The sequence below is a fragment of the Odontesthes bonariensis genome, chromosome 15 (assembly GCF_027942865.1).
Source record: "Odontesthes bonariensis isolate fOdoBon6 chromosome 15, fOdoBon6.hap1, whole genome shotgun sequence".
NCBI lineage: Eukaryota > Metazoa > Chordata > Actinopteri > Atheriniformes > Atherinopsidae > Odontesthes > Odontesthes bonariensis.
Genome location: NC_134520.1, coordinates 8,772,692 through 8,844,780, shown reverse-complemented (window position 1 = coordinate 8,844,780; position 72,089 = coordinate 8,772,692). Strand labels below are relative to the sequence as shown.

At 41.6% G+C, this 72,089-nt stretch overlaps 1 protein-coding gene across 1 annotated transcript; it reads left to right on the top strand.

The window, feature by feature from the left end:
- The first annotated feature begins 37,926 nt into the window (after positions 1 to 37,926).
- hs2st1b (heparan sulfate 2-O-sulfotransferase 1b) lies at positions 37,927 to 59,064 on the top strand. The gene is made up of 7 exons (XM_075484924.1): positions 37,927 to 38,529; positions 42,311 to 42,552; positions 49,255 to 49,340; positions 49,736 to 49,874; positions 55,287 to 55,384; positions 55,665 to 55,822; positions 56,912 to 59,064. Exons 1-7 carry the CDS (start codon positions 38,406 to 38,408, stop codon positions 57,136 to 57,138), a joined length of 1,074 nt encoding a protein of 357 aa, XP_075341039.1. The 5' UTR covers positions 37,927 to 38,405; the 3' UTR covers positions 57,139 to 59,064.
- Positions 59,065 to 72,089: the final 13,025 nt, after the last annotated feature.

The window sequence follows — 72,089 nt, the reverse complement described above, 5'->3', positions numbered from 1 at the left end:
GCAACAAAAAAGCCTGTACTATTGTCAAAGGTTGAAAACTTACTGTAGATAGCATCCAGTTTACTTTTGTCCAGAGGTAGACGAGCATCTCCTCTGCCTCGTTTCCCCCCTCGAAGATTGCTCACCAGCAGTATCTCCACTGGGAAGACTGCTGTGAGAAGATGCCTCACAAATACTGTAGCCCAATTTGCATTAGCTGCATAGGCCCACGCCAGTTTCTCTGCCATGACTCTGGATCGCCACCTATTTAAACAAGGAGAGTGTTTAGGGTTCAAATATAATTTGCTCACCCCTAGAGACTTAAGACAGAAAAAACAAAAGTTATATCTGCCATACATCTGAGAGGCAGTAGATCCAATTTATGCACCGTATTTATTTACTCTTTAGAAATTAATTACCTTGGATGATGGAATGACAGACTCTGATGTGGAGCTGGACAGTGAAGATCTAGGGAGGGACAGCAGTGAATCTGCAGATGATGAACCATCTTTGGTTAGCTAAGCAATATATGACCAATACACCATCTAACAATTTTTTTTCTTTTTTGGGGGGGGTTATTCTATTTTACAGGGTATCTCTAGGTTTAGGCAAGTGTAATTTCATATGCACAACTCTGCCTTCTAAACTGAGAATTCCCACATTTCTCACTCGGTTTAATTTGTACCTTTTAGCATTCAGCTAACTATCGCGAAACAGAAAAAAACTGTACATACAACTTCTACATAAACAGAAAAGCTAACTCCTTACAATACGTAAATTTACTTACCACTAACGGGAGGTTCATTTGTCTGCAGTGTATCCATCGAGCGATGATATGCAGAGAGAGCATCAACCGCCAACTATCAACCGTCAAAATAACTCACTCCCGCGTGATCGTGCAAAGGTCTCGCGTTGATAGCTACCAGTTATACCTTGGCATCAATGATGGGCATGACCCGCCCTATGGTGTCTTTGATTGACGTATCCTGATACTCCTCGCAAATCAACGCTCTCAGGGATAAAAACAAACTTTTAACTTCCTGGGTAAAATGGGTTCGAGTGGGCATTTGCTTTCCACAGTGTGGTAAACCGAGCGTCCAAATGGCTTCTGTTACTTTAGACACGCCGAAAAGAAAAGTCGTGGGACCTAACACAACAGAAAGAGACTGGCTGCGGAGAAACGTTCCTACACGGACTTTGACGAGATGGAAAAAAATGTATATGCACGCTCTCTGCAGCTCATAAGTGACGTTAATGTTACTTTTACAGTTAGTGCAGTTCCAACAAGCAAGTATTTTGAGCAGAAAAGGAAATATTTGTCCAAATTACTACTTTAACAAATGTAATTCTTATTCTAATGTAATCTGCTGATCTTTTGCAAAATTAAAAATATTCCTACAACAAGAATGGAATGAATATGATTGTATATAATTGCTCCTAAAATGTACATACAATATTTTGCAAAAATGCTTGTCACACACAGAGAATGGAGGACACAGATGCAGGAGATGTAATTCCAATGCTTTTATTCGGAGGGCAGCAGATCAACACGTTCCTCGTTAGAGAAGCTAAATAGGCTATGAAATATTAATCTGATAATATACTTTCCCAAAATGGAGAAGCATATCTATAAAAATGATCAAACTCAAAATCACTCCACTAACGGAGGAAAAAACAAAAGACCATGAAACTTTAACTTTAACTAAATATCACTCCTACTGAGGAAAAAACAAAGAGCCTGTCCTAAAAATCGGAGGAAATACACTATGAAAGATTTACAAACAAAAACCACTCCACCTAGGAGGGAAAACAAAAAAGGCTATAAACAAAACTAACACTGTAACTCTTACAGGTTCTACTTTATCAAAACTTACTCTGGGAAACAAAAAACACTCTTACGAGGATAAATACCACTTGGTAACTCGGAAACAGGCTTGGTTAACGGGCTTGGCAATAACGCGAGAATGATGCACTTCACGGAGACAGATACAACACACTGGCACAAGACAGGGGGAGACACAGACTCTTAAGCACACAGGGGTAATGGGAAACAGGTGGAATCATTCATACCACAATCAGACTGGAGCACAAGAGGAAGGGCAAGTGACCTGGAACGAGAGGGAAGTTAATCTTTCAAAATAAAACAGGAAATGACGAAACAATACATGAAACGAGACAAAAACCCAACTTAACCTCACCACGGTGTGACAATGTATGTGTGTGTGTGTGTGTGTGTGTACAGCTACTATAATGAGAACTAAAAGTGGCCAAAAACATGGAACCTTCTCTCTGATTGTTCAATGAAGGCTGTTGCTATTTCTTTTTTTCCGATTGTCTTTAGCTTGTCCCTATGGACGTGGCAGATGGCGATACTGTTTAGACTCAACTGAGACATCGATGACCGTGTCTTCAGGCGACGCAGGGCACTGATGCTCCTCTCCGCCTGACAGGAGAACACCGGCATCACGAGCAGCAGTCTCACCAGCGTCTCCACTTACGGGAAGAGCCCTCTGACCTCTGGTGACAGCCCTCTGAGAATTTTTGCAGCTTCTTCACAGGTCGTATATTTGTTGTTCGCCTTAAACATGGCTAGCTGTATCTGCAGTGCCTGTTGTTCCAGTTCTGGATATTGTTTCACCAGCATGTCCTCCAGCTTAACCTGCTTGTCTACGCTTGCCTGGTCGAACCGAACCTGTAGCTGGGTGGCTACGGTGTCAACAGCACGGAAAAACTGCACCCAGAAATACTCCTCTGCTGTCTCAGGAGTGTGATGTTTGGCCGGACCTCCAAGTCTTCTAGCTGGCATCCGCACTCGAGGTGGCTCTATGGGCTGGAGGTCCATGTTTGTGGTGAGGGTCACTGCTTCTTCGAAGATGGTCCTGAATGCAGCATCAGTCCTCAACGCCAGACAGCCCTGCCTTGTGCAGTCAACAGCCTTCATCATCCCAGAGATGGTAGTCCCTCTTCCCTGCAGAGATGTGTTCAGGCCTTCCAACCTCAGGAGCAGTTCCCATCCAAGCAGAAGCCCCAGGATGGTGGTCCCCCTCTGGAGCCTGTCAAAGAGGCCATTCGCGCGTGAGGTGGTGTTATTTCCCACTTGAGATGCCATCTCCTCTAGTGCAGCAAGGATCGGGGTATACTGGCTGAGGACTGCCTTGATTGCTGGTGTTCGCACAGTCCATCTGGTGGCACACAGAGGCTTGATGGCACTAACTGAGCCGGATGCTGATTTTGCGACATCCTTGAAAGTGGCCTTTGCTTTCCCAGACTGTGCAAACAAGCACCCCAATTCGTGGATCCACTGCAGCGCATCCCTGATAACTGGTGTTGCTGAGCATGTTCACTGTGTGACCAGATTAACACAATGAGGGCCACAGTGGATAAAGCTGGCCAAGGGTTGCTCCCTCCGAATCAGGGCCTGTGTCCCAGACAAGTGCCCCGACATGTTGGCAGCTCCATCGTAGGTCTGGCCATGAAGTCCGGAAAACGGCAGATTGAGTCGAAGCAGCACATCGGAGGCAATCTTGAAGAGTTGCTCACCTGTGGTGGAAGAAGCCTCATACAAGCCAATGAACTCCTCCAGTGGCTCCAGGTCTTCATCCACATACCGGTCGCATATTGAGATTTGTTCTGTGCCGGTAATGTCCTGGGTGCCATCCATTATCAAGGAGAACTGCAGAACTGGTTGTTGATGGATTGCTGCAGTGATGCCTCGTAGGATGCAGTTGTTCATTATTTTGAGCAGCTCATTTTGACATTCGGGACTGGTGTAGCTGTGTTGTCTTTGAACCTCACCGACCCCACAATCTCAAGCAGTGCCGACCTTGATGCTGCTTGCGCAGTTTCTGAGACACTGCAAAGCTGCGTTCTCACTGACTTGTGCTTATGTTTCTGTGTGTTGACTGCCATTATGTGAGCCCTACTGCCTTCATGCCTGCTGAAGGACTCCCTAGCCCTTTTCCAATTCCTATACCCCTGTATAATGAACGTGTGTTCTGTGTTTTTTGCCATGTTTGAGGTACCATGTTTAAAAGATGTGACACAGTAGAAACACAAAACACTTTTCACATCATGCCTGTAATGAAGCCAAGGGTAGTCTTTGAACCAACTATCCTGGAAGCGGAGAGTGCGGTTGGCCAGAGTTTGCGGCTCAAATAGCTGTGCAGCTGGTTGGTATGGAGAAACGAACAGATCCTCAGGCTTATCCTGCTGTCCCACTTCAATTAATGGCTCCCCCTGTAAAGTAGATGATTTGGATTTATTACTGTAAATAGTCATATTTTATGACCTCAAAATGTTCTTTGGTCGGTCTGGTAAGTGCTTATTTTGTTTAACCAGTTAACTTGGGCTTAAAAGTAGCACGTTCTTAACCCTTGTAAGGTGTTCGGGTCTTTTTGACCCGTTTTCAGTTTTTTGCTTGAGAAAAATGGTATCGGTTATTATTCTTTCACACAAACTCACTGGCCTTGGCTCATTTTCTGTGAGGAATCTTGAATCATGAATTTTGCTACTACCCCCCCCCCCCCCTGCACATTTCTATTACACAGGAGGTGTTCCTGGGTCTTTTTGACCCATATCATTTTGGGGGGGCTTATACATCAATATTTTCTAAACTCTTTGATATACTGATCACATGTTGAGTGGACAAGGCAGAGGGTGAATTATGTGGAAAAATTAGTGCAGATATTGTTCGGTCCTCAAGTTGTGCATCAATGTTGCAACCTTGCACAAGAGCACTAGTGGCTCAATCCGAGAGCTTTCTTCACTGTCTCCTTATCTTTCTCTCTCTGTGTATCTCTCACCCTCAAAAACATATCTACACAGAAATTCACAAGCAGGATGAAGGGAACATGTGTGAATATGAGCTGATTTTTTCCGCCTTTTTTAATGGTTTTTCTATAGGCCTGGGTCAAAAAGAAAAACACCCATGTAACAAAAACACGAACACCTTGCAAGGGTTAATTGTATGTTTTAATTTTTGATGCTTTCTCTTTTTCAGGATCCTCACCTGCTGTACCTGCTCTGTGCTTGTTTCAACACCCTCAGCTTCCCCAGCCAGTGATTGTACTTGCTGAAAAAGTATTCCAAAGTTAGCTACCTTAAATGTTCTTAAATGTATGTTTTATTTTTGATGCTTTCTCTTTTTCAGGATCCTCACCTGCTGTACCTGCTCTGTGCTTGTTCCAGCATACTCGGTGTCCGCAGCCAATGATTGTACTTGCTGAAAAAGTATGCCAAAGTTAGCTACCTTAAATGTATGTTTTAATTGTATGTTTTATTTTTTGATGCTTTCTCTTTTTCAGGATCCTCACCTGCTGCACCTGCTCTGTGCTTGTTTAAACACCCTCAGCTTCCCCAGCCAGTGATTGTACTTTCTGTAAAATTATGCCAAAGTTAGTTTAGTAAACTGCCCGGCCAAAAACAGTCACACTCCCAATATGTTGTTGAAACACCTTTTGTCTCATGACACGCTTTTTCTGGTTTAAGGTTTGGGGTCTGTGGTGGGCAATCCACAGCAAATGTGTGCCATAATCCAAGCTAAATGCATCCCAACAACATTAGACGTTTTTGGTGGGAACTTTTTTTGGCCAGGCAGAAGTTATATTTTATTTTGTTCTTGTATGTGACTCTTGTGTTGTGATCTATGTGTGAACATATGCCAAGACTCTAGAGGGAGCTGCTTGGGCCTGAACCCCTGTATTCTACATAATGATGCACCTGGGGTTGATGGGCAGTGGGATACTATGCCAGTAAAGTGAAGTGACGCTAAACCCGGTCTCTCGTCCGTGTCCTCTGAGACTGCACTTACACGCTTGGCAGACATGCACACTTTGCCGTAATGCCCACATTTCCCACAGTTATAGCAATCTGCATTCCTTGCAGGGCAACTGAATTGTGCATGAAATGGCGTCTTACCGCATCTCTGGCATGACTGTCCTGCCCCCTGTGTGTCGTGCTTGTCCTTGGTCTGCTTCGCTGGCTGTCTTTTGTTTTTCCAGGCTGGCTTTTCCCCTTTTGCGCTGTGCACTGCATCCACTGTCGCTTTGTTTGCATAAGTATCTCCTCGGATGTCCGTTTGTTGCCGTTTAATGTCCTCCGCTTGCCTGACCATGTTGATGGCTTTTTGTAAGTCCAGCTTTCTCTCCATCTGCATTTTCTGTGAGAGTGCACAGTCTCTGATGCCCACCACAATCCGATCACGTAGCAGCTCCTCGCGAAGTGTCCCATATCCGCAGTCTTCGGCGAGTGCATACAAGGCTGTGATGAACGAGTCTGCCGATTCTGTTGGCCCCTGCGCTCGCATGTTGAATTTGGCTCGCTGGTATATTACGTTCTTTTTGGGCACAAAAAAGTCTGTAAAGCCGTCCTTGACTGAGCTGTATACAAGTTGTTTTTCGTCCGTGATCCGCAGCCCCCTCAACACATCATCTGCCTCGTCAGCCATGCAGTATATAAGCGTATTCACCTGGTTAGCTTCCGACGACTTGTCCAAGTCACTAGCCACTCGGAAGCGTTCAAAACGTCTTATCCACTTTTCCCAGTCTTGTGGCTTCGAAAAGTCGAAGGATTCCGGTGGATTTATTGAGAACGTTGCTGCGGCGTTAGTACGTGCTTAAGCCTGTGGCATGGCTTGCTGCTCCAGCGCTGCCACTGGTTGCTCCTCTTGCGACATGCTCTTCTCATATAAACACACTCACTTTCGTGCTCTTCACCGATGCGCCACTCCCGACACTGCCTGCGATGCTCGAACCAGCCATCCCAGACCTACGAGCAGTGCAGAGCAAGGAGAGAGAGAGAAGATGGATGGACGCGAGCAACTACGACCACAGACACAGGGTGAGAAATCTCCCTCACCTGTCTCCAGGAGATCGTGGGTGGATTACAGACTTCAAAACACCAGGTATTGTCACATCTGTACACGACACACCCAGATCTTACCTGGTCAGTGGACCACAGGGCACCATCCGAAGGAATCACCACCACCTTGTGCCCATGGCGTCCGACAACAGCGACAAGACACAGGACCAAGCTGCCAAAGCAGACCCACCTGACACTGCCCGAGACACTGTTGCGGTGTCCACTGAGGGGTCACAAGGGTCTCCTCCAGTTGTCCGAACCAGGTCAGGCAGACCTTTTATCAAGCAGAAAGACTGAACTTGTGAGGCCTGAGTGTTGGGGAAAAAAAATGCAATGGGGAAAAAAAATAAAATAAAATGGTGTATGATATGTTATACTGTGCGATCTGGTGATGTGATGTAATAGGGGGAAAGTTTAAAAGAACCTGAAATTTGTTGTATGTTGATTTCAGTGGCCTGCAGTTTAAGTTAAAGATGGCCTAAAATATGGTATGCAACCCGACGTCCCGTCACTCAGACATGACGCCACTGCGACATCCCGCCATTCCGACACTTTGATACCACCATTCCGACACTTGTTGGGAGCTGTCAGGGTCGGACTGGGAAAAAAGAGCAGGGAGGAAGTTCTGTGTGAGTTTATCCCTTAAGATCGGGGCTCACCTTCCTTTGTGGAGATGTCGACGGGCAATATTTTTAACAACAGCAGGTTGCGTGACTTCCGATAGTTGTCATAGCCTTGAATGCGCGATGAAGATTGTAACTCTGCGCACCCCAATTGAAAACGGAAACCAACATTTAAATTTGGTATTCCTTTTGCAGCCACGTGCATTTATCTAACCTGCTGTCCCCTCCACAAGCACAAGGCATGCATGAATTAATTGAAGTCATCTCCAATTCTGTGTGGGCTGCGATCTTGTTAATGATTGAAATACGTCATGAAGCTTTTCGTTAAATTACATTTGATTTGTATAGGCCTAATGTCGAAAAACTTGCACAAGATTTGATCTTTTTTTGCATCTTAACTCCCACGGTAACATAGGCTACACATTGCATTTGCTGGTTTTCTGGTGCTGTGCTGTCTTTGCGATGCGCATCTCCGCTTCACTTTGACAGCATTCTCAGTGGTTTAAGGTAAAATAAATTGAGGCAATTGTCACAAAAACAAATAGCATCCGTTTTACACTGCCAAAGGAAATATTGGCTACACAACGAGCCCCTCGTCAGCCCTCATCATCAGTAAATTTCTGAGTGGGTGCGATCAGTCTTGCTTGACTTGCGTGTTGGAATGTCTCTCTCTCGGGCATTTGTAGCTGGTGCAACCCTATTATTGCATGGCGAGCTGTCCTGCTTATTTGACCTGTAGTGCTCTAGTGTAGCTAACGGCTAACTATCATGGACGCATTAAGGTCAGCGCTGGCGGATCAGAGGTGGAGTAGGATCAGAGGATAAGTGCTGCAGATTAATACAGAGCAGTATAAGGTGAGTAAGTGATTTGTATTACGATACTTACAACACATTTTTGCTTAATGAAAAACGACCTGATATCTGTTCCAGCTTTTCTCTTTGACATGATGAAGTAGTCACCTTCAGTTGAGTCATTCACTGTCACCCCAAAAGTGTGTTTGTGTGGGAAGGGGGGGGGGGAAATAACCGACAACTGTCAGTACAACTGTCTTGTACTAAAATGCTGATTTTGAAATACGAATAGGGCCTACTCTTAAGTTTGTCCCAACCCAGGATGTTTCTGACGGCCTAAACAAGACCGCGCAGATGGCTTTTAACTTTTAATATGGGGACAATATCGTGTCAATACGCATCATAATGCAATGCCTATTATTTATCATGAAACCTCAATTTGGAAGTAATGGGCCTAGCTTGTACCCAGCACTTTTCAAACCTTACTCAGGTTTATGGTAATTGTCCCCAGCACTTCTGAAATCAAACTGACACCCATGGTGATAACGGATTGGTTTTCTGTCCATAATTTTGAGTGCTTGATTGTAAAGTGAACCAATGCGCTTTGTGGCTGAGGGAGCTGCCTGGGCCCATGCTGTCATGCAGTAGGAGATATGAGAAAATATCATCCCATGCATGTACAGCAGGGCCGCCTGGTTTAGAATGAAGAGCCTAATAAGTCTAAAGCAATTTATATTTCTTTGAATTGTTTTGGATATTTTCTTTATGTGTGCATCAAATTTTAGTTGTGGTCCAAGAACCAATCCTAAATATTTCATTTCATTTACCTGTTGTATTTTGCAATTTTGGAAAAATAATTTGCAATTTTGATCTAATTTTTGTTTTTTGATTGAAAAGCACATATAAACTGTTTTTGTAAGATTAGGGACTAATTGATTTTTGAAGAGCCACTGACTAACCTCAGCCATGCATGCAGATAAAACATCTGCAGCTTGCTCTGGTGTCTTTGCAGCTGCATACAAAACTGCATCGTCCTTGTGAAGTTGGCAGCGGACACCTGGGCAAATCAAAGGCAGATCACTTATAAAGAGACTGAAAATCAGTGGCCCTAGTATGGAGCCCTAAGGTATGCCCATTGAGATGTTTCTCTGAGAGGATTTGTCCTGGGCCACTCTCACACACTGCTCCATATCCTGCAGGTAGGAGGTTAACCACTGCATGGCCTCAGGGGAGAGCTTAAGTGTAGACATTTTGGCTAAAAGGAAGCTATGGCTGACTGTTTCAAATGCCTTTTTATGATCAAGAAACACAGCTCCAACCACTTCACCCTTATCTAATGATTTTTTTATGGTTTCTATGAAGCAGCAGTTGGCGATCTCAGTTGAATACCCTGCTCTAAAGCCAAACTGCTGTAGGTGGAGGAGTTGATTCTCCTCCAGGTGGTCAGTTAGTTGAGCTGCCACCACTTTTTCAATAATTTTTGACAGTACAGGTAAAATTCCTATCGGTCTATAATTGTGCATTGAGTCCTGCTCTCCTGATTTAAAAATTGGGACAATCACAGCTTTTTTCCACCCTGAAGGAAATTTACATTTTCTGATAGACAAATTGACAAGATGTGTCAAAGGTTTAATGAACAAGTTACCATAACGTTTGAGAAAGCAGGAGTTTATATTATAAATATCATTTGCTTTGGAGTTAGACAGTTTTTGGATGGTCCTTGCTACCTCAGTCTCATTCACTGCTTGTAGACAAAAGTATTCAGAAGAAGACTGCAATGATTCGCTTCCAAATGTGACTCTCTCAAAATCTTTTGTGAGCTCTTGTATTGATTGTACAAAGTGCTTATTAAATTCATGAGCCATGATGGCGTTTTCATTAATAATTTTGCCATTCACTGTTAATTCCTTAATTCCTTTGGGCTTGGTATTTTTATTAGTCAGATTATTTAAATGTTTCCAAAGGGAATTATTGTTGCTGATAGAATTGCCTATAAGGTTTGTATAATATGAAGCTTGTGCTTTTCTGAGCTCTTTCACTACTTTATTTCTCAAGCTTTTAAAAATAAAATTGTCTGTGCTGAGTTTGGATTGTAGTGATTTCTTCAGGGCTAGATCTCTCTTTTTCATGAGATTCCTTATATCATTATTTAGCCACGGGAGACTATTTTCCTTTTCTTTGCACTTTTTTAGAATGGTAAATTTGTTAATTAATTGAGTGCTCGCAGCAGTGATTGAATTGCAACATTCATCAACATCTTCCATATGGAGCTAAATTTGTCTCAATAATATTTGTATATACGCAGAAGGGGATCAACAAATATGTCTTGATTTGCATGTGTGTTTTGATATCTACAAATAAAAAAATCATATTTGTAATCTAATTTGATTTTTACAAATATAGATGTGCATTTGTAAATAAAATGCCATTTGTAAAACCAAAAAAATCATTTGTGAAATGTGATTCTGCATTTGTGAATCACCAGCACACACATTTTTCGCTTTCCACAGTTACGTGTTTTTGAGACGTTCTTCGCATGAAAGTCGCACAAATCCACACGTAAATATTTCTTGACTTGCATTCGTGTTTTTATATCCACAAATAAAAAAAAAAACATATTTGTAACTTGTAAATTGGTTTTCACAATTGTAGATGTGTATTTGTAAATGAAATGGCATTTGTAAAACTGAAAATTGCCTTTGTGATATCTAATTTTGCATTTGTGCATTAACAGCACACGTAGGTTTCGTTTTCGCATTTGTGAATCAGCACGATCAGCGCACGTATTTTTGAGACAATCTTTGCGGCAGAGGGAGCCACCCAGATTCACAAATAGCCTACCTCTACTTTCTAATCCAGTAGATGGCAGTGTTGTTCTATAAAGCTCATAACGGCTATGCTTCACTTGACTTTCATCGAATTTTTCAATTCATTCAAATTCAACCATGGCCGAACAACGTGGGCATGATGAGCAGCTACCGCCAACTTCAGTAAGTACAATTCCCTCGCTCCAAATTATGATAGTTATGATAGTAAAATGTAAATGTAAATAGTTCAGAGACTCTATTTTTCATATGTTTTATTTTTTCTGACAGTATTCAGAGTGAGAGCAATATGGTAACACGCAATAGATTAAGTATAGCTAGATCTAGTAGAACTAGCAAAGTAGTACTGGATAGGCTAGAATTCACATAACCCACAAAGAGCTTTAATGACATTACACATATTCATTCTTTGTTGTGGATAGCATTGAAATTAAACCTAATGAGCCAGTGGAATTCAGTGAGTAGTGGAGTGGCATTTGCTATTCTTTTGACCATAGACAACCTTCAGAAATGGCAGCTTCAAAAAAATACCAAGAGAAGAGAGAAACCACTGTATACTGTACAGAAAAACGTTGTTCTGACTGGAAATTCAAGTGGATACCACATTGAGGATTTTCTCGGTGAGGGCGGTTTTGGAAAAGTGGCCAAGTGCACAAAGCTGGATACAGGAGAGATTGTGGCAGTGAAAATTGTATGAAAAGACAGAAGAGAGGCCAGAATGCTGAAAAAACTCAGACAGCTTGACCCTGACAAGAACAACTTGGTGAGGTTCAGGAAGCACTTCAAATTTAAAGGTCACTTCTGTCTGGTTTTTGAAAAGCTGGATTTAAGTATTTTTGACCTAATCAAAAGCAAGAATTTCATGCCACTCCTTGTTTCTGATATCAGAGTGATTGCTCAGCAGATGCTGGTGGCTTTGGATGCACTGAAAAGCATCAGCATGGCTCATGGTGACATAAAGCCAGACAATATAATGCTCGTGAACCATCAGTCTCTGTCCTACAAGGTAAAGCTGATTGATTTTGGATTGGCTACAAAGACGTCCAAGCTGTGGTGGGGAGGCACCCTTCAGGCTATTGAGAATGAGGAGTTGTCGTCATAGTACAGAGCCCCGCCCCTATCCGCCATGTTGGCAGAATGCTAGCGAGAAAACGCCATTCTCTCCGTTCGTTTACATTGTACGCGTGTGTTTTTAAATCAGTAAGTTTAAACAGTGCGGAATTGCAAGAATATGCCTGGAAATCACTGCTGTGTGAAGAACTGTTCCAGTACCTCACATAATACGTTTGGGAAACAGGAACAACAAAATACATTTTTTAACTTTCGATTGCACCCCTCCGTCGATGAGTGTGTGTTCTCTGCATTTTCACTCGGGTACGTTCTCTAAAAATCTCTTTATATTGTTGTCTCTTAAAGCTACGAAGTTACTTTATGTTGTTGCAAACCCTGAAGTGCACCTGACGTTGCTGTCTAGCTAGCTAACTAGCGAACTGTTGCCTCTTCGAAAATTAATGTTAACTACCCCCTAATGTGGCTAATGTGTTAATGTGTACCCCTTCAGCCCTTTTGTCATACCATGAGCAGCGTATACCCTCTCAGGCTTTATCTGTTATTTTGCATGTGTTCTGTGATGGGTTTGCCATTGATTGCATAGATTTTTTTCATAAACTATTTATTCTGTTGTAGGTAAGCCATCATATGAGATGTTGGAGAACCACGCTGACTGGACAAATTCAGATTTTTACATTCAACTGTACCTGTGCGGCTCAAATGTGAAGGTGAAAACCTAATGCCTTTAGATAAGATTGTCACTGTTTGCTGTGCCTTAACGAACATGTGCAAAAGTGTTGTTTGAGTTCATTCTTCATTACTTTTTAATTTGTTTGAAATAAATGCTTGAAACAACTTGATATGGCTTAACAATGTTTATTAACAGAACAGGAAAAAAGAATAAGGGCGCAAGGTGCAGAATGCAATATACCTCTAGGAAAAGTTAACAGTGCAAAAGAACGTGTGCATTCAGTATAAAAAGTATAAAAATTTCTAGCATGTAAACATTGACAACAAGCAATAATAAAATAATACTGTTACTAGTGCAAAAGAACAAAGAAACACTTTTCAGCACAAGAAGAGGAAAACCATGGCGTGTCAGCGGAGGGTCTGTCCACAAGCCCCACACAACTGAAGTGATACCACTGGACTGGGTAAGTGGAGGCTCACAGAGTCTCCGTAAATGCAGGACCTGTAAAATAAATAAAGTTAAATAAACTAAACAGTAAAAAGCATTTATTTCAAGTTACAGTCTACACTTTAGACACATTGATAATGGCTGTAATCTAAGCAGGACATGTACACCTTGCATTCAAAATGTTAATGGTTTAAATCTAACCAGGAATGTACGCCTTGCAATCACACATAAGTACCCTAGCCAACCCAGAACTGGTTTGTTCACTTTGCAGCCCCCAACACAATAACCTGCTACAGTATGTGTCGTTGGGCTAAAATCAAACGACAACTAAATACCTAAACATAAGCCTTAGCATACATCAAAACATTGGAAACGTTTGTGTACAAAGCTAGGAGTAGGCCTATTATATATAATATCCACTAATTCAGAGCAATATGTAGGGCTAACAGACAAATCCGTATCATAGCAACCGAAACGTGTCATAGCAAAAAAAAGGTTGCCGCTGAAAAAGAAGCAGGTGTCGTGCCAAAAAGTGATTGTCTGCCAGAATCTGATTTGCCGCCGCGGGCAGTCAGTTTTCACCTGCCAAAAACTGATTGAAGACCAAATACAGTTAATGAAAGGTGATTTCTGCCTAAATAAAAAACACTAGTGTTTATATCATGAAGCGTTTGAATTAGATCAAGTCCTATTTAGGCAGAAATCACCTTTCATTAACTGTATTTGGCCTTCAATCAGTTTTTGGCAGGTGAAAACTGATTGATAACTGCAAAATGCATCCAAACATGGGAAGCAAATACTATGAAGGGCCCAGATCAGATAAAAAACAATGCAGTTACGAGGATCGTTGCAAAAGTGATCATATCTTTATTGAAAATCCACCAATAGCCTAAATCATATTCATTACAGTCTAATTTCCAAAGACAGGGCTCTACAAACTCAGATATACTGAGCACAGATACATGTTTATCACGTAATTGTCTTTACGTGATAAACGTCAAACTTTCAAAGCTATAATTAGGTCTACATTATAATGCAGTTGTGTGCTTTCAGCTTTTCGCCGGCTAATAAAAGCTCAGGTGGACACACGGCCTATAACATGGTTCTAGAAACTAGTAAAGCACTCGGAGAGCGGAAGGTCGTGATTCGCCATGTGGTCAATAGAACGCCACCATTATGACCGATCTCAGGCGCAGGAACACGAATCGAAGATACATATTTTTATATTTAACCATATCGAACTGTGAAGTCTACATGCACAGTATTCAGTTACATTTCTATTCAATGTCCGACCCACCAACATGTTACTGAGTAGAACCCAATAAAGTTTATTTCACCTTTATCTAGGAAGCATGAACTAGGCTACATAGGTCAACTTCACTAACATAACTAATACTACAGTTTAACTGAATGCTAATCGTTCATGAGTATGGCCTGCACAACCATATTTTTTTCCACATATCTGTGATTTACCAAACTAGCAGTAGAAGATGTACCATGACTCAGGGTGGTTAGGTTGGTAGCTAGCTAGACTAGCAAATTGCTAGCGGATTAACGCTAACAATTAGCAAGCACGATAACCTTAGCTGTGTGCACACATGCTTTAGGTTTAATTTCAATGCTATCCACAACAAAGAATGAATATGTGTAATGTCATTAAAGCTCTTTGTGGGTTATGTGAATTCTAGCCTATCCAGTACTACTTTGCTAGTTCTACTAGAGCTAGCTATACTTAATCTATTGCGTGTTACCATATTGCTCTCACTCTGAATACTGTCAGAAAAAATAAAACATGAAAAATAGAGAGTCTCTGAACTATTTACATTTTACTATCATAATTTGGGGCGAGGGAATTGTACTTACTGAAGTTGGCGGTAGCTGCTCATCATGCCCACGTTGTTCGGCCATGGTTGAATTTGAATGAATTGAAAAATTCGATGAAAGTCAAGTGAAGCATAGCCGTTATGAGCTTTATAGAACAACACTGCCATCTACTGGATTAGAAAGTAGAGGTAGGCTATTTGTGAATCTGGGTGGCTCCCTCTGCCGCAAAGATTGTCTCAAAAATACGTGCGCTGATCGTGCTGATTCACAAATGCGAAAACGAAACCTACGTGTGCTGTTAATGCACAAATGCAAAATTAGATATCACAAAGGCAATTTTCAGTTTTACAAATGCCATTTAATTTACAAATACACATCTACAATTGTGAAAACCAATTTACAAGTTACAAATGTTTTTATTTGTGGATATCAAAACACGAATGCAAGTCAAGAAATATTTACGTGTGGATTTGTGCGACTTTCATGCGAAGAACGTCTCAAAAACACGTAACTGTGGAAAGCGAAAAATGTGTGTGCTGGTGATTCACAAATGCACATCTATATTTGTAAAAATCAATATACGAGTTACAAATATGATTTTTTTATTTGTAGATATCAAAACACACATGCAAATCAAGACATATTTGTGGATCCCCTTCTGCGTATATACAAATATTATTGAGACAAATTTAGCTCCATACTTCCAAGGCTAAAATATGTTCCCAATTGAGATGTTTTAGTTCCCTCTCAAACTGTGGGATTTTGGATTTCATGCCATTGTTCTTTAATTTACCAAAGTCTCTTTTTAGTCAGCTTCCTAGCAGTCAAAGTCAAATTGTGGTCAGATAGTCCCGTTATTAAATTATATGTTTTTATAATGCGCTCAGGTTTGTTTGTAAATGCCATGTCAATTAAGGCTTTTGACTGTCGGGTGATCCTGGTGGGCCCTTTAATCATTTGATGGTAATTCAATTTAGTCATGATTGTTTTAAGTCTTTGTTTGCAAACTTTTTCAGTCCAATTAATGTTAAAATCCCCGTACCATATTGTTTCTTTGTAAGTCTCAAGCTGCTTAATTGGATGAGTTAATTCATCATAAAAAGACACATTATGAGAAGGTGCGTTATAGAGAACAACAACATTAAAATTCATGGATTGTGACAAAATTATAGTAGTAGTTTAACTGATGATTGTCCAACTTATATAAGTTTGATATTACACTTTCCTACTAAGGGTATTGTATGCAACATTACTGTCATATATTGTTCTTATAAATACCCAAGTCATACAAGTTTAATTTTGTTCTGATTTACTAAGGATCTTATATCTGGTTTCACTGTTGTATGCTTTACATACAAGTTTCAGGCAAAGGACATACAAATTGTATAAGATTTATCTATATCTTGTCCATATGGCTCTGAGATCCTGAAGAAAGACTTTTCTCTGCTGTTGGAGAGACTGTGTCTCTATGGAGCACACCGTGTCTCCATTTCAGGCCCCATTCCTACTGTGGGTAATGGAATTGAACTTTTCAGCAGACTTCTTGGCCTAAACACATGGTTGTCAAATGCATGCATCGCCCATGGGATTAAGTTAATTGATAACTTCAATATCTTCTGGAACTGTAAGGAGCGTTTCAGACCTGATGGCGTGCATCCCAATCGAGCTGGATGCAGATTACTTGGTGCACACTTACGTCATGCTGTTGGGACGGCAAACCCAAACATGACTGTACAGATTAGACTGAAAGACACAGCAGCGAGGCAAACAACCCCCAGCCCTCCCCCCTCACCAGACCCTTTACTCCACATCACCCAAGGTCTCCAAAGGATGTCTCCATCACAACCAGGATTCCTGCGACCACCATCAACTGAGAAACGCAGGGCACCCCCTCCTCCTCCTCTTACATCATCTGTCCTGGCAGAGCAGGACACAAGGGGATGTGCAGGGTGTTCAAGGAGCAGCAGAACATCCAGAGTTCAGAACAAAGATAGCACTGTTCAAAACAAAGATACCATGCCATGATGCGTTCAGGGTCCCTGCTATAGTAGTCCTACTACTGACAGCTGTTCTGAGAACAAGCTGGGGCCCAACAGGATTCCTGTATTAGTTAGTAAAAGAAGGAATCGAAAACAATCAACTTGCTGGGTGAATCTATCTAATCTGTTAATGGTACCACGTACAACTCAGAATACAACAGAGACCAGTGTAAACTCCACAAAGCTAGCCTTACTTAATATCAGATCTCTGTCCAATAAGTCACTGTTAGTTAATGACTTCATAATTTCACACAATTTAGATTTTCTTTTTCTGACAGAAACATGGTTAACAGAGAGCACAAGTGCTACTGTTCTTAATGAAACAGCAGCCCCAAATTTTAGTTTTATGGATAAATGCCAAAATGGTAAGAAAGGTGGGGGGAGGCTGCCTTATTCAAAGATACATTCCAGTGTAAAGAGATCTCATTTGGCAATTTCACTTCTTGTGAATGTCTTAGTTTTATTTTAAAGGGTGTTCCTAAAATTCTGTTCTTAATCATTTACAAATCTCCAGGATACTGTGCAAGTTTTATTGATGAATTTTCTGAATTATTGTCTGTTATTTCAACTGATTTTAACCATTTTATCTTGACCGGGGATTTTAACATTTACATAGATAACATGATGGATGGTAATGCCAAAGAATTTTCTTCTGTGCTGGACATGTTTGGTTTGTGGCAACATGTAACAGAACCAACCCACCTTTGAGGTCACATTCTGGACCTGGTCATTTCTAAAGGTGTTGATATTTATTCTGTTGTGGTTATTGATTAGGCCTTGTCTGACAATTTTTTATTGATTTATTTATCACAGAATGTTCAAACAACCAGCTTCTTAGTTAAGAAGAGGTATATCAATGAGAAAACAAGTGCTCAGTTTAGGGAGGCCATAGCTATGTTACCAACAATGAGCGCAGAGTTGGTTGAAGGACTGCTGGATCATTTCAACTTAAAAATTTTGAATGTAATGGAAGCTGTTGCACCAGTAATAATCAAGAGCACCTTGAGCAAACAGAAAACACCATGGAGAAACACCACTACAGTCAAAAACCTGAAAAGAGAATGCAGTAAAGCTGAATGTAAACGGAGGAAAACAAAGCTTCAGATTCACTATGAGCTGTACAAAGAAAGCCTGCGTAGTTATAACAATGAGCTGTGCAAGGCCAGACTGCTGCATTTATCTGAAATGATTAATAAGAATGTCAACAATTCTCGAACTCTGTTTGCTATGGTTGAAAAACTCACAAATCCTCCTAAACAGTCAAACCCAGACCTCCTCTCCACTGAGAAATGCAACGAATTTGCCAACTTTTTTAGCCAAAAAAAACAAACAAACAAACAAAAAAAAAAAAACGATTAGACAAAACAAATACTAATAATAAATTAGTAATAAATACTTAACTTGCAAAAATGTGGAACAAGGCAGGCAGGCAGGCAGGCAGGCAGGCAGGCAGGCAGGCAGGCAGGCAGGCAGGCAGGCAGGCAGGCAGGCAGGCAGGCAGGCAGGCAGGCAGGCAGGCAGGCAGGCAGGCAGGCAGGCTAAGAATCTCACACTGAACACAAAGGACTGAGAACTTAAATAGGGAGTGAGCGTGATTGGGGACAAGGTGCAGCTGGAGGGGAATAAACAGGTGCAGTGAGTGAACTAATTAACAGGGTGCAGGGAAAACTAAGACATGAACCGAAAACTAAACATGGATTAAAACTCAAAAACGTGACCTAAAACATGAAACTAAAAACAAGAGTCCATGGGCGTGACATTGATAACTTTCAATCAGGCTTCAGACGTCATCACAGCACTGAAACAGCTCTGGTCAAAGTGTTAAACGACATCAGGTTGAAATCTGATTCTGGTAATGTCTCAGTCCTGGTTCTGTTGGACCTCAGCGCTGCGTTTGATACTGTAGATCACAGAATCCTGTTGCACAGGCTGGAAAACTGGGTTGGACTTTCTGGAGCGGTCCTTAACTGGTTCAGGTCCTACTTAGAAGGCCGGAGTTATTTTGTTACAATTGGCAGCTATGAATCTGAGCGAGTGGCCATGACTTGTGGAGTCCCCCGGGGGTCAATTCTTGGACCTCTTCTGTTTAACTTGTATATGCTCCCTTTGGGTCAGATATTGCAGAACTTTAACATCAATTATCACAGTTATGCAGACGATACACAACTTTATGTGTCTCTGTCACCTGACGACTGCAGCCCAGCAGACGTATTGTGTCAGTGTCTGGAGGAAGTAAACACCTGGATGAGAGATAATTTTCTACAATTAAATGAAGACAAAACTGAGATCATTCTGTTTGGTAGCAAAGAGAAGAGGGTCAGCGTTGGTAAATATCTTGAGACTCGGGACCTTACAATCACTGACCAAGTTCGTAACCTCGGAGTGTTGATAGACTCAGATCTGACTTTCAGCAGAATTAAAGGTTTCCTCTCCCAAAAAGACCAGGAGAAACTCATCCATGCATTCATATCCAGTAGACTCGAGTACTGTAATGGTCTTTTAACTGGACTTCCCAAAAAGAGCATTAAACATCTGCAGCTCATCCAGAACGCTGCTGCTAGAGTTTTAGGCTATGTACACACGTAGCCGGGTATTTTTAAAACCGAAAATTTCCCCCCCTCCGTTTATAAAATAATTTGTATCCACATTACCTCGTTTTCGAAAAAAAAAAACTTCCACACATAACCGAACATCTGCGTTTTCAATCACTGACAATGTTTGAGACCACCTGTCTTGACAACCCAAATGCATTTGCTGTTTTGCGTAATCTGCCCTCGTCAGCTAAATAATAAAGTGTGCACGCAACTTTTTTGAGCACACTGACAGGTGATCGCATGACAGTGGACTGCCCCTCGATATCGATATGAGGACGTAATAATTCCGACAGCGACAGGAGTGAGGACCGGGACATGCGGAAATTGGCACGCCATTCCTCTGGGAGTACGACTTGGGCGTGTAAAATCAAGGCAGTAAACAGCGCCTGCACAATAATAACCACCACAGTTCTCAAGGCATTTATGCTTCTTCAGTAAACAAAGGTCGCACGTTTGACGTCAGAGCAGATTTGTTGTTGTTTTGGCGCATATTGTGATGTTCGAAAACGCAAAACTCCGGTTATCTCTGTCTACACGCAGCTGCATAAACGGAGTTTTCAAAAATCTTCACTTTGCCCGGAGTTTTTAAAAATATTTGTTTATGATGCGTTTTCATGTGGATGACAGGTCCAAACGTAGAAAAATATATTTGTTTTAGCAGATACCCGGCTACGTGTGGATGGGGCCTTGACCAGGGGGGTATTCCTAGAAAGTAGCTAAAGAAAGCCAGGCTATAGCCGGTAAGCGTCGCTTGAACTAGCGCCATCTCCCATTTAAGCCTTAAGTCGTTCCTCAAAGATATTTTAGCTGCATCTCGGTGAGGCTAATCCAAGCGAGGCTTACATAGCCTAGCTTAGTGCGAGTGCACGAGGAACGTAAGAAGCCCTGACGAGTGGATGGTGGAAAAATGGAGATCTCTATGAAAAGGAGAGCGAGACAAGAGCTGTTATTTTTTCGTCAGCTGAACAAATAATGCTGATGAAGGATTTTAAAAGTGTCATCACCAGAAATGGTAATACAGCTGCGATCAATAAAGCGAAGAAACGGCATGGCCAGGCTAACTGCTGACAGACTAAATGCATAAGTTATGAAAGTTTCATACCATTGACATTCATTTTACTGTCCTCATGTATTTATACTCTCCTCTTTGTGTTATAATTTGTTTACATAAAGCATGCTGAATTGTCTCTGTATGAGATGTACAGCACAAATATACTGGCCCTGCTCACTTTATTAATAACCCAATAATCGACACGCATCATCATACTTTGTGACTATATTATCGTGAGTGTGTGACCCACATATTATTTTTCACTGTTACATCTCAACAGGAGCAATCTTAACAGCCAAAAGCGTACCTGTCAGCAAGTGAAGGTAAAGTACAGGAAAATATTTCAGAGTGGTAAGTAGCCTTTGAAGAAATGTGTTTGTCCAATAAATAGAGCGCCAAACTAGATACAAGAAACTGAAAATAAAAAAGATCAAGCTAGAGATTAGGAAACTGAGGGATGTTAGTATAAATTCAGATAAAGGAGAATTTCGTGTTGTGAACTGTATTTAATTCTGTTTTCTCTCCACAGCTTGAGAAACATGTAACAATAATTAAACAATTCAACACAACTCAAACTTGTCATTATTGTACGGTTCATGCAACGTGTTAGAAATGTGTTTATACATTTATATTCACAGTGGGGTGCCATGACTTAAACGTGTGGAAAGTTATAAATCATCTCTATCCATTTAGCCTTCTTACACTTGCTCTGACTTAAACTGCTACTGTGTCAATGCTAAATTATGAAAAGAAGTTCTAACTCAAAGGTCCCAACAATAAGGATCAAAGGAAATATGTGTCCCTGTACAGGTCCCTCACTGTGTCAGGAGAAACTGAGTCCTTTCAGGCACTAGAACTCAACGAAAAAAGACTTGAGCCTGAAAAGTTGTCCACAAGACAAAATGTATAAAATATGAAGTATACTATTAATTTAAGATGGCTCTGTCAGAAGTCAGCCATGGTGCCTGAGAACTTTAAGCAATGAACCTGTATTTAATTTGGCCAAAGGTCATTTCTATCCGTGCCCTTGTTGTAGCATGTGCATGTGCATGTGCATGCCCTTGTTCCTGGATCAGGATATGGTGTGAGGAGGTACGGCCAGCATGCATAGCCTCTGTCCCCAAGCAGGACACCATTGAACTCTCCTGCAGAATAAGAGAAATGTTGGATGGATATACATGTGTTAAGACTTTAGGCAATTTGATGCAATATGTGCCTTATATGGCTATCTATAATAAAGTATGACGAGCACTTTAAATTCCTTAAAGTGCTTATGAAACGAATTTTAATTGTTGGAATTTCACAGTTTTTGCTGCTGATTCTAAAGGTTCCAAGCCTTGCGATTAAAATGAGATATTGTCTGGATAATAATTTATCCGGGAAGTCATGTTAAAACGGGCTCAAAAGGAGCCACATTTTGTCTTTTTGTGCGAATTCTTTTTTTAATGCGTGACGTCATAGGGTTGACACAGAAGTTCTCGTAGTCTAACTGTAATGGCGGCATCTATGGCTAAGACATCACAGCACGGCAGAAAATATTGTGTTGCTGGAGGAACAAATGGTGTTAGTTGCAAAAATAACAGCTTCACTGAAGGGATCTCTCTGCACATGTTTCCCAAACCAAAAACTACTGGAACTGAGGCTGACAAGGAGAAGGCAAAGACGAGAGCACGGTGGATACAGTTTGTACGGAGGCATCGTCGTGATTTTGAAGTGTCCTCAACATCCGTGTTGTGCTCCGTACATTTCCATCACAACTGTTTCACTAAAAATGTGGAGATCGCGGGAATGGTTGGGAATAGGAGACGTCTTTTAGCTGAAGCTGTTCCAACTATTGACATCGCTGGACCTGGTGTGCCGACGGAGACTGTCCCTGCTCGAACTACTGCTCGGGCGCGAAGACAGGTGAGTCTGAAATTTCCAGATCGGACATTACTGGACTTGTTTTTTTTTATATATAATAATGTTCGCTTACTGTTCGCTTCTGAGAGGCAAGTGTCGACACACTGCTATTGGCTGAGAGCACGGTGGATCGTATCACTGCGTGCTGCCGCCTGCCGATAGCTGCACCTGAATTGCTGCTCGGAAGCAGGGGACTGCTCGCTCTGCTCTTCGGTCTACACACATATCCAGCTAGAATTGCTGTCTGGTCTCTCCGGTGATTGCGCCGGCTACGACATCCGAGGCTCCGTGGATCAGTCCTACCGATGGCTGCTGTCAGTCGTGCCGAGGCCGGGTGCCCATCTCCCTGCCGCCGACCCGTGAGGATCCGCAGACGGGGCCGCGCACTGGAGGATCTCCGACCCGTTAATCCACGCCATTGTTTATTAAGCTTATATTAAAACCATGTTATTATCACATACGTTTTTTTTAAGTGGCTGGATTTCAAAGTGCCCCTTCGTTAGGTTTCATCGTGTCAAAGACAGCGCAGCAGAATGCCATATCTGCGAAACCGGCATGTTCAAATCTTTTCCAGTTTATCACAGCAAACATACACTATTGTGTCATTTGATTGATAACATCTTAATAATAATCAGCGTGTAGTAGGAGCGATGACTGTTTTGTGCCTGTCGATCCTGTGCCAAAAATGGTAACTTTCTTTCATTTCCATTACCCATACGGGAGGTGCAGAGAGCCTCTACAATATAGATATTAAATCGATTTGTGTGGCTTAAATTCAACGAAAGTTTTTCCACATAATGTTAGAGGTGTGTTCTTTCAACCTGCTGATGTTTGTATCAGAATTTTGGTTCCTTTATGAGATATAGGTCCATCAAATGTATGTTATTATCGCAGCCAGCCATACTAGCAAATAAGGGAGTCAACCCTATGACGTCACGGTCATGTGGCCAATTTCGCACCAAAGGCCACATAATTCACACTTTTAAATGGCCGTTTTAACAAGTTATGCCCGGAAAATTTAGTTCAAGTTGGATTGATGGTTTTAGAAAAAGACAAAAATTTCATTTGAATGATAGATGAACATTCGTTTCAGTGCATCTTTAAGATGACCTCTACACCTGACCTCTCATTAGATTACCAAAATTCTGTCTATGCTACACCTTACTTCAAAAGTACACTCCTTCAGGTAAGTAAAACTCTTGCGCCTTGTGCAAACCTCTGTGCCAGTGAGGATGCTCGGAAGATCCTAGAATCATGAACTGATCCCGGCCATTTAGCCTCAATGTTGGAAATGAAATGACCATCACAGATCATCTGTATGCACGGAGGATAGGAGTCAATGATGAGGTACTTGGTTTCACATGGCATAAATGTAACATTGCTCAGCATTACTCAAAGGGGTTGATGTGGTATTTTTCAAAATGAGAAATCCAGTTCAGAGTCTATGGACAATTATCCCCAAGTGTACCTGTACATTTAGGATATGGAAAAATTTTCGGTTTACATAGTCAGCCTCCACGGGTCCATCAGGGGCCTGGACAATGTGACAATGTTTAAATCCAGACTGAAAACAGTTCTATTTAGATGTGCATATGACACCTGAAAGTATTTTATCTGCACTCTTCACTTTTAAATTAATTAATTAATGATTTTTTTGTTTTTTGGAATGATTTTATTGCCTTCTTGTGATTTTATGTAGCTGTAAAGCACTTAGAATTGCCTTGTGTACGAATTGTGCTCTACACATTGCCTTGCCTTGGATGCGTACATGGGTACAGTGTAGTGCACCGATAACATTAGGGAAGCCTGAGGGAGATGATGAACTTAATGCAAATACTTCAGCCAGTAGGTTGTTTTACATTATCGGCTACTGTAAATGTGGAGCAGCAGCCTGAAAGGACAGAGGTCATATTTTTAATATGGTATGATGTTTTAATTCCTGTGTTTTATCTAATATCTTGTTTGTACAGTGTCCTTGACTGTTTTGAAAGGAGCTTTCAATAATTTGTATCATTAACATTATTACCTGTCCCCCATTTTTCTGAGTCTGGTCCTACGTGGGTGTAGATCGGATGTTTATTAGGTATTGATTAGTTTTAATTAATACCATGTTCTCTCTCATTTAATTTCATGTTCAATACGTGTGTATAGTAGCGTTTCTTTAGTTGCACTGGCACCGACTGATTGATTTTTCGAGACAGTGAAAGTGGTGATATGATAACCACAGTTTTTGCTTAGTTTTTTAGACAAGACATGAGTTGGGGGAGCGCAGAATTCTTGGTGAACATTTCTTTCCGGAGTCTGTTTCAGCCGGTCGGACATTTTTTGAGTTGCAGCTAAGCTAAGCTTCAACTTTAGCCTGCCCGGGAGCAGGCTAGTTCAGCAGCATAAACTACCATGGTTACTCAGCGGGCGTTCAAATAAGCCACCTTTATGGAACGGAACTCTCGCTAAATTTAGCCAGAAGTAGCGAAACAAGCCAGGCTTTCTGCTAAGCCAGCTTCTAGGAATACCCCCCTGGACTAAGAGATCTGAACACATCACACCAGTTTTAAAATCTTTACTCTGGCTTCCAGTCAGTCACAGAATAGATTTTAAAAGCCTGCTGATGGTTTGCAAATCCCAGAATGGTTTAGGCCCAAAATACATCTGTGATATGTTCAGAGAATATAAACCCAGCAGAGCTCTTAGATCCAAGGACTCAGGTCAGCTGGTCCAGTCCAGAGTCCAGACTAAACATGGAGAAGCAGCATTTAGCTGTTATGCTGCAAACAAGTGGAACAAACTGCCAGTGGAGATTAAACTTTCACCAAATGTAGACAGGTTAAAAATGTAGGTTAAAAACATTTATTTTCTCATGTGTCTATGCATAAAATCTGCACGGTATCTTTTAACTTATCTAGACTGTTGCTTGTTTTTAAATTCATTTGAATTATTTTATTTGTTTCTCTTTATATTATTTTATGTATTTTTAATGCTTCTTCCACTCCCTGCTGCAAAGCTTTTATTTTATGTAAAGCACTTTGAATTGTTTGTACATGAAATGTGCTATATAAATAAATTTGATTTGATTTGATTTGATAAAAGCTAACAAACAGCTGTTATGTCATTGTGTAAGTGCTCACATATAGGCTACTGTACTTAAACACGGTAAAATTCCCAACAAAACTGTTTTCATGTTACATGCTTTATCTCAAATAGTGACACAAATATCACTCATTAAGACTACGTCTTTACCAATAGCAACTGTCAAGAAATCAGTTTTCGTAAGTCTTGCAAAAATCTGTGATGTTGTAGTAGAGGCAACTTATGTGGTAGCTCATGAGACAGCAAAAAGTAGTGTAACCGATGTAACCAGCTAATATTTTTTTTTGTTAATTTCATCATAAATCCAGTTTTCTCTTGTTCTCATTTTGTTGTTGATTTAAATTGTTTTTGTAATATTTTTTTATTGGGAGCTTTTATTTTGTTGATTTTGTTTTTATTGCGTTACCGGAACTTATGGGTGATGTCACATCCTGTCAATTCGCAGTTGGTCACCGGGATCGCTGAGTAGCTGTAAGATGACAGAGTGGTTCTGTATATAAGTTGTTGAAATAAGTTAAAAATGCTAAATTGAGATGTTAATGTTATTTTGTGCAGGTCACAAGTGTTTGTTCCTTTGTTTGCGAGCTGTGTATTAATGTGTGTATGTATTAGTATATTTGTGTATGGCACTTTGCAGTTTGTCAGTTAGATTCGAGCCAAGCTAACTGCGCGTGCATATCCTCTCCAACCGTTTCTGTTTTCTATCTCTTTTAAAGGTGTGTGTTGTGAATTCCCTTCGTAAAGGAGTAGACGTCACGGCAGGTTGCTTCATGCGGAGACTTTTGCGCATGCGCAGTGTGTCTCATAAAACTTTCTGTGTATTTGGCTTGTTGAGTTAGGTGCTGTTTACACATACCCGGGTATTTTGATAAACGCATATTTTCTAACCTTCGTTTGCAAAAATAACTAGGTGCACACAGCCCCGTTTTAAAAAAAAAAACACATCTACATTGATCAGCATAAATACGCTATCAAGAGCTGTTAAATTACGCCAAGCCTGACGGTGGCAGTGTTAGAACAATGAGAATTCCACACAAGCCAATCAGAAGCCTAATAGAGAACATTTCTGCTAGGGAAAGGAGTGAGAATCGTGACATCCTGAAATTTCCCCTCCATTCCTCCAGGACAACAAGGCCATTTTCAAAATTTTCCCACCACATAGCAGTCCGTCCGGGTCTAACCCAGAATCGCCGTCGCTGGCGGTGGAATGGCCGGGCTCTGTCTGCCAAAAGAAGCTCCGCAATTGCTGCCCTCCGAGCCCTAATGCGTCTTTGTTGGTCAATACACTGTATGACTTTAATTTTCAAAAGCACACAAGCGACTACAGCTCTTAAAAACAGAAATGCTGCTATTACTTGTACCTCCATGCTTGCCAGATAAACAATGGACGTCGGTCTTTTACCGCGGATATTGCCCAAAACTCCGTTTTTGTCTCTTTCAACCAGTTTATACACAAACGCTAAACAGAGTTTTTAAAAAATCTCCACTTTTGCCGGAGATTTTTTTACGCCTCGTTTTTGGAGGAAAAAACTCTGTTTGTGTATAAACGAAAGGCACAAACGAAGGGAAAGGTCTTCGTTTATCAAAATACCCGGGTATGTGTAAACAGCACCTTAATCTTCTACCGATCGTCAGTGCTCTCTTCATATTTGTCCACAGAGGCGGTCTTTGCATAGAAGCATAGCTAGGCAACCGCCTTGGGCCCCCTGACTAGCTGCAAACTTCCCATAGGCCTACAGCTGGTAATTGGGGCCCTTTGGACAGTAATTCACAGATAGTGCGTTCATAAATGGTGATTTTTGTATGTTTAAATTGGAAACAAAAACAACACAATAAATTACAAAGAAATACAGATTACGTGCACACACCCTCTTATTCGCGTTAAAATGGAATATTCCATCCATGCCATGTGCGCTAGACGACAGTTCCAAAACATTTGCCACGTTCATGCCAGCGCATTTCTGCGCAGCTCAAATGAGCAGTGCATTCAGAGCGCATTGTGATTGAGCAGTGCTGCGCACATATGCGCAGCGGGTGCCACCGCGAATGCGCTGCTTGTGAAAGACCGAAGTTAGGTGAAATGAATGAAGTGTACAAGTGGGTGAACTTGAATTAGCAACATGAAGCGCCACTATCCAAGTGGCCCTACAAAAAAGACGAAAAAAGGAAGAGGCTAGACTAAAAACAGATCTTCTTCCGAAACTGACAAGCTTTTTTAGCGTGTCAACACCACCGGACCCAAATGTTTTGGTGGAGGAGGAGGACGAGGAGGTGCCGCCGGGCCCGGCTGTTGATCCTACAGGAGGAGGAGGAGGAGAGGAGCTAAACAATGATAACAACAACAAAGAAGATGACGAAAATGCAGTGGAGGATGCGGTGAGTAGGCCTACTGGTGCCGTTCGTTTCTGACCACCCAGAAGAAAGTAATGTTGTTGTTGGTGATGACCCGGCGTTGTGGCCCACAGTAGTCAGTGACAGGGAACGGTGCAAATTGGTTAAAAGAGGGCCCATGCAGCAAGTCAGAATTCCCCCGAAATGCGAAGGGTCGGCGGTTCACAACTGCTAACTACTATATGCAGATGAAGAATGGAGAAAGGATAGGCAGGACGTGGCTAGTGTACAGCAAGGCGAAGGACACAGCCATGTGTTTTTGTTGCCGACTTTTTGGCAAGGGAGATACACAGCTGAGCTCCACCAACGGCTTTAGTCATTGGAAAAATCTCCAGGCTCACCTCAAGTACCACGAGAGGTCTGCTGAACATATCAAGAATATGGATGCCTGGCACACACTGAATGCACGCCTTCAAAGTGGCACAGCTACAGATCAGGGGACACAGAATCTCATCAATGCTGATGTCATTCGATGCAAAGAAGTTATGAAAAGGTTACTTGCTATCGTTTGCCATCTAGCTGAGCATAATCTGGCCTTTAGAGGGCACAGGGAGAAGTTGTATGAGCATGGGAATGGAAATTTCCTGGGGCAAGTACAGTTAATGGCCAAATTTGACCCTGTGATGAAGGAGCATCTCTGGAAAATTAAAGAGAAACAGATTGCCGATACCTACCTGAGCAAAGGCATACAGAATGAATTAATATGCCTAGTTGCCCAGTGCACCACTGATACTATAGTGGAGCGTGTGAAGAGGGCCAAATACTATGCAGTCATCATGGACTGCACTCCAGATGTAAGCCACAATGAGCAGCTATCAGTGCTGCTGCGAATTGTGAGCTCACAAAGGGCGTTTCTATCCATGAGCACTTCATGGGATTTCTTGTGGCAGATGACACCACTGGCCAAGGTCTTCTGCAGCTGTTTCTGGGACACCTGGAAAGATTGGGGTTGGACCTCTCCAACTGCCGAGGTCAATCTTACGATAATGGCAGCAATATGCAAGGCAAAACACAGGGTGTCCAGGCGAGGATGCTGGAACTCAACCCCAAAGAACTGTGTGTGCCATGTGGCAGCCACACCTTAAACCTGGTGGTGGGGGATGCTGCAAAGTCCTCACCCATTTCTCTGGGATACTTTGGCACACTACAAAGGCTGTACAATTTGTTTAGTGGCTCTGTTCAGCGTTGGACCATCCTTCAGGAGCATGTGAAAGATTTGTCAGTCAAGGCCTTGTCCACTACAAGATGGGAGTGCCGTGTGGATGCTGTCAAGGCTGTGCGCTACCAACTTCCTGAGATTGTTGATGCATTGACAGCTGTGCAGATGCATGCAACATTGAAGAAGGATCCAGAATGCACCTCCACTGCTGATAGCCTCAAGGAGAACATAATGAAGTGGTCATTCGTGGTGAGCACCTTTGTTTGGTACGACGTGTTATACCACATAAATCGCGTCAGTAAAATCTTGCAGAGCCCCAGTGTGTCTATTGAGACACTAAGGAGAGAGGTCATGGCAGTGTCAGACTATCTGGAAGAATATAGGGAATGTGGCTTTAATTCTGCACAAATAGATGCCAGGGAAGTGGCAGAGAAGATGGAGGTGGAGATCAGCTGGCCTGTTGTGCGACAGAGAAAGAGGAAGAGGCAGTTTGATTATGAGGGAAGAGATGAGGATATGTCTACTCCAGAGGAGCTCTTCAAAAGAGAGCTTTTTCTCCATCTTGTTGACACAGCCAGTGCAACTTTAAGAGAACGATTCTCTAACATGCAGGTCTTCTTTGACCTTTATGGGTTCCTTTACTCATCTGACCTATTGAGAAGCACCATTCAGAGAGGGAAGCTTCATGATTGCTGCAGAAAACTGGAGGAAGCAATAGGAGATGTGGAAGCAGAGGACCTGAAGATGGAGCTCAAAGGAGCTGTCCGGTCCTTCCCTCCACACATCACATCTCCACTTCAAATGTTAGACTACATTTACAAGGAGAATGTCTTAGACATTTATCCAAATGTCAGCATAGCCCTAAGACATCTCCTTACTCTCCCTAACACTGTTGCTTCAGGTGAGAGAAGCTTTTCTACCCTGAAACGCCTGAAAACATACATGCGATCTACAATGGCCCAGGATAGGCTGTCTGCCCTTGCAACCATCTCAATTGAGCATGAGGTCCAACAATCCCTTGATATGGATGCGGTTATAAGCAGGTTTGCAGAGGCCAAAGTGAGAAAGCTCAAATTTGTTTGAGAAGAAAGTGCCACCTGTTCAGTGTTCATAAGAAGATAAATAAACAGGAAAAAAGAAGCAGGAAGATAGTGACAGTAAGGCCAGAGACACATGGACATTCCAGGGAGAGAGAAGCAGAAGAAGAGGTATAGAAACAGAGAGAGAAGGAAGAGGGAGAGGAGGACAGCACAGAGACAGGGACAAGAAGTGAGGTAATGATTTTGCTGTGCATTCCTGTGACTACTTGAGCCCTGCTTGATAATTAATCATTTAATCATTATCATCTCAAGCTAATTGAATGGTTGTGCATACTGTGTATCATATTACAAAAAGTGTCAACTGTTAATGTTTTGCATTTATTTTTTCTGTTCTAGATTTCTACAGATGGTACACATCCCCGACCTCGATGCATGAAAACTGGTGCCACACACACACACACACGTCAACTGGTAGATCAAGGCTTTTTATTGTGTTTTTTTATGATGTATTTGAGTTATTTTCAAGCATGCAGCATCTGTGACTTTTAAGATTGTTTTGTGTGTTGCATGATGTGTGGTGAATACTTTGCATGCCATTGATATTTTTATGTTGACTTTTATTAACTGACTGAAGTGCTTGATCTGACCACACCCTCACCCCGTCTCACTGGCTTACGCAGAGGAGCGCCAGTAATGGGAAATGGACATCAGGTGCGCTCACAGATTGACAGACTGGATATAAGGTGGGAGGTTGGACACAGAAGGAGGAGGAAAACGGGGGACGAAGGAAAGGAACGGCATGGCATGTAGGCCCGGTAAAGGGGGAACCGGCACAGGGGAACAAGAAAGAAAGAAAGGAAGAAAGAAAGAAAGGAAGGAAGGAAGGACAGCAGCACCGCAGGAACGGCAACGGAACGACTGCAGGACCATGAGAACGACAAGGAGAATGGAGTGAAAGGAAGACGACCACACCTTCGCTGGGGCCAAATGGGTTAAACTGGAGCCTGCCGTCGGCTACACAGATATGAGCAGGGGTTTCAGCCCAGGACGGCGGCGAGGTGACGACGACAAAGTCTTAACACAACGACCTGTGTTCAAGTGGTCAAGGAAAGTACTTTCTCCTTCTCTTGATCGTTTAATGTATTTTTCCTGTCCTTATCGTTACTGGAAAGCTTAGTACTCTCCTTATGCTTTGAGGTGCAGTGGCAGCCCGTGATCACGCTGTGCGAGGATGTCACCTGAGTACACAGAACCAAGAGAACTCCACGACCCGGCTACTTGACAAATGACAGCGTACTGGACCTTGAAGACCATTTAAAGACCCTTTGACTGCTACATTTTATCCATTTAGCCTTCTACATTTCTTTTATCCTCTTTTATTTGTTATATTTGAATGGTTTTAACATATGGCTTTGAATTATTTCTGGTTGACACATTTTATTATTATTTTTTTTAGCTTTTGCCTTTTTTATTTGGTTTGAGTCCATTGTCTTTTAATTTGATCTCCAATAAATTTAACTGTGAATCCCAACTTTTTGGTGCCTGCCATTTCTCAACAGTGGAATCATTTGCTGGTGTTACTGATCAATATTTAATTTTGGAACCCCCGCACGTGTGACACACACACACACACAGGGACACTCTTCATCACTCACTCATCATCACTCGATGTGAGACGTTAATATTATCAGGATGATATGCTCATTTTGTTTGTTAGTTACCATTTAGCATGTCTTTAACTTAACCCAATGAAACATGGATGACTCGACATGTAACTCAGTTAAATATACATTTATTTCTCTCTGTCAGCGTTTGTGTAGCTATATAGCTGTCGTTCATTGAGGCTGTAGCGATTATATTGATGCTTGCGTGTCAAATTGATCCTACCGATAGCAGACGGGTTGTCTCTGTTTAGCTTGGTCACGTGAACTGTCGCTTGCATCAGGCCACCGCGTTGTTTAATGGTCCTATTCTGACCCTATCTGTGATTTGTAGTACAACACTTTATTCATGTCTATTGCAATTCATGTTATTTTACCATAAATGTCACTGTATAGCAGGTTAATTATTAATGATGCTGATTTGTTATTGTTGTTCTGTTTACAGATATCACAAACCACACTCACACATACAAACCTCGGTGTACAATCAGTCCTGTTCATTCGGATAGCCATTTCAATAAATATCATCTAAAGGAAAGAAGTTGTTGCATCTTCTCTGACCGGAGGATGAGGCCAGTATATATACAATCAGCGTGTCATCACCGAAGCTGTTCCTTACAGTGTGTGTGAGAGGCGGCGAAGTGGCCTTACTTTTAATATATTTGTTCACATACAGGTATGTGTGCTCCCTTTTATTTTTGTTTCATTGTATTGTTTAACTTTGTATTATTTGTCTTGATTGTTTTGTTGAATTTGCGCGAATCTTTTCAGTTGGTCTCCGGGATCGCTGAGTAGCTGTGTGTGTGAGAGGCGGCGAAGTGGCCTTACTTTTAATATATTTGATCACATACAGAATAAACCCCCCTTCTTCTGGCTGGCAAGCAGAGGTTGTCTTCGTTTCCATATTCACAACACAATGCAGAGAGGAACACTTTTAGCCAGAGTCGAATCACTCCGGCTACAGTAGCAACCCATTCATAAACAGGTGATGACTTCATTTTTTTCTGAGTTGACCTCAATCGTAAGCCTGCTCTTTAAAATGGTTCTGCGTCATCAAAACTTTAAAAGCTTATCTCCCTAATCTTTGGAAAGGGAATAGCATTTCTCAATTGGTTGCAGCCTGCAACTTCACCACTAGATATCACTTTATCCCTCACAGTGGACCTTAAAGAAAATGTCTACATTTGATCAATTTCCTGGCCTCCTAAATTTGTATTAATTTATGAATGTTTTTGTCTGCATGACATTTAATAGATATGATTAAACATTCTGTTCTTTTTAATGAGTGACATAACTTTTATATTGGTGTATGAGTCGACAGATAAACTAATTAATTTAGTATGCATACTCATGCAGGTAAGGTTCAAATTAACAAAAATACCACTTTTATTGATTGTTGTGTTGTTTTTGATCCTATTAGTGTTATTCATGGCAATTCATGTTATTCTCTAGCCCTGCAGCACCACATGATAAATTAAAATTGTTTCCACTGTTTCAGAAAAGTTTAATAAAAACAATAGTTCCCCCAGGTAGATATTATAGTCTTGATGTAAGTGTTGGCTGATCAGACATTGTGTGTACAACTGGCAGTTCTTTGATACCATGGGGACAAAGTTTTTATTGTCCAGAAACAATTTTTTCACAAAATGTCCAATACAATGGATGAAAGTAAAAATGTAACAGGGAATATTTATAATAAGGAAAAACAAGTTGATTTAATTCAATTGTAAATTACTATATGTAAAAACAATGTGTCAAATCTGTCTTGCTTAATCTAGGTAAGATAAATGAATATTTATGCAACAGTTATCAAGTAAATGCTATTCAGTTCTACTGGCACTCAATTCAAATCTTGAATGATTGGTGATTTTCACACTACATGTCAGTTTCCAGAAAGCATTAGTAAGCCACCACTTGAGCTTCTCAGAATGATGATCTCCTTTTAATTTAGTCTGTTATATTTGATAACAGTTGTCAGATGTATTAAAGCATTTTTGTCCTGTGAATAATGATCATTTGACTGAACTCAGTTATGGTTTGACATTTTAGCCTAAACATCTATGAATCTGGGAGCAGAAAGGTCGCCAGTGGAGGACCAGTCAATAGCATTAGGCCCTAACAGTGTTACTCACCTCTGTTGGTTATCCAGCTTTGCAGTGTGCACAAATACTCAAAAATTTGAGTTCTACTTTCTTATCCCAAACTGAAAAAGTATCTTTTCTAAATTTCTTAAATCTTTTTCTTTTCTGAAACGGTGTGTGTGCAGGGGTCTTCTATCAGTACCATAATGGTCCAACTCCTCTCTCTTCTGGCCCTTGGAGTATGTCGTTCCTAAGGTTACCACAGACTGTGTTTCTGTTCATTTGCATTAGCTGAAACACCTTTGCCCCTTTTCCACCGAACATTTTTGTACCAGTACAGCTCTACACGGTACGACTCTACCCTGATTGGGAGCTTTTTTTTAGTACCGGCTAGTACCTGCTTCAGAGGTGGGTCAAGTCGGTACTAGCCAATACTAAAACGTCACGTGATCAGTGCTGTCCACTGATTGGTCACGTGAAATGACGTCATACACGTGACGAAGCTCGGGGAGCTTTAAATAATCACCCGCCATGTATGAAAACACACCTGCGAGAGCAACAGAGAGTAAACAGAACTACGAATATGGAAGACCAGAGAAGGAAAGCCAACCCATGGACGATGAGCGAGGTGCAGACCTTTCTGTGTGTGGTGGCCGAGGACCGCATACAGAAGGAACTGGACGGAGCGAAAAGGTGTTCCAGGAGATAGCCAAGCTGATGGCTAGCCATGGTTATCACCGTAATTCATAGCAGTGCTGAGACAAACTGAAGAAGCTGAAGAGCAGGTAAAGGACCACAACAGCCGGAGTGGGTCAAACAGAAAGACATGGAAGTGGTTCGACCAAATGGACGGCATTTACGGTCACTACCCGGCGAACTGAGAGAGTGGCGTGGATACGGCAACGTCTTTGTTGGAGGCGATGGAAAATGGTAAGTGTTGTTCTTATCCCCTTGGTGCAACGCTTATATCTTAACAAATGCATGTTTTATATCGTAACAAATACATGTTCAGTCTTTAACTTGTGTAAAAAGTTACACAGGTGTCTCGTGTAAGTTGTTCTGAGTGAGCTAGCAAACAACGCTGTTTTGGAAGGCTAGCACAGTGTCTCACCTATGCGGTTACGTGTATGCGTTTCGTATGTTCACACTTTTTATTTTTTTTCCCTCAAGACTCGGTTTGTGCAACCGATGAGTGTTCGGTTGCTGAGGTCAGCGAAGATCCTCCAATCCCGCAGGCTTCAGAACCGACATTGGCATCGCAATCTGCAGCTGAGGCAACAGCTGCTATCTGCATTCCACCGGCACCAACACTGGCGTCGACGCCTGTATCTGTACCTGACAACTCCTGCTGTTTACTTTTGTACTGTCTTTTTTAATAAAGAGCTTGGTTTAACTAAACAATATGAATTGTCAACTGCATTACACATTACACTCCATCGTCGTGTTTACTTTTGACTAACCGCGGCGTGGCACTTTGTAGTCACCTGAAACCGATGTCACGTTAGTGGTGAACGGGCCAACTCCGCCCACTTCAAGGTCACGGTTTGTGTGGAAAAGGAAATGGTACTGGTGCCGTGACGTGCCATGTAGTGTCGCACTATATCGAACCGAGTAGAGTAGGGCTGGCTTGGCGGTGGAAAAGGGGCACTTGTCTGGTTGGTCCCTGTGTTAGATTCAGCCAACATACCTTCATGCTTGAAGCTTTGCCACCACCTAGTGGTGTAGCTGTGCATCACTGCTGCTCGTCTATCACCTGTTAGTAAAGTCCTGATTCGGTGTTAGTCCACATCTCTGAATAGATGGATCTGCTCAATTATGAGATGGACTACCACACCATGTTCTTAAAGAACCAACCTTAAATTTCTGTTTAACTTGTTTGATAGTTTGTCACCTACAGTACTTCTGAAAACAAATTCAAATATATAGTAGCTGTACTATAGAACTTCTATATCCAATGTCTTTAAAGTCTTCTCTCAATAACTCAGCCTTTGGTCTTCTTAAGGTATTTTTCATTTGGAAGCACTCGCTGAACTAGTGCCAGTGGTTTAATGTACTGTCAAACCGAGAACCTGTTCTGCATTTTAATTTAGAAAAAAAAATAGGAGGTGACAGAAATGTTTAAACTCAATTTAATACCACATTATGAAAATACTTAATAATTGAACAAGTAACTATGGAAAAACTATCTACCTTTCTCAAAAAAGCTACTGCTAACACTGATAAATGGAACTCACATTCTTCATTAATCTAAACTCAGTGCATCACTTATAACGTTACCCCTCTTTGCCTATATTTCATTTTGCAGTGTGCACCCATCATAAGAGCACCCAAAACACACCCACTCATATACAGACACCTAACACTGCATTATCTAAATACCTCACTTTTTCCCCCAGCTGCTTCTTCCTGCTTCTCTTCTTCCATAACCTTTCCATGTGTTTTTTTTCCTTTGGTGTCATTACTCATTTACCTTATTTCTCTATTTATTTATATCTATATCTATATCATATTAAAATATTATAATTATATTTCTAGTATTTGTAACCAGTGACAAAAATGATGACATGGATGATGATTATGGTGATTATTATCATTATTATTAGCCCGCAACCCCAATAACCCACTGAACTCGACACAGTGGGTTTCCTTTTCCTGAGCCCCTTCTGATCAGCTGTGTTTTATGTCTTATCTTTTTCAATGCTACACACACACACACACACACACACACACACACACACACACACACACACACACACACACAGGGGTAGGCCTGGCAGGTGCTCCTCATGCATCTTTTAATGCATTAAATAAATCCAACAGGTACACATTCACATACATACACACACTCACCCTTACCCTTATAGGGCAAACATGATTGGTTACCAACCACCCTTCATGCTCATTTTAATGCATTACACTAGTAAAACATACACACACACACACACACACACACACACACATTTATAGATACACAATTACTTGTCATACCTCTTTTAATGCATAACACTAACTACACACACATAATAACAGAGTGAAATATTATAACCCCTCTGAATTTTTGTATAATCCTCCTTCTCTATTGTCTCCACTCCTAAATGTCTTTTGTTTATTGTTCTCACTTGTCACTATTGCAAAATAAGAAAAATAAATAAATAAGAAAAGTTTCAAATCAGACTAAGATCCACAAAAATAGGAGCAGAGACTTATTTTTGTTGAAAAATAAAAATTAAAAATTAAAGTAATAATCCAAAAGCACAGTCTGATCTAATTATAACTTTGATTTGATTGGCTAGCCTTAGCTAAAGCTAATGTCTCAGTAATAGTTGTTTGCTATACAACAACAACAAAAAAAGATTCAGAAGCTGCATCTGATATTGATGGAGAAAAAAAAGTAAAACTGGGGCTGCTATGAGACAACAAGCCGAATGCAGTAACTGTGACCTGTGCAGCTTCTGAATTTTGTGATGTTCGTGCGGCTTCCATTAATCAAGTAAATTTTAAATAATCCATTTGAATTTAGGACAAATGTACTAAGCCCCTTGGATTGAAAGAGTGAACTATCTAGCTTGTGACAATGATTGAGGAAAATCTCCTTTCAGAAAATACGTTTATATGGGGCAATAAAATACTTTTTTTTTTTTTTAATTACATGAATGCTTTACAGAGATTTGCTACTTCTATGCTCTCACTACTGTTAATAAGAGCCCCTTCACTTTTCTTTCTTTGTGGGTCAAGGTTACAACAATATATATTGAAGTCCAGCAGGCGGCGACATACGATTATTTTGTTATCAAAAAAGACAACGAAGAAGAAGCGTGTCGCCAATAGCTACAGCCAAGCTGCTACGTATAACTCTATAGTTTGCATTCGCTTCGGACGCATGAACTCTCATTTAGTTTTAACCTGAGTCTAAACGAACAATGTCCGTGGTGTCAGCACGCATTCGTGATCGTTAAACGAAATGAAACCCAAAAGAAACATTGAGCAAACACCTTGTTGCCTTTCAAAAATGACGTTTGCATGAGCTTTACGAGTAGGCTTCCTAATGTTGGATATTGTTAGCACAGAAGCTAGCTCACGTTAGTTTGTGTAGCTAACGATGAGCTAACCTTATGACGACTGCTAATCTCCACACAACTGACTGATATTCGACAGCTAACATCGGTGACATTTGTTTTGATTTGGTCCAAGGCTAATAAAATTGGAAAAGCTGCCAGCAGCGAACCTCTTTGCTGGACCCGACAGCAGCAGCGGATCTGGGAGCTCCTGTGCCGATAATTGGATCCGCGGTATGATTCTTCTGGTTGTTTGATGGGGCTTTTAAGGATCGCAATGTCGCCCAAGATCCAGCTTTTGGCTGTTTTGGCATTTGGAGTTGCAATGTTCTTGATCGAGAATCAGATCCAGAGACTGGACGAGTCAAGAGCCAAACTTGGTAAGACCCCAAAGAAGATGAATTATCTTTGTGAAAATACTTGTCGATAGTCGTGGAATTGCATTGTGGTGTTCAAACTGTTCAAATGTTGAAGTTGGGAAAATAGTGTTAACTCCAGAAATCTACATTTGAGGCACATGTCGGAGCGAATTCAACCCCAGGCAAAAAATGATGGCACCACACTTGGAGGATGTTCAGACCGTTTTACTTAAAGGCTGAGTATTCATCTTTTGTTAAACATGTCTGAACTTTAATGTGGTCGTTGTAATTTGTGGCAGTTTTCTCCAGATATACTAGAGGAAAATCAACCAATAAAATCACAGTTGTTGCACCTCCTCTGGCTTTTCTGACAGCTTGAATTCTCTGAGGCTGGACTTAAGTAAAGAAAAACAGCATCCTTCATCGACCAGGTTCCTGTATAGCAGTTTACAGATCAGCTTTGAAGGATGGAATCTTGTCATGGACCTTTTTCAACCATAACTTTTCAATCAGATTCGGATCCCTACTGTTTGCTTGCCATGCCGTTGAGTTGTTCCCTGGTCATTAACCTGACATAAACCCCATGTCATCAGTGATTTTGTAAATGACTTTATTTATCTCAGACAGTCATCTTTATATGTTTTAGTGGACCTGCACCGCAGCTCCTTGCCCAGTGCAGATTGGTGGTTCCTCGCTGAGTATCACTTTCATCCAACCATCCACAGCTCCTGACTGCTTCTCTTTAGCTCACTAAAACCTTGTTACAGGAGTTCTTATTCTTTCGATTCACACCTCTTTTGACGGTGCTGTTTCTTTCCAGTCATTTGGAATCATTTGCATTTTTAGACTTTTGTATGTGTTGGTTTTAGAAGTGCAAATCGGAAGGCCTATTTCATATTTTCATATTTGTTAAGTACTTTTTTCAAACAGAAAAAGCTGAACAAATATTCTCCAAATGTGGTGATTACCTGCCAGTCTTTAAAAGCATTTAATCTGATCATCTGTAAACTGAAAAGGATGAGTTTATGAGGACGCGATCATGCTGCAGGAAGAAAAAGAAAACAATAGAAAAACATCAGTTTAGCTTAAGTTCTTTTTTTTCTTTCCAGCAATGATTGTATCTTAAGAGGCATGAACATGTGTGTATGGAACATGAACAGCAACATTTACTTTAGGCGAAGATCTTTATGCTATGATGAAGACACATAATGTAAGTGTGTGACAGCAGACACTGACTGGTCAACTCGTGAATTTGTTTATAGTTTGACCACATCATTCAAACACAGTCGACATGTCTGTTCTGGCTCGCAGAGGTCTCACAGTAATTTGCTCCGAACTGGGTGTGTTGGCGTATCTAAACTGCTGTGTTTTACCCCTGTGCAAAATGTGTGAGTTCTAAAAGTGAAGTAGGGCTGCTTGGTAAAGGTCCAGTTTGCATAATCCTGTTGAGATCAGGGCACTGTGGGGACCAGACCATCTGCTGCAGGACTGTATGTTTTAGCCGGCTATGATTGGACGCTTAATCTTAATTAAAAGTGGCTAATTACGATCAAAAGTTTTAAGGAGAAACCTACGTAAAAAGAGATGTTTCTTAACAGTATACTGAACAAGTACTAAATGACACAGCAAGTCTAAACGATACCCACAAAGCCACTCTAGTTAATGTCTTGAATTAACACTGCATAGAAGTTGAGAAGAGTGGAAAACACTTTTAATTATATCTCTTGTCAATATTATCATCAAAAGCTTAATTACATGTTTGGATGCTGTTTTGGTTTGAGGAACTGTGTTATTTTCTTTAATCAAAGTGTGCTAACAAGCTTCGCTGGCCTTCTGCTGCGTTCGTGTGGGAGGAAATGCTCGCGTGTTTACGCCTCTGAGTGTTCACTTCATCTGACAGCTCAAAATGGCAGCTGCCTTTCTGCTCGTGCTGCTGCTCCTCACTCGTTCCAGCTGTTTAGTTGGTTAACAGGCACAAAGAAGGCAGATAAAGACTTAAAGGTTAGTTACATTTCTCCAAACAACTGCCTACTCTGTAGTAGGCCAATTGTTTGTCAAAATGGCTGCAGTACACGAGTTAAGTTATTAAGATTAAAGTGTGTAGTGCTGTGATTGGTTGGGATTGGCACTCTCTCACGTTAAATTGCCACCATGGGTCGGAAAATCTTTTAACTTGTAGTTAATCTTGTAGTTGTACCCCAGGAATAGTTGTCAGAGTTTGTAGAGATTGCATTCAAACTTGAGCCATTTATGCCCACTCCAGTCAGCTGGGGGGAGGCAGCGCTATCGAGGAGCAAGATCGAGAATGGATGAGGGAAGGGAGCAGTGACTGTGTCAACAAATGAGTGAATCTGAGAAATAAAACGTGAATTGTTTCACAGCAGTCACTTTGCAGACTGTCGGGGGCGTCAGTAAACACATGTGAACAGTCTTCTTGTAACGTAGTGTCAGCACTGTACTGTCACCATTTTATTTTTTTTAGTCAGTTCAGCGTTTTGAACTGAGGTGTAATCTGTCAGTGAGAGACGTCATTCTGATTGGCTAGCTTTACGACAAGAGAGTGATAACAGAAAGCATACTACGATATCAATGTGTTGCACACAATTTTTTTTCATTGGTCATCTTCATCTCCCCAAAACTAAAACACTTTGACAAGAACATGGCTGCGTGGAGTGAAGAAATGGGAGAACAGCTGATTACCTGGGAGAGAGCAGTTCTGTAGGACTTTGCTGAAAAATACAAAGCAAGCCCTCCTTTAACGTCTTTTTTAAAATGTATTTGATCGGTTTGGTCTTCTGGTCTCCTTTATTGAATAATGTGTGTTACTCCCCTCCTTTGTGCAGGATAACTCTTTTCTTGCGTGGGTATAGCTCACGCATTTTAGCTGGCAGGTGGACATGGTCTTTGCTGTAATTTCAAGCACTATTTTTGTGGGTCAGATGTGTTTCTCAAAGTCGATTGTGAAGAAAGGGACCTTAGCAACAATGTGCAAGACTCCTATAAAATATGCATTTTCTTATACAATTTAAATACAAATTAAAAAAAAAAAAAAAAAAAAAAAGCCTCATTACATTTAAGTACTGGTCAGAATGCACTTCACTTTCAGAGAAATGTAGTTGTACCTTAGAAGTTTTGTACAATATAAACAAAGTAATCTGACATCAAGCCAATGCAGATTCACACCTTTTGGGCATTTTTTTTTTCTTTTAAGAATAAGTCTATACATATGAAGAAATTTGAAAGTAAAAACTTTTTGGACTTTTGTCCAATCGGGTTTCAAATATCACCGTCCAGCTTCACCCTCTTAGCCAAATTAAGTCGCTTCTGGCTCCCAAAATATCAAGATGGCAACAGCCGAATCCCAGATTCAAGACTTCCAGATAGCAGTTAATGAACCTCTGGCAGATGTCTGCTTTGTACATTCTGTCTATTCCAGCGTCACGTGGAGGATTGTGTCTGTGGACCCAAACACGATGGGACCATCCTAACAGTGAATGCAAAGGCTGCTTGTGTTTTTTTGTGTTTTGCTGGAATTAAATATGCACAGCACACAGAACAAGAATTCAGTTCGGTTTCTGCCACATTTGCAGCTGTGTAATTCAGACTGTCAGAAACATTGGTTTTAAGTATCAACAATGATGAAATTAAGCAAAGCATTAATAAAAGTTTTAAAAGCAGAATATCCATTCATAATAAAAACATGGGTCACTTTAGGAAAGCAGACAACCAACCCATCATTAATCAGAAATGTTCAGTAGCTTCTGCTCAGTGATGTCAGATGTCGTGTTTCTGTCCCGATCAGAACGCACCATCGCCAGACACGAGGTGGCTGAGGTAGAGCTGCGTCGCAATGAGGGTGGCGGGCTGCGGGAGCTGCCGCCACTGGCCGAAAACGACAACATGGTCATCATCTACAACAGAGTGCCCAAGACGGCCAGCACGTCCTTCACTAACATCGCCTACGACCTCTGCGGGAAGAATCGTTTCCACGTCTTGCACATCAACACCACCAAAAACAACCCTGTCATGTCTTTGCAGGACCAGGTAAACCTTCCACTGTCCACCAGAACAATATCCCAAGTTGAAAAAGATAAAAGACCAGATTTCATCGTCATACGTATTGAATCACTCAACCGCTATTTAAGCTGGGAATACACTGGTGTAGAGGCCTGATTTAGATAGATAGATAGATAGATAAATACTTTATTAATCCCAATTTGGGAAATTGTTTTGTTGCAGCAGCATACAGTAAAGATATAGAATAGAATAAAATAAATATAAAATAAAATACAATAAATAAATAAAAATAGTGAATAAACATTCGCTATGTACAAATCTACAGTATTTTTTGTTTTTTGTTATTGTTTTTTTTAGGAGAGACTTCAAGCCTATTGAGGTTGAAGTTCTCTTCCAGCCAGAGGGGAGGTGTTATAGATGGTGATGGCTGCTGGTAGGAAGGATTTCCTGAAACGGTCCTTGTGACAGCGGAGCTGGATGAGCCTGTTGGAAAAGGAGCTCCGCTGTCCAACCAGCAGCTGGTGGAGAGGATGGGTGGGGTTATCCATGATGGATAACAGTTTGTTCAGTGTCCTCCTCTCCACCACCGATTCAAATGAGTCCAGTTTGCAGCCGATGACAGAACCAGCCTTCTTAATAAGTTTATTAAGCCTGCTGGCATCACCGGCTCTGATGCTGTTCCCCCAGCAGACCACAGCGAAGAAGAGTGCACTGGCAACAACAGACTGATAGAACATCTCCAACATCTTGCTGCACACGTTGAAGGATCTCAGCTTCCTCAGAAAATAGAGTCGGCTCATCCCCTTCTTGTAAACAGCATCGGTGTTGGTCCTCCAGTTCAGTCCGTTGTCCAGGTGCACTCCCAGGTACTTGTAGTCCTCCACCACTGCAACATCCTCTCCCAAAACGCACAGAGGCTTTGGAGCCATCCTCCTCCTTCTGAAGTCAATGACCATCTCTCTGGTCTTTGCCACATTCAGAAGCAGGTGATTTCTGCCAGACCAATCCACAAAATCCTCTACCAGCGCTCTGTACTCCCCCTCCTGTCCATCCCTTATACACCCAACAACCACAGAGTCATCTGAATACTTCTGCAAGTGGCATGACTCTGAGTTGTATTTAAAGTCTGTGGTGTACAAGGTAAACAGGAAAGGAGACAGCACAGTCCCCTGAGGAGCTCCTGTACTGCCAACCACCACATCAGACAGAACACCGCCCAGCCGGACATACTGTGGTCTGTCTGTCAGGTAGTTGGCAATCCAGGAGATGATGGATGTGTCGACCCCCATGACCTGCAGTTTGTCACTCAGTAGACCCGGCTGGATCGTGTTGAATGCACTCGAAAAATCAAAGAATGTGATTCTCAGAGTGCAACCCGATCCATCCAGGTACGAGTGAGCACGCTGCAGCAGGTAAACAACAGCATCATCCACCCCCAGGTGAGGCTGGTAGGCAAACTGTAGAGGGTCAAGGGAAGAAGCCATCTGCGGTCTGAGATGCGTCAAGACCAGTCTCTCCAGCACCTTCATCACATGAGATGTGAGAGCTACTGGTCGGTAATCATTGAGTCCAGAAGGAGTCGTCTTCTTCGGGACAGGAACCACGCAGGACGTCTTCCACAGTGCTGGGATCCTCTCTAGGTACAGGCTCAGGTTAAACAGGTGCTGGAATACCACAGACAGCTGGCTGGCACAGGTCCTCAGAACTCTGGGGCTGATGCCATCAGGTCCTGCAGCCTTGCCTAGGTGGAGTCTCTCCAGCTGTCTCTTCACCTGGCCAGTACTCACAGTCAGGCGGGGGAGGGGGGCTGATGCCTCAGGTGGGTAAAACCAGTCCGGAGGTGAGGTGTTAAAGTCCAATGCACTCAGCAGGGGGGGTTGAGGAGTGGAGGACAAAGGCATTGAGAGCAGTCGGGGGTTGATGTCCACAGGATGTGTGGTGGGGGGGGCGAGGTGTGAAGTGGAGGAGACAGCTGAGGGTGGGGAGCTGAACCTATTGAAGAAGGTGTTCAGCTCGTTGGCCCTCTCCAGGGTGCCCACAGTCTGTCTGCCTTTCACCTTGAAGCCGGTTATGTCTTTCATCCCCGACCACACATCTCTGGTGTTGTTCTGCTGGAGCTTGGCCTCCAGCTTCCTCCTGTAGGAGTCCTTGCACTGCCGCAGTTTGTCCCTCAGGTCGTGCTGGATGCTCCTCATCTGGGCCTTGTCTCCTGCCCTGAAGGCCTCCTTCTTCCTGTTCAGGAGGGCTTTCAGGTCACTGGTGATCCAGGGTTTGTTGTTGGGGAAACAACGTACAGTCCGTTCCGGCAGTGTGTTATGTTCACAGAACTTGATGTAGTCCGTGATGCAGTCTGTCATGCCATCGATGTTCTCTCCATGTGGCACACAAAGCACGTCCCAGTCAGTCGTTTCGAAGCAGTCCTGTAGGGCATCATTAGCCTCATGAGTCCACTTCCTCACAGTCCTTGTGGATACAGGCTGCCTCTGAACCAGGGGGACATACGTTGGTGCCAGGAGGACCAGGTTATGGTCAGATCTGCCAAGGGGGGGGAGGGCGGTGACCCTGTATGCATCCTTTGTATTTGCATACAGGAGGTCCAGGGTTTTATTGTCTCTTGTAGGGCAATCAACATATTGGAAGAATGTTGGCAGAGTTGAGTCCAGGTTTGCATGATTAAAGTCACCATTTATACTCACAAACGCATTTGGATGTTGCGTTTGGAGTTTGGAGACAGTGGAGAGGATGACGTCACTAGCAGCCTCGGCATCAGCTGATGGAGGGATGTAAACAGTGACAATAATGGCGTAGGAGAACTCACGGGGCAAATAGAACGGACGTAATCCCACAGCTAACAGTTCAATGTCCGGGGTGCAGAGACGTTCCTTCACGGTAACATGACTGGGATTACACCACCTCTCATTCACGTACAGTGCAATCCCTCCTCCCTTATTCTTACCGCTCAGTAAAACGTCCCTGTCCGCCCGTACGGTCGTGAAGCCGGGGAGAGCTGCGCTGTGGTCCGGGACGTGCGCGTGCAGCCATGTCTCCGTAAAGCACATAATGCTGCACTCTCGGTATTCCTGCTGGGTCTTTATCAGCGCGCCAAGCTCGTCCATTTTATTCCCCAGTGACCTTACGTTGCCAATTATTGTTGCTGGGACTGCAGGCTTAAATCTCCTCTTCCTGGTTCTCCGCCAGACTCCAGCTCTGCAGCCCCGGCGTCTCCTCTGCAGCTCCTTCGGGATGTCCTGCCTCGCTCCGGGCAGTAGCGCAGGTTTACACAGGGCTATCAGCTGGTCGCGGGTGTAAACAATGCCGTGGCTCCTCTGTGCGTGGCTCACCGTGACAAAAAGTGATGAAAAGAGGAGAAAACAAACCAAAAAACTCCCGAAACAAAAAGTGGCCATTGTAGGGGATGTTTATAAATAAATACTAAAAGAAAGAAACACACAACTAGGTAAAAGTGATAGAAAGGACGAAAAAGGTGAAAAAATCACCGGGAGCTGCTGCAACAGGCTGCTACCTAGGGTGCGCCAACAAACTCTTTTTTTAACTTGTTATTACAAACTAATTTTCAACCAAAAGTTCTGTTTCACAGAAACCAGACCTGAACAAAGAAACAAGGCAGCAAAGATTTGTTGGCAGCACAAATGCTCAGATTATGACAGGCTTGTGGGCTTTGGTTCAGCACAGCTGAAAATGTGAAATAGAAGATGGAGATGTGCTTGTGGTTACATGAAAACACTTTCACATGAATGGAAGAGCTTCAGGTTCCAGTCTCGGGATAAGACAAAAGTATTTGAAATCTTGGTGACAAAGAATAGAAACAGATATATTGAACAGTGCTTATTAGATAATGGCCTTAGTTCATAGTAGTATAACTACTACATTGTATTATAGTTTGTATTTCCATAACTGGAAAAGAACACAAAAAAAGCATGATTGTGTAAATTATAACAAGTGGTTTAACTGATTGATCCTCGTTCTGCTTTTGTTCCCACTTGTGTCAAATGTTACAACATGTCAAGACATGATCTAATTTTAAGGCCACATGCTCGATCATCATACTCTATCTGTCCATTAAACCTGACGCCAGTCTCCCTCCCTCCTCCCTCACCCACTGCCTCTCTGAGATTAAATCCTGGTTCACCGCAAACTTCCTTAAACTCAACAGTGATAAAACGGAACTCCTCCTTGTTGGCACCAAATCCACCCTTTCCAAAGTTGACAGTTTTTCCCTCACCGTAGACAGCTCCGCCGTGTCCCCCTCCCCTCAGGTTAAGAGTCTGGGTGTCATCCTCGACAGCACACTTTCTTTCCACTCCCACATCAATAACATTACCCGGTCTGCATATTTTCATCTACGTAACATTAATCGTCTCCGCCCCTCTCTGACTCCTCACACCACTGCTATCCTGGTCCACAGCCTCGTCACCTCCCGCACAGATTATTGCAACTCACTCCTTTTCGGTGTCCCTCACAAATCCCTTCATAAGCTTCAACTGGTTCAAAACTCTGCAGCCCGCATCATCACCAGTACCCCCTCCTTTCACCCTATCACCCCCGTTCTCCAGCAGCTTCACTGGCTCCCGGTCAAATTCAGAATTACTTTCAAAACCCTACTTTACACATTCAAGGCCATCCACAACCTCGCCCCCCCCATATCTGTCTGATCTCCTCTCCATCTCGCTCCCTCAGGTCATCCTCCTCCCTCCACCTCTCTGTGCCCTCTGCCCGTCTCAGCACCATGGGGAGCAGAGCTTTCAGTCGCTCTGCTCCCCAACTCTGGAACTCACTCCCACCAGACATCCGCAACATTGACTCTTTACCCCTCTTCAAATCAAAACTCAAAACCCATCTGTTTCAAGCTGCATTCTCCCTGTAGCCTCTTTTTTTAACTTGTGTTATTTTGTTATTTTATTTATTGTGTTTTTAATGTGTTGTAAAGTGTCCTTGAGCGTTGAAAAAGACGTTTTTTAAAATTAAATTTATTATTATTATTATTATCAAACTTTAAAACTCTTTTTTTTTTTCTTCTTTTTTTTTTTAGAATGAGTGCAGTTTCAAATGAAAATGAAAATGATCTTTGAAGAAAAACATGAATCCAGAACTAAGGTGCATGCTGAACATTGTACTGTTACACACTGTTACTGCCTGAGACACCCCTGTCATTCAGGTTTGGCTCATAATTTAGAACTATACCTCCTTAAACGCAACAGTTTCTGTGGATTAGAGTAAACAGATCTGACTAAAAATTAAAATAAAAAAATAAATAAATAAATAAAATTCTATTTTGGCAGACTTTTCTATGACACCGTATTTTCCATCGCCACTGTGGAGGTGGAGACGTCTACCCTCTTTTGCAAGATGATTTTTGTTGTCATTTTTATATGCACCTGGTGCACATAAAGAAATTAAACTGCCTTCTCCCGGCATGAACCTAGAGATTGACAAAAAGACCCTGATGCTAGTTCTTGCTTAGAACTGGTTTGGTTTTCCACAACTAGAACACCACCACAGTGTCCCATCATTACATTAATTTAGATTTCTCTTCCAATACACGTCTTATACTCTGTTAGTGATAGGATACTGATTATCTGTAGAGACCCACAGAGCAGGGAGACAGTTTATCTCCACAGGTCAGTGTTTTGGGGGCTGGAGCCAGTGCTTTGGCCTTTGAGACAGAAAGTATTGGTTCTAAGTCTTGGCTCTGCCTTTGAATAAATAATGGAGCGGCTTTGGTGTGAAAACATCTTTGTAGAGCTACACCTGACTCACCAGGCTGAAATCAACTCAGCTCATACTGACCGCTGGTCTGCTTTTCTTGGTAACGATAGCATGAAAAAGACATTACCTACGCACAGAATGCGAACAAAAGAGGTTTGTTGTTCATGTTGCTTCATGTGAAAAGCATCCAAAATAAAGCCCAACGGCCATCTTAACGTATCTTTACAGGATTCGCATGGTTAATTACGGAAAATCAAACTCGATGGGATGGAAAACCCATACCTCAAAATGTTCTTCCAGCTTGGACCTGTGCAACCTCAAACATCCATAAAGATAAGACACAACAAGACACCCTTATTCGCTGATGTTTGGAAACTAGAAGCTGAAAATCGGTTTCCTGTGGGTTTACCCGTGTTGCAGGCTTTCCTGCAACACGTTATTCTTCCTTGCTTTTTGATGGCACATTGCTTCATTTCTTGGCCCATTACCAGCACCACATGAATCAGTGGACTATATCACCCCACATTACTTACGTACTCCTGTAACTGTTTTGTTTTAATATGTTTCCATCCCCTTGGTGTATTTGTTTCTTCATCGAAGATGATAAAACCTGAAAATATTTTCTGCCGATTAGGCTGAGTGCACACAGCTGTCAGTGCAGCTCAGGTCACACAGTGTAAATGCCCCAAAGCTATACTATTGTTATGTCTAGCTGCCAGTGCCAAGGTAATATCCTGTCTGCCATCTCACAATAGCCCCTCCGTCACCTCACACACACTGAGCACGATCAAAAAGATGAGGGGAAAGATTCAAGTGCGGTCAGATCACAGCTGACTCCAGTATGGCCAAGAGTATGTTTTTAGTCTCAAACTTCTTCCTCTTTCTATATTGTAACTAAGAAAGGCTTAAAGTTACACACAGAACAACACTAAGCTTGGATACATTGTTTCTGTTGTGTTTTCCTACTGCTCCGTAATGAATTCCCATTATCTTTGTCTCCAGGTGCGCTTTGTTCGGAACGTCACCACGTGGAGAGAGATGAAGCCCGGCTTCTACCACGGCCACGTAGCTTATCTGGACTTCTCAAAGTAAGGCCTTTCATTTCCTGCAATACCGTTAATTTCCAGATTAGTTACACGCAGTTAGCAGAGCGGATAAAGGGAGGTCATCTATTGATTACTAGCTTGTGCTGTAGTGTTGATTAATTGCATTGTTGTCCTTATCTCCCCTGACACTATCAACCCAGTGATCTCAGGTAATTATTCTAATGGTCCAAGTGCTTCTATATGAGTTAGATCTTGTTGACTCGCTCCCCCCTGATCCAGCCACCCCCTTCACTGATAGACGATCTTGATCTGGAGTACAAGGAATATGAATCACTGTATAAACTTCATCAACTGCTCTAACTGATACTTTATCATTGTATCTGATCAGTGGAAGTATTTTTTACAGAATACGTCTATTCCTTTTTGTTCTTCTTCAGATATGGTGTGAAGGGTAAGCCGATGTACATAAATGTGGTGCGGGATCCTATAGAGCGCCTTGTGTCTTACTACTATTTCCTGCGCTTCGGAGACGACTACAGACCAGGCCTTCGACGAAGGAAACAAGGGGACAAGAAGGTCTGTGTGTTGAGCTCACATCTGAGAAAATCATCTGTTTGTTTCACTGCCTCTTTTATCACTAACCGTTCCCACCTGGTGACACCAATGACATGTCGGTCAGCACTGCTCACTGATCTATATAGGGATTATAGGGAATTATTCACTGAGTCTGGTCCATTTTTTTCTTTAGCACAAGTTTCTTGTGTTTGAATTCAAATCTAGCCTAGTTAATAACTGCTGGGAATATGTTTATGTTTATGTATTTAGCAGACGCTTTTATCCAAAGTGACTTACAATTAAAAAAAATTTGTAACATTACAGCTAATATCAAAGCTAACAATAAGCTACATAGAAGGAAACCCCAAGTCAGTCTCTGTCAGAAGTGACAGGGGCGACAGTATAGATACAGTGCAGGCATAGAAGGAAGTACAGAAAGATAAAGTGCAGTAGGGGGAGTAGGGAATTACAGGGTAAGTGCTAGGATATGAGATGCTCTCTGAAGAGCTGGGTGTTCAAGAGTTTCTTGAAGATATTCAGGGATGCCCCTGTTCTGGTAGCGCTCGGTAAGTCATTATACCATCATGGAACGACACATGAAAAGAGTCTGAATTGTCTTAAGCGCGGTGTAGACACTGCTAGACAACAATCCTGTGACGACCGGAGTGACCTAGTTGGGACATAAACCTTTGCAAGAGCATTCAAGTAGATGAGAGCCATTCCATTAAGGACTTTGTAGGCTAACATCAGTGACTTGACTTTGATGCGGGCGGTTATGGGTAGCCAGTTGAGTTCAATGAACAGAGGGGTGACGTGTGCTCTTTTTGGCTGATCGAAGACCAGACACGCCGCAGCGTTCTGGACCATCTGCAGTGGTTTCACAGCACAGGCCGGGAGACCAGTTAGGAGAACGTTGCTGTAGTTGAGGCGGGAGATGACCATAGCCTGCACCAGGAGCTGGGTGGAGTGTTGGGTTAGGTATGGCCTGATCTTTCTTATGTTTAGCAATCCAAAGCGGCATGATCGAGCAACGGAGGTAGCATGATCTTTAAAGGTTAGTTGGTCATCAATCATGACACCCAAGTTTCTAGCTACCTTTGATGGAGCAAGAGATAGATGCTGTGGTGTATGGCTGGTTTGGCTGGAAAGACAAGCAGTTCGGTTGTAGAGAGGTTTAGTTGGAGGTGATGGGCTTTCATCCATTTGGATATGTCAGAGAGACAGTTTGAGATTCATGCTGAGACCGTGTGGTCGTCAGGTGGGAATGACAGATGGAGCTGGGTATCATCAGCATAACTTTGGTATGCCAAGATACTTTGAATGACCGACCAGTGAGGTATGATTCAAACCAGGAGTGTGCTCTCTCTGTGATGCCCTTGCTGGAGAGTATGGACAGAAGGATACAATGGTTGATAGTGTCAAATGCAGCCGATAAGTCAAGCAGGATAAGTACTGAGGATTTAGCTGTTGCTCTGGCTTGTTTTAAGGCTTCTGTCACAGCCAACAGAGCCGTTTCAGTGGAGTGTCCACTTTTAAACCCAGATTGGTTTGGATCATGGAGGTTGTGTTGAGAGGTAATCAGGGATCTGCTTAAAGACCGCCCTTTCAATGGTTTTAGACAGAAACGGGAGGAGAGAGACCCGCAGATAGTTCTCCACATGAGTTGGAGGGAGGAAAGGTTTCTTGAGCAGCAGTGTAACCCGAGCTTGTTTGAATGTGGTAGGAAATGTGCCAATGTCAGTGAAGCATTAATCACATGTGTGACCGCTGCAGTTACAGTAGGAGCGATGGATTGGAATAGATTAGTAGGAACAGGGTCCAGTGGGCATGTAGTAGGATGGCTACATGTGAGAAGTTTAGATACACAGTCCTCAGTGAGAGGGGTAAATGAAGAAAATGATGAAGTAGGACTTCTGCATGTCGATTTTGTGGTACAAGATTCGGGTGAGGGCAGTTGGATAAACTGTTTGCTTATAGCTGCCATTTTGTCAGTAAAGAATGAGGAAAAGGTGTCTGCCAACAGATTGGAAGCAGGTGGCGGAGGATTAAAGGCATGGTTGGTAATCCTGTTCAGAAACACATTTTGTAATACTGGGTGAAATGGTCCGTCTGTCCTGAGAGAAATCTATACAAGATGTATTTAGAAAAAGGGACGAAAATAATCAGACCTCTGTGGCAGCTGCAGGACTGAGAAAAAGCTGACCAATCCGAGATCAGCGTCCCGCTGATCTCGGATTGGAGCGCCTACAAAAACCAATCAGATGCCTCTGCTTTCTGCCTACGCCCCCCTCTGTCGGCTCCCTGCTCCGTGTGCGCATGCGGTTCTACCGGCTTTGGATGAAGCACTGACGGAATGGGGAGGGGGGGGTGGAGCTTAGAGGAGGGGACACTTTCGAATCTTGCTAGCTCTCTTGCTAGCTCTCTAGGATTACCTACCATAGCTTTAAGTGGAGTTTTGAAAGTGGAAAAAAGTTTCCAGGTCTCAGTAGTACTGTGAATCTTGTCAATGTAGAAACACTTTTTTGCATCAGTGACACTGGATAAGAATGATGACTGTAGTGCCTGGAATTTAGTTAGATCTGCAGGATCTTTTGATTTGTGCCATTTCCTTTCGGCAGCTCTGAGGTTGTTGCGCAGCGATCGGAGAGTATCATTAAGCCAAGGGTGAGACTGGGAGGATCGAGCGGGTTTGGTGGATAGAGGACACAGACTATCCAGACATGAGCTCAGTGTAGAGCAGAGGGACTCCGTGGCATCATTAACCTCAAGGGAGGAAAATGTGCTGGAGGTCGGAAGAGCGGAGGCAACAACGGAGGAGAAGCGGGTGGGCCACAGGTTGCGGAGGTTGCGGCGTAAGGAAACCATAGGGGTGGAAGCAGAGGGTCTTCTTGGGAGACTCACTCTGAACGGAATGAAATAGTGGTCAGAAAAGTGCAGAGGTTGCAGTGGCGTTTGGTTGTGTGAAACCTTCTACGCGAGCCGGAGACAACAGGAATGGGATTGAGGCACATTTTAAAGCAGGTGGTGAGGCCAGAGCGACATGGATGAGGCATGTAGGATAGGTTTGCCTTGTTCAGTGGCCTTGCTTCTTCTTTACCCAAGAATGTCTTCACACGAGAATGGCTTCCGCTGACGCTTCAGGCGTAACCCCTTATTTTATGCTGTGCGCACAATTACACACGGCTGTCGCGACTCGGTATCAGCAGATACTCAAAATCAAATGACTCGGGCTCGGGGGCAAAAAAACCTCATCGGGACATCCCTAAAAGAAACTTAGAAAAACTTACAATAGCAGACACAGAAGGCTCTTTCCGTGCAATTCCTTGAATAGGGCAGCTGACAACAAGGGAAAGACCATGTGACAGATTGGAAAGAGAGCTGACATGACAAGGTGCTGCCATGGGCTAGCAATCCACGGTAGCAGTAGCGAGGCCTAACAGCTTTGTTACAACCAGCATAAGCTACAAGCAAATTAAGGAGAGTACCCTTAGGGTCTTTGTCCTTGTGGCTGGCAGAAACTAACATCAGTGAGAGGCCTTAAAATACATTGAGGAAGAAAGAGATGTGTGGTAAAAGAAGGGCAGTTTGGCCGGATCGATCAGTACTTTTTAAGAAGTCAATCGAGTAAGTCGGATGAAGTCCAGCGGCAGGTAGAAAACCACAGTCCGAAGGATATCAGTAACACAGCTACGGAGGTGGAGGAGGAGGTTCTAAGAAGGGCTGCAGCTAGGTCAACAAAGAATGGGAGGCGGTCAATAAAGATTTGTCAATAATATTAGGTAGGTTAGGAGGAAATGCAAGCGATAGGCTAGAGAAGATGGGAGATATAATTTACCCCATGGTGTAGAAAGATTTGGGTGCAAGATATAATTTAGTTAAGTCTAGACAACAAAAAGAGATGGAGAAATTGGTTAAAGAAAGAAGAAATTTAAGAAGGCAGTGGAAAAGAGCTACAGATTAAGAGAGGGAGGGAATTAATGTTTTGCAGGAAGAATTGAGAAAAAGGCTAGCAATACTTAGAAGGGCTGAATATCTTAGGAAAAAGAGAAAGAAGAAAGAATATGTAAGGACTGCATTTTACAGGGACCCGTTCAAGTTTGTTAAAGGGTTGTTTAACCAGGAAAAGGGAGGAAAGCTTAAAGGGATAGTTCGCCTCTTTTGACATGAAGCTGTATGACATCCCATACTAGCAATATTATTTATGAACATTGACTTACCCCCCGCTGCGTCCTGTGAGCCGAGTTCCAGCCTCGTTTTGGCATTGACGAAGGTAGTCCGGCTAGTTGGCTGGGGCCACAAAAATAAAGCGTTTTGCTTCTCAAAACAGTATGCGTTCAAAAGAGTAATACATTTGCATCACAAAATTGTTGTGCAGGAAAAAGTCAGACCTCACAATCTCTTGGTGCTATTTTCTCTCACTTGTATCACTCCGTGATTGCCACCTGCCGATAGCCGCGCCTGTTAGGGTGTTTACTGCTCGGAAGCAGGGGACTGCTCGGTCTGCACAGCCCGTAGTGATACAAGGTAGAGAGAAATAGCGCCAAGCGAAGAAAAATAGAAACAGCAAGAGACAATGAGAGAGAGTACCAGTTCCTCCTGTAATAAAGTTACACGTAAGTAACGTTAGCTACGATGACATAAAATTATATATGGTAAAATAACCAAAATTACTGTTTAATCTTACTTGTGAAAGGTAATCCCACGCGATCTGGTATCAATACTGCGCCGGTTATTGCAACCGTAAACTGCACTAAATACGAACATAGTTGCTCACTCTCCGTCGACTCCAATTGATTCTGGTGCTAGCCTAGAGTGAGGAGAACCACCCAATATGGCGACGACGCTGTTACGTTCCAGCACGCAATGAGGCGTCTACGTATATTATGTCTATGGTGTGGCCCATGTGAGCCTTTTGAAATCAGGCTATTTTAGGTGAGTTGGCCTGTATGGCTTTGTTTTTGCTGGCATTTTTAGTGATTGTACGACTGTTTAGGTAAGTTTGTCTGCTGAATCTGCTAGTGTGTGTTGTCCTGCCTCCACCTCTGGCACCCTCTATACTTTAATTACCCCCTACTCGAACCAGGGTTTGTATCCCCACCCCGCTATGACTGATGTGCAGTTGGTGAGAGGCTGGGGTAGCTTGTGAAAAAAAAGATGGTTGTTGTGGTTTGAGGAGCAGTGATGGCTGGCATTAGGGGAGTGACTCTGGGACGCCAGTGATCACTGTCTAGCCTCCTGGAGGTGTCGTGGGCCCAACTAGACGAAACACTGATGAAAGGAGGTTCCCACCTGATGACCCCAATGACATGTTGGTCAGCACTGTAACTGATCTATTTAGGGATTATAGGGAATTATTCCCTGAGTCTGGTCCATTTTTCTTGTGTTTCTTGTGTTTTCCTTGAATCACTAACCGTTCCTCCTGTTGTGTTTCAGACCTTCGATGAGTGTGTGTCGTCAGGCGGGTCTGACTGCGCACCTGAGAAACTCTGGCTGCAGATCCCCTTCTTCTGCGGCCACCATTCAGAGTGTTGGTGAGTTCCCCTTTAAAAGCCCCGAGTTTGGACCAGCTAATCTGTCCTGCCTTTCTGTGACGCTAAACTCAACATACATGCAGTTTCTGAGTTATTGTGAGCTCAGCTTGACGGGTTGTTCAGAAATTGGCTTTCCTTCAAAGTTGTTTCATACACAAAAAAAAACAATAAAAATTTATTGAATATCAGCGATACCGATGTTAAGCCAACACATCTTTACATCTCCACAGTTTAATTTTTTTTTCTAAATCACCAATCTTGATCTGTTATTTGTGTGCAGGAATGCAGGCAGTAGATGGGCTCTGGAACAGGCTAAATACAACCTGGTGAACGAGTACCTGTTAGTCGGAGTGACTGAGGAGTTGGAAGACTTCGTCATGATCCTTGAGGCAGCGCTTCCACGCTTCTTCAAGGGAGCCACAGAGCTCTACAGAACGGGTACATACCCAATGCGCATCATTTCACTGGGCACATCTCGCAAACACAACATAAATTCCTTTTACATTAATCTGACAGCAAATGAATGTATCTTCTGCCCCATGCCTGAACAGATTTTTGCACTTTATTTGTCACATGTAGTACAAATGGACCCTGATCCTCATTTTAAGATGACTGTGCCAAGCTAAAAATGTAAAGAGTTCAAGTTTAAGAATTTTAACAGCAGTACAAAGATAAACCAGTTAAAAACAGAGAAATTAGCAAGCTTAAGATTCAATGTAAGGTCCAAAAGGAACCATATATAGACATCAGATGATTCTGATATGTAAATATGTCCTGATGTAGAGGTGTAATGGCCTGAGGATGAAAACTCCTAAGGATGAAACACGGTCGGACATGCAGCAGTCGCATTAACAGACAGACTCGCAGAGTTGTGTGGGCTCATGATTTGACATGAGTTGGTCTGCTTTTCAGCAGAATCTGACAGATCTCATCATAAAACCCACTAGTGCTGTCAAAACGTTTCCCATTCCATTGTTTACTTGTGCTAATTATATGCAGCACCCAACTGTCTCTCTTCACAGCAGCTGAGCCAAATGAGCAGGAGAAAACTGACTGTTCACAACAGAATTTGAGCTGCAGCTGCTCTCTTACAGAAAAAAAAGATAGTTCAGTTACCTTAAAAAAAAAAAAAAAAGAAAAGGAAAAACATGATGCACTGTCCAGATACTGCATGCTAACTGCTGCAGGTACAATATGTCTGACGGTGCTGTGAGGAATGTCATGCGTGAAAGACTCAATTTATTTTTATATTAATTATTACCGAATGTTATTCTGTATTTTAACTCATTCATGAACATACGTGCAGAGTCAGTAACTTACAGTTTAAGTCGTAAGGTTTAACCTCTCAGATAAATAGTGACAGTTCTGTCAGTGGGCTTAAGGAAACCTTGAAGGTTTTAGTCTATTGTTGTCACACAGGTTTGAGAATGCTTTTATAAAATTGTGTCGGATGACAGGAAGTTCATTTAGCAGAGTAGTCATTATGTGTTTTGGACTGAGACACAAAAGCTTCTCGTGTTTCTCCAGGAAAGAAATCCCATCTGAGGAAGACCACTGAAAAGAAGCCCCCCACCAAAGCGACTATAGCCAAGCTGCAGCAGTCCCTCATCTGGAAAATCGAAAATGAATTCTACGAGTTTGCGCTCGAACAGTTTCAGTTTGTTCGTGCTCACGCCGTCAGGGAAAAGGACGGAGAACTCTACGTGCTGGCTCAGAGCTTCTTCTATGAAAAGATCTACCCCAAAGTGAACTGAAAGTGTAGCCAGTGAAAAAGACTGTACAGGGACTTCATAGGAACTCTATTAGAAGGTGTATACACTGGGAGAGGAGGAGACTTGAGATGATGCTGGATTTATTGGATTGTACAGTTCCATTTCTAAGAAGTGTCTTTTTTTTTTTTCTTGATAAATTGATGATGCTGCTGTCGAGTAAACTGAACCGCTAAAGTATACTGTGAGAAAGGATTTCCTCAGAGATGAAGCTGAAATCGTAAGAAACGATGGGTGATGGTTCTGGAGTTAGACTATCAAGGGAGAAAAAGCACGCGTTCATATAGTTGGCTCCTGTATTTAAACATGACTTTTTGTAGAAACAAAATGAGTTAATCTGGTTTGTGTTGGTTCTTCTTTTTTTCTTATCAATTGCACATCAGATTCTAAGTGAATGAATATTTGTTTACAAATTCCTGACTGCGGCTGCATTTGTACATACGACATGAGCACGCAGCGGACGTGTTTCTGGACCAAACGGTGAAAGGGAAAAAAAACACATCGGACCATTGCATCCTTAGATGGGTGACTTGTATTTTTTTCTTTTTTTGGTGTTGTTTTTCGTTGAATGTTTAACACGTATCAGTACTTTATCACAGAGAAGGTGATTTACATCTTCGATGTCAAAAATAGCTGCTGTTGTTAGTCTCTGAAGGGACTGAGCTGGAATTAGAGAAAAGTACTAATCAAAAAAGGATTCCAATGTGTGAGTACAGGGTTATTTCAGACAGAAAGAGACGGTTTGTGCCTTTTTTATAGTGTAACACTTTTGTAGTGTTCATCCTCCGGTGATCCCGGAGTCACATTCATGTGTTTTCTATCTCGGAGCTCAGTTGTTCCACACCTACCAAACTAAAAGCCTGAACATAAAAACATCACTGCAACTGTCCTGGCTTCATTCATTCTTACTTACATAATCAAGAATTGTGGATTTTGTGTCCTGAGTTTGATGGACCATTTTAATTGGTTTTGCACTTTTTAATAGCTGTACATTTTCATCCAGTCATCCAGTTTTTCTTTTTTTTCTCCTTTTCTAAAGTTCTAATTCTATCCTCTTTGAAACACAGGTCGTCACCACACATCCTGATCATACACCGAAAGCCCTGGATTTCGGCTTTTCCCATAGTGCCGTCCCTTTATTGTTTATTAGCCCCTCTGTTCAGGTCTGGTCACTTTATCTTTGCACCGATTTGCAACAAAAATCGTCTCAGGGCATTTCAAAGAGAAAGCAAACACAATACAAGTCCAATCAGATATTATATTCAGTCCAATCCAATCTCCAGACAGATGCCAAAAGCAAATTTCTTTTAAATGATACTTCTGGCCTGTTTTAGCCTGTTGTATTCCCCATAAAAAACAAGCCGTGCTGTGAGAACCATCAGCACCACACATTTCAATGTATTCAATTAAGCATTAAAATTACACTTAATGATAATCTGTGCCTGAAGTGGAGACTCCGGGCTTCAATTTTAGGTTATTCACATTCAAAATGGGAAAAGCTTTGGGAATTTAAGGTCTGAATAATGTAGAATCTCTTCTTTTCAGCTTATATAAATCAAATAAAAAAATGTGTGGAGTAACCCTCCGATTGCCATGTGCTGTGTCATTGAAAATGGATGTTTCAGTGCAGGCTACGCACACAGATATATACATGTATGTATGTATGTACGTATGTACACCCTGTACTCTTCAAATGTTTGGGCTCATCTATTCATGCATAGATTTTTCTTTATTTCAAAAGAAAAAAATCATGGAATCATCATGTGATAAAGATGTCATGTGACCTCTGTTGAACCTGTTTTCTTTGTTTACCACATGATTTCATATCTGCAATTTCATAGTTTTGATGTCCTCAGTTTTGTTCTACAAAGTAAAAAAAAAATAGCCAAAATAAAGAAAAACCTGCATGTGCAGCTGTGTCTTTATGTACAGCTACCTGTTGGTCAGATATCGAGGTATCACGCATCACCTCCTCGAGAACAAGACGGAGACATCAGCGGGGTTGGAGAGAGGCCTTAGTAACAGCAGACATGTGGCAGGTCGCTCAGAGCACCACAAGCTACAAAAGCAGGAACGTTTCTATCCTAAGTTTGCAAAACTAGATTAACCTGTCTTAAATGGACTCGCTTTGATCTTAACACAGAGCCACCTGTATTTGGCCTCCATACGACCTCCCATTGTCCTATGAGAGGAATCCTTCCAAGAGTAAATACAAACAAAGCTGCAGGGCCTGTAGACATGGGCATAGGAGATTATTCCAACCTGCTGTAAGTCAGCCACTTTTAACTCTTTACCCTAAAACGTAAACATTTTTCAGTCTGAATGGCCATTGCCCTGTGGCACTCAACATTATGCATTTACCACATTAACTGACATCAGCGATACCAGCTTGATTCTTCAGAAGAGAGTAGTTTCCTTTTTAAGGCTGTGGGAAACCTGAATTCGGAAGCAATTTGCCATATTTTTTTTTTTTTAACTTGACAATTAATTTTTATATTCTTTTATTTCAAGTGTGTTGCATTTCGAAGAGAACATTTCTTAGATTTAGTTTTTGCTCCATGTCACTCTTTGTTTTTGCCACAAAAGCTAAAAAAAAAAGCACATAATAAAAAGTCTACTAAATGTTACTCAGGTTGCTGTGTGTCATTTTAACATTAGGTCATTATGCAAAAATCTCATGTGGTTTACTGTTGCCGGGGAAAGAAAGTCAGTCTAAATGATTTCTCTGTACAGACATATATGGTCTGTTTTTGCACCCTTTACAGATCTCTTGCAGTGGATCACATAGGCTCAGTAACTCAGAGCTCCTGTTTATGTTTTTTTTTGCTTCATAATTACAGAATAATATCCTCACTGTATCTTACTCAAAAGGGAGTACATAACCACAGAAACCATGAAATTGCAGTCAGTATGATCTGCTGAAGTCAGCTGTATTACCGACTCTTTCCTCCTCGCTGATGGGAGAATAGACAGCAGGGATGGGGGGAACCGTCTGTGGGGAGCACTAGCACGCTCCACCAGTCCAAAGCCTGTTCTTGTATCCTCACAGAGACGAGCATAAAGGCCCCCAACCCGCATTTGACGCTTTGTGGCCATGGACACAAGGAAAAGCTTCCTGTCTCAGAAAAATAGAACTCAATTAACAGTTTTGCCGCAGGCATATTGGAACATTGTTTCATTAACGAGATGAATACAGTCTGATAATTACTTCATCTCAATTAGGAAAAAAAGCCTACACTCTATATTGATCGTGGCTGATGAGCTTGAAGGTTAATTAGGAACACAATATTTCAAAAGTCTATGCTGCAGTTACGAAAGCTGTTTGTTGTTGACTTTTTTGGTTTGGTGCAGGTCTTTCTGTCACAATAAAAAAGTCCCGATCTCTCGACAAAAATCAAACAATAACCAGCTCCTTCCTCAACCTTGACCCCAACCTGTGTTTAAAGCACTCTGATCCACTAGAGGGAGCCGTGGTCCTGCAATCAGTGCCTGGACCAACTGAAACGCCTCAAAAGCCTCTCATTAATGCACCTGTGCAAAGCCAAATGGAACAAACCAACAGTGCATTACCATTAACAATACAAATTACACCATTAGGCACACTTGGCTCTCAGGCCCTGCGATACCTATAAATAGATTCACTTGGTCTTGGACAATTTGTGCTGGACCTGCATAATGACAGCACTCAAATGAATCCAGGATGTGTGAATAGAGTTTCCATACTGCTGGAGAACGTAAAAGAGCAACTAGGGGCGGTTTTGTCTCTACTACACCACCATGTTTACAAAAGGAATTGATGAGCTGCTCAAACATAAGTAAAATGTCTGCTTTACATCCAATTCAGAGCATTTGATCCTGTTATTTCTGACACAGTGTGCAGACGAATGACCTCTTTTTGTCAATAAAAGTTTTCAGACGATCATAGGAGACCCAGCACAGTTTTTTGCTGCTTGCTGACCTCAAAGTGGTTTCACTACTGCTCCATAAAACAAACAGAGCAGAGCAGAGCAGGCCAGGGCAGCTTGACCGCCCCTCACTGGGACTGTGGACAGGACCTTCAAGCGCTTGGCCAAAAGGGACCATTATGTGTACCACTTTATTCCATCTTTTATGTAAATGCGCCGTGATAAAATGGAAGGTAAAATTAACCCAGCATGTCTGAGGCACTGAGCCAAAAAGCCCTCAAGTGTCCCTGATATTCTTATTTTACCAGAACTCGGTACTGTTGATAGACTGCATAATGTATGGAGGCCATCACCATCAAAAAGCAGAGCCAGATTATTCCATCCTGTTGCCTTACCTTTAGACTCTTACACTCAAACATATGATAAAGGATGGATGAACAACACAAACAGTGCCTTAGAGCTTACTACCAGTTTTAATACTTTAAGTGGATAATTGCATTCACAGACAGAATTTCTTCATGCAGCACACCGTGAAGAGCTAAGCTAAAGCTAGCCAGCAAGCTAAGAGGAGCAGATTTTTATCAGGCATTGTTATGTTGTGATGTTAAATTGTCAAGTGTAGCCTGAGGTTTTCGTCCATTCAGGTGTTGGCATTAAATTATAGTAAAATCTTTATTCATAAAGGGTTATAAACTTGCAATGTTTATTCTGTGTATACTTTAGAGAAAAATATTCTCCGCTTTGCGAGTCAAATATGACGCTGATGGATGAGAGTGGAAAATTTAGGAGGCACATCAGTACTTTAAGCTCTGTGTTAACATTCCCAAACACACCCTCTAATTCAAACGTCGGGGTGCAGGTATAATGTTTTAGCGATGTTTCCCTATCTCAAGCTGTTGGCATGCTACTGTACAAGTCCAACTGAAACTGAAGGATGCCTTTAATTTAGCAGGTAATTCTGCAGAAAACCATCTAACTATGTGTATTAACAGAAATATGTTCTTGTTGGTTGGAAAAAATGCTTTAAGATTTCCAGAAAACACTGCCAGCAGCAGTAAGTATCACAAAGGAGCCAAGCTTCATAAACCTCACCTAAGTTGGATGCTTAGTTCAGCTTTGTGACTCAAACGCAACCATTCCTAAATAATAAAGAAAGCAAAAGCGTTTGTAGCTAATATGTTTAATATAGAAGATATTTGTGGCAACACAGGATCCAAGAGATTTGGTGTCTGAGCCTTCCAGTAACTGTTGGATGAAAGTAGAGAAGTGAATACAGATTCATTCATAAGGGAAATATTCAGTTGACTTTGATGATGCACTGACCTTCCCTGTAGCAAAGTGAGAAAATCACTTGAGTAAGGAGGACACGATTGACTGTACCAAATGTCATAGCAGTCTATCTGCAAGCTGTCAAGAAATTTCACTGAAACACAAATGTGGCTGAAAAGTGGCTCTGGTGGAAAAGTCTGGAGCTCATCAAATCATTGAACTATTGTAACAACTAATTACTAATAAAAATATACTATACCAAATGAGTGAAAATTATAAGGTGGTGGGACACAGTGAAAACTCTTGAGTCAACCAAGTCTTTAAGATTAATTTTCTCAGTACCACGAAAGTGAGCACCAAATTTAACAGCAATTGCTGCAATGTTCAGGCCCCTCTCTGTAGAATAAGCTGCCAGTAAATGTCCGGGAAGCACACACCCTTTCCATTTTTAAGACTAGGCTTAAAACTTTCCTTTTTGATAAAGCTTATAGTTAGGGATGGCTCAGGTGATCCTGAAACATCCCATAGTTAAGCTGCTATAGGCCTAGACTGCTGGGGGGCCTCATCTGTCACACCTTTCCTCACTTTACTCTCTTTTTCCCCCGTTTTATTTCTCAAATGATATTATGTACATGTGACATTATTGTGGTTATTAACTTGTGTTTCCCTGTTCCAACAGGACTGAAGAGAAGTTTCGTTGCAATCTGTTGGTTTCCTTAGCTAGGAAATTGTTTTTGAATTGGCTCTATATGAATGAATTGGATTATTTTTAAATTAATTATGGTAACAATGACTTGAACTCCAATTGGCTTGAATTGGACTATATTATTTAAGTGTCTTGAGATGACATTTGTTGTAATTTGGCGCTATATAAATAAACTGAATTGAATTGAATTGTATGTTTCACTAACATGCCAAAATGATTGGGACACAAGATGAAATTATCACGAATCATCTACCTGGTCAAAATTGAACTTCTGCTTTTTAATTTAATGGTCAGTCCATTAAATAATTCTTTAAACATTTACAAAAAAAACTAAAGTTTCCCTTTGGTGGCGCTACACTGGCACTGCCACCACAACCGTGCTGCTTTTGTGATTAGAAATACGGACACACACCTAACCCTGTGCCTGGGTGGTATTCTGGGCTGACTTACAGCCGGTTAAACTGCAGCAGATAGATGATGGTGACTCTTTTTATGTTTCCATTTAAAATGAATATTGGCTAGAAGATGAAGTAGAAAGATTTAATTAGCATCCCATCCATCATTGGAAGTACACGATGTAAGACATAATGGACAATATGAGCCTGTGAGCACAACGGGGAGGTTGACCCCATACAGGAAACTCTGATAGTCTTAATTAGATTGCTGTATTGTAGTTTGACCTTGGTGGAAGACACTCTACACTTCTCTGTCTCTCCCTCCCACTCAGTCTTTCTGCTGCTCTTGGTTGTGCTGGCAGGCTGAGAGAACATTGTGGAGCATGGGCATTTTCTCCTGGAGGGTAGGAGAGAAATGCAATCAGCAATTCAATCGTGGCCATTGTGTAGCAGTGCTGATGAGCTTTGCAGAGTAGATAATGGATTAAATTATTTATCCCCCTCCTCCTCCCCAGTGCTCATTGTTGCCTCCTCTTTGTGCTGCTACAGCGGTACACAGACGTAGGTTGAAGGCCTAGATCACTCGCTGCCTTTCATAGATCTAATTTTTCTAATTAGCGCTTGAATGCAGAGCGGTCTCTCCTCCCTTTACCTCCTGCCTCCACCGCGTCGTTCATTGTCAGATACATTCCATGAGGTGAGCATGTGAACCTGTCAGCATCCAATTCAATGACAGAAAATACCACCTCACCACCACATCAACGTCACTCTTCCCTCTGCTGCTCTCATTGGAACACTGAATGGTCTTGATAATAACCTAATCAAGGACAGCTTCTTTAAATGGAGGAATTAGACTGCAGCAGCTGCGAACGACTAGCTGAATTGGGATCAGGACCACTGACCAACGTGTCATTCCTCAAGCTGTTTTTCTTACTGTCGCGAAGATATGGAAAAAAGGACCAACATGATTGGAACTATGGAGGCTATTGTCTAAAACCTCTTTTGACAATGTGACTGAGGTCTTTGACGCTCTGTGTTGATGTATCTATGGCAAATGTCAAGTTTTATGGAGGGACAGATGTGCAAAACTGAAATGTTTTATAAAAAGAAGTAATAATGCTTATAGCAAATGTTTTTTTTTAAAAAAAGGCTAACATTGGGAAAATACAGTTGTTAAATGAAAAGACTAAGAAGTAACTGAGATGACTACATGATTAGTTAAGAAAGTTTCAGGAGTTATGGGGAAAAAAGGACTGAAGAACCACAAAATATAGAGGAGCAATAACAAAGCCACATTCATATTCTGTCCCACATTCAGATTTTTCCATCAACCTCTATTTAGTGAAACGAAAAGGCAGAAAGCTTTTTCATTTTCAAAACTCTAGAGTTTTAGAGTTTTTTTGGTCCTCTACATTCTATTGAAATAAATCACACATTTTTTTTTCTGATCAGAAATTCTCTGACTCCTCAGTTTAAGGACAGTATTATCAATGCAAATTTGATTTATGCAGCACATTGAGAAACAACACAATCTAAACCAGAGCACTCCACAGTAAAATGAAACAAAGTAAGGTTTTATACCAGTACACTTGGTCTTTCATTTCCACTCGTAGTATATGGAAGTTTTTTTTTACTTGATCTTCTTTCGCACTGTCTGATAGTACCGTCTATAAGTACTAGCAGCTTATGCCAACTCTTTATTGGAGTTGCGTGATGTTTGCACTGCTACTTGTATGTGTTGTCCTTTATTTGATGCGAAGATCCTCAGAATTCAATCTGACATGTCTGATATTGTTGGAAACTCTGCAGCCTCCTTTTTGTTATAACCGATAAGTAATTAAGTTAATATTTGCCTGCGCAGCATGAGTTTGCAATGAGCAGCAATAACAAAGAATTCCAGATTTTATTGGTCCTTTGAGTGTTAGCTGGTGTAATTCAGTCCAGGAATTTTTAATTATTTTAGTATTTATTTCTGACTTTGTCTCATTTACCTGGAAGATTAAGGCCAATGAGGCTTATTTTACATTTACAATTCAAGTTTGTGTCATATCATAGTTGGCTTTAATTGTTTTAACCTTTTTGTCTTATTAAAAAATGCTTAAGAAAAAAGTACAGCCTCCAAATCATATTTAGGTTTAAGCAACATTGCCAGAGAGTATGTTTAACTAACAGTGGCGCAACGCCTTCTATAGATGGGTTATATGTATGTGCATATACATATGTGAGGAAACATTGGACATCATTGTACACTGCTGCGGGATATGTTCCAGTGAAGATGCAAACAGGAAAAGTCATCTTTCCTCAGCTGACATCAGTCCTGTGTGGCAGAGCTAACACAGGCCCCTTTTAGAGTGTTGACAGATGATGCAACTGTTGTGGCCACATCCTCCCAAAAAAGTACCACCGGTGTCTCAGCTGCAAACTGAGTGCTGCAGACTCGGTGTCTCCCGATTATACTTGTTGTGGCTGGCGGACTTACATGTACTGTAAGCTGCAGAGCAATGTGGCCTGCTTGTGTTACATACTTTTGTAGGCCGCCTCCCTGACAACTGGCAACAAAGGCTCCATTGAGCAGAGGCAGCGAAGAGAGGCTTTGATGGGTAATCTGCATGCGATTGTAGAGGGAAACTGGAGCTGGGTTAAAGGAAACAGGTGCAACTAATTACAATATCCCCAGTTCTCCTTACCTCTGGATTTCCTTCTGCTTTCTCCCCTTCTTTCATTTTCTTTATCGCCCTTGTTTTCCTTATTGCAAAATATTTCGTGGGGCTAAAATTCTCTGATGAGAGAGCTACACACACACACACATATGCAGCAATAACAAACAGGGCGTGCAGCTCCGTTCATCCCTTACTCACAGGTCAAACATCAAAGTTTTGAGGTGAAATCTTCGAGAGAAGTGACAGGATATTTTAATTTGATACTTCACGCCGCACATGTTACGGCTTTGGTCTTTGCATGCCATCAACGTACTTTCTGACCTGTGATCAACTAACAAGAGAATGTGTATGTAGTCAATGAGGCAAAATAATAGAAAAGTTTCCAATGCACCAGGACTGTCGCACTAACTCAACGGTGGAAATGATTTCCAACATTTTAAGTATTAGGTTCTACTTCTGAATTGTAATGCACGAGAGGTCATTCTGCTCATCCATGGTGGATATAAATTTAAAACATGATCCATCCATGGTCAGAACTTTTCCTATTTTTCTCAGGGCTTGATCTCGACAGAGGCGATTGAGCCAAATCCGTTCAGATAAATCACAAAAATAAGCTGCTCAATGCATAAAACATTATGAGGGACTGTTTGGCATCAACTGTGGAGTTTTAAATTCATAAGCAGATTTTTGAAAGGAGTACCAGACTTATGTTAGATTTGATAGCGTGTACAGAAGAAGAGACTTCTTTTTAATAGTTGATCCTGACATTACACAACTGACCATTTGTCAGATGGCTTAGCAACTGATGGCAAGTCTGTCGAGCTTTGAGTTTCACGCTTTGCCAATCACAGTGTGCATGGGGTCCTCAGTAAGAGCACTACGCAGCATCAGAAGACTTTGAAAGGGTATGTCTTTTCACAAAGGCTGAAACACAAATGCCAAATTGCAAGGAACAAAATAAACACTGCGTGAATGTAAACCAAGAGCATTCTCATGTCACTTGGCTTATTGCCTTGTGTTCTTCATCATACTTCATGGTGTTCTCTGTAACTAGCTCACAAAAACTGTGCCACAAAAACTGTGCTGGCTTTTTTGTTTCCATGTCCTCTATGTTAGACTTACAGCTTTTGCTTAGCTGCATACAAAAAATAAACCCGGATTTTGTCTATTTTGCAGATAACCTATAAGTGGTAAATCTACACTGTAAACCCGGATTTTGTTTTCAATTAAACGTTTTAGTGTTCATTACTTATTCTATTGTGTTTCGTAAAAATATATGTAATTACTAAATCAAATTAGTTCTTTGGATTAGAAATTTGAAAATATACACTGAAATGATCATGTTAAGCAGAGATTACATATAAAGTTACGTTCTGTGAGGGAGGGGCGGAGCCTATTTGAAGTTCAACTGAGAGTCAAGACCTGTCCTGTGTGAGCTAGCGTGACCTGCTCGATTTTTGGAGAAAACTGAATTGTGTATTTAAAAATAAACTGTGGATGTTTTAAAGTAGTTTTAACTACACTAAGTAGACGGAAGAGCGTGTAAAGCAATTATTAAGATTGGTCTGGTTGCTAAATGTTTGCTATAGGTTAGCTTAAGACTGCACCAGTCTTAATTCATTATTGCTGCAGTGAATTATTTGTGTTAATTGTTATTTGTTAATTTTAGTGTTTTCTGAAATAAAATAACTTGAGTAACTAAAAACTGTGTTTTTTAATTTCTTCCTTCCCAAATAATTTTCTTTTTAAACAATATATTGTGGCGTGCTGTGGGTGTGTTGCCGCATTGCATTATGGGTGCTCTCTGTTTCCCGTTTATGTGCTGTATTTAGTGCTGTGGTAGAGTTTGTATGTGTTTATGTTTATGTTCTGTACACAGTGACGGTGTAGTATAAGGTTTTTGTTCATGTGCGAATGTATGTGAGGTGATTGTAACTCACTATTGTTCCTGTGAATTGCCTGTCACAATAAAAGTGCTTGCTGCACAAGAAAGTCTGGATTTGGACTTATCCTGTCTCCACCTCTACCATTGCGACAATATTTTATACAATCTCTAAGTCAAAACAGTATAATTCATTAATTAAATTAGAAGACAGTACATTACTTGTGTTAACAAATTATGTTAAGTAGTGCTTTTAAATATATTTATGTGCATTTGACCTAAAATGGTTGGCTAGACCTCAGAAAAGAGATAAGTTACGTGAACTAATGGTTTTGAGTAAAGATTACTAATGTAAACTTGAATATGTCTAAGTTATCTATGCCAATACAACTTAAAAGGTTTAGTTTCATGTTTTGTAAAAACTTAAACGGGATAAGGCAACGGGTTTCCTCGCGATTTTCTCGTAAACTCAACTAGTTCGGGTTAAGCGTGTACCATGACTATCATATTCATTTGTGCAAGAAAAGCTTGACGTGGGAGCGACGAGACCAAAGGGAGCAGTTTCAAGAATTTGTTCAGTTTTGGTTGTTACTTTAGAAAGAAAATAAAAGACACTAGCAACGAGGTTGGAAACTGTGGGTCTTTGCTGGCTTGTTAAGGTCATGGATATGCTAATTTAGTTGTCTCCCATGTTTAGAGTTGGTTGGAATATGAATGGTTGGAATTTTCTGTATTTTATGATCGTTTCAATCATTCATGTTTGGCTAACTGGTGATTCATTCTGAGGTGGGACAAAACAGAAACATACATTAATTTCTGCTTCACAGCTTAGCAAAATTTGTTACTGGTACTTCTGGCAGTGGTCACTTGCTAGTTGTAACAGAAACATCCCCCTAATTGTAGCCTTAAGTTTTTAAGTGTTTAATTTTTGGAGGTTTTATGTAAGTTAGGCAACTAAAAAGTATGTTTGTTTTGCTGACATCATTTCAACATTAAGTGGGCCAAGCCAGGCCTTACTAGCTATAACATATGCACTGACTTATCAATTAAAGTAAGAGTGTGTAATATTACTGACATGTCAAGGTCAAGTCTGAGATAGCAACCATTTCAAATGTCATCCAACGAAAGATCGACAAACAACTTGCATTTAAACCAGTAGGCTGAATTATGTGTGACTTTGATGATCACTTATACTTCATCATTGGTTTCCATGTGGGCAAAGTAACACCAATCTATCAATTTATTCTTGTTTTCTGGCTTTGCCTAACCCAAATTCCCTCCGCCTCTTCAGGTTGGAATTGTTTTTCTTTGAGGTTGATTCATGCAATGTTTCTCTTTTCTTGAATTACAATTCATTTGATTATAATTGAATTTATTGGATTAGATTTTTCTCAGCTTAAAATGCCATGAGATGACACATTATGAACTGGTGCCATATAAAGGCTTGGCATCCTTGGCATCTGGGTCGAAGAGGATAATTGCTTGAAGACAGCCCAACTCTGTCTTATCCATTTGAAGGTCTCTCATTTTGCTCACAAGCTCTGTCAAATCTTTGTCAAATAATGGCTCCAACGCCGGCTCTGTGAGCACTGTTCCTGTGCACATTTCCTGTTTGGTACTGCCAGAGATTTCTTCCTGTTAAAAGGTTTTTTTTTTCTTTCCACTGTTGCTTCGTGCATGCTTGGATTGGATTGAAGAGAAGTTTTGATACGGTCTTTTGATTTTCTTCGCTAGACTTCTGAAACTGACTGTTGGCGGCAGCCATGTTGAATGTTTTGCTACTCAGAGGGGCGTGTCTATGTTGTCCTATGTTGAACACCTCTTAAATGTCTACTTTAAAACTTCTCTAAAAGTGTATACACAACCTCTGATTCCTCAACTGTATTCTTCTTGGTCGCCCTCTGAATAGAATTTTTTCCCTCTATGGGCCATTTAGTGCAGTAGGTACCCTAAACAGTGCAAGATCCATTGGGTGAGAGGCAGGATACAACCTAAAGGATGCAACATAATGTCACAAATACGGCTATTCTCCCTTGTTGAATGACCCACTGTATGAATAGATATAAACTGTTCATTCTAAGATAAAAAACCCCAAAACATTCTGTATTACGCCCTAAAACTTAGTTAACTTACTGAAAAACTAGCAGCGATGCATTATTCTACAGAACAACTTGTTTTGTGATTTGAAACGGACAATAACAATCACACAGTTAAGGGGAGAACGTATTTGGAAATATGTAAATGCATTGGCTCAGATTTACAAGCTATTCTGAGAGTAGCCACATATTAGAGAGATACTTTAGCTATTCATAGCCGTCTGTACATCAGTGACAGTGATGATCCAGACAGGAAAAGTGAAGTCAGAGTTATTATTTAAGTTAATATCAGATGAGTTTTCAGTCAGTGAAGCATTGTGTGCGATTATCAATTGTCATTATTGTTTTTTTGGGGGTTTTCCAGATGACTCATTCATGCCATAAGTATGTTAGTACTTAGCATGTTAGTTAGTTTGAGAAAATATAGATTTCAAAAATAACATTTTTAAATGTAATGCTGATGAATACAGTCAATCTGTGTCTGTGGCAGAAGCTGCAAAACTGACTGAGAATAAGTGTGTTTTTTCTTTTTAACTGCACCCTCTGCCATAAAAGCTAGATCAAGCAGTTAATTGATGCCTTTAGATCTCCATCTTTTCTTGTACTTTATCTGTTAAGTCTGGTCCTTGAGCTCTCCTTTTTATCAGCACGCCATCCGAATATGGAGTCATTAGTTTGCAGTTCTGTGTCATGCTGTTTCATTAGGAACAAATACAATCAAAGACTTTCAATAAAACAAGCCGCTCAACCTATGTGGTTTCACTTGTGTATGCTGGAGAGCAAATTATAACGTGTTATGATCTGTGCAGATATAGAGAGGTGACTCCCAGAGGGGGGGGGATAGGCGGTTATTTAATAATACAGATCCATTCATGATGAGTGAGTCATATTAGGATAATTCAAAGCGTGCTTGCTTGCAACAACACATTCCAAAGTCTATGTTTCATGCAGGGAGCAATATCTCCTCCTGCCCTGCCACACCTCCGCTGCAGATTAGCCCCATCTATGTGTGTGCGAGGGAGGAAAGGAAAACAGTCTTGCACTAACAAAACCATTATTAGTTCATTATGAATTAGAGAGCCACATCTGCAACTAATATATGGCCAGGTGGGATTTGTAAAGAGAGTACAGTGTAGAGTTTGTTCCACTAATGCATTATAAACACTGCAAGAACATGTGGCCTTTGAGGTTCCTGTTACATTGAATATGGACCTCGATGCTGCTCAGATATAATGTTTCTCACATGGGTCAACATTTTTGAATTAAACAATCTGGGATGAAACAGAGCGGCGCCCTTGTTTTCACCCGCAGACAGACCTTTTTTCATTTTTTTTTCATTCGCAGTGTCATGACAGAAATCTCTCTTTCTGTTCATGTCTTGTGGCCATAAAGACAAAGACTGAACAGAGCTGAAGGACTCATTTCACTTAGCCTCAACATTCATCTAAATTCCATTTAGCTTAGTTGTCCTGTCAACTGTGGGACTATGAAGGTGGGTAAAGGGCCATTTTCCCAGGCTGCTCAAGCAGATTTTGGCTTGAAAGAGAAGCACTGCAATGAGAGAAAAGGGACATCAAAATTGGCCTCTTGTCATCGGGCCTTGGTATGATCCTCATTTGCCTTTCTCTGGGTGATCCGTCAGCAAGCCTTGATCAAAAAGGGATACGTCTTCCAGCATTCCCCCTCTCCAAGAGATGAGTGTCTCTCACTGTCACGCTGCAATCACTTCCTGTGGGCCAGGAAGCCCAAAACAAAGACCTACCTCTTTTGCCCAAGCAGTGCGAGTGCAGAAAAAGAAATACAACACATATTTATGAGATTATCAGGCATCTCGTGTTTCATTATAATGAAAGAAAGAATTGTTTCAGCCTCACAGAGTTGAAACATGTGACACCAGGAAATGGTCTGGTGCTGTTACTCTCTTGTCTGAAAGAGGGAGTGTATTTTTCTGGCAGGAGGAACAAGTGATGGTGCTGTTCAGAAACCGGTCGGACTGCACTGAATATGGAGAAAAGCAACGTGC

Coding starts and splice junctions, on each gene's coding strand:
- hs2st1b (XM_075484924.1), top strand. CDS start 38,406: ATGGGGCTTTTAAGGATCGCAATGTCGCCCAAGATCCAGCTTTTGGCT. Junction 42,553..49,254: donor TCATGTCTTTGCAGGACCAG/GTAAACCTTCCA, acceptor CTTTGTCTCCAG/GTGCGCTTTGTTCGGAACGT. Junction 49,875..55,286: donor GGAAACAAGGGGACAAGAAG/GTCTGTGTGTTG, acceptor GTTGTGTTTCAG/ACCTTCGATGAGTGTGTGTC.